Raw genomic sequence first — 72,089 nt, 5'->3', positions numbered from 1 at the left:
TAGAAAACTAGGGAGTTGAATGAGTAGAAGGTTGAGATGGAATAACTTGGGGGTCATTCACATCTCCTCTACTATTATTCTTCTTTTGTTGCTGGAGAACATTTGATTGATCATTTATCACTTGTACATGAGGTATTGCATTTGATGTTGTAGCTTGATTAGGAGGAGGAGGTCTAGCATCTTCTACCACTATTATTTTTCTCCTAGTATTGTAAGAACATGAATTCTGGTATACATTACAATGCTCTTCCACCTAATGTTTCATGAAAGAACAAACACCTTGCTGAGAAGCATCAGAAAGTTGATTAACATTGTGTTATTAGGAAACTGCTTGTCCTGGTACAGTTAATGCCAAGTATGATTATGCCTTCTAATGAATCTTGATCTTGAGGAAGATTGTTCTGAGGGACTAAAGCCCTATTTAGGTTGGTGTTCATAGTCTAGGTGTTGTCGATAGGTCTATTCTGATTGTAGGGTACATGATTCTAGTTTGGGAATATATTATGTATGGGACCTCGATACTAAAGTTGGGGAGGCTTATTATTTTGAGCTTCTTGCCTCTTTATAATCACGATCTCATTGCTCATTTTTTGCATCAATGCACTATTGTCCTCCATCTTCTTTTCTTGATCCTGTAGCTTCTTCTCCATACTCTACATAAGAGTCTACATCATGACCTCAATCTTATGAACTTCACTAAAGGATGTGGAGGCTATTAGGATCACAACAAGGGGCTAACTTGCAAAGGAAATAGGAATAGGGGCTACAATAGGTGATGGTTTGGCATGTCAAGAAAGATAGACATTAAAGGCCTTGGAGCTAACTTCCCCCCTTGTATCAAGGTAGGCATTGGAGGCCTTGGATCCAACTTCCCCCCTTGTATCAAGGTATTTTACACTTTTATGGAAATCTCATAAGAATTTGGTAAAGTTTTCCCTCCCATAGATTGTAGAGTGGTAGCAATATCACTATTAAAAGCTTAGATATAATACAAGAATGCATTACTAGGGGAAGGCTTTACTACAATAGGTATTCTATCCCATGTATTTTGAAACCTATAATAAAAATTAGTCATATACTCATGGGGTGCTCTCTTGATAGTTGTTAGCTTCTCTAAAAGTGATAGGTAATCACTTTTGTCCTCGAAATTCTTACAAAGCCTTGCTCCTAACCCATCCCTATTAGTAATAGAATTATGAGGTAAACCTCTATACCATTGCAATGCTTTTCCTTTCAAGGATGAAGCTAGAAGCCTAACATCAAAATCATCCTCTATAATACCATGTATATTACAAACATTTGAAATCTCTTCAATATGTTCTACAGAGGAGATGGAAGTTTCACTAGTGAAGTCAGGTACACTTTTGAGGGCCAACACTAAAATATCATGTCTTTGATCTAAGAGGAGAGGACTCTCACCATTAAAGGTGGAAAATGCATGAACTCTAGGTTGCACCATATAAATAAGTGGCCTATATATATGAGCATATGGTAACCTAGGCTATGATCTATTAATAGGAGGAGTAGAGAGAGACCTTGCAGGTGTATGGACTTCTTCTATACTCCTAATTGGTGATAGAGACAATCTAGTCTTCTTTCTTTTAGGATTTGAAAATTAGAGCTTTGAATACTAAAAACCACCTCTAGAAGATTCCCTTGTGTGTGCTTTGGGCATGAATCACAACAACTTTGGTTTGGAAACTAGATGTGTTTCAAACTTGGAGTCACCAAGTACTCAAAGAAGTGAGCCTCTTGAAGGCTTGGATGCTAAAGGAAGTACTATCTCTTTAGCATGAGCATGAAATCTCTCTTTGACACTAGTGAACATGTAGTCTTCAATATATTTGTCCCATTAGGCATGCCAAAAACTATTGTCACAAAATTTTGCACCCTTGCCTAAAGTTTTTACCTAAAGTCAACCTTGTGAAATGTGGAAACAACTTCCAAGTTGTGGGACTTGAGCAATGAGGTTGAGTCTCCAGGGAAGGTTGACTTCCTTTGCTATCAAGATGCACCTAACTACTCTGAGATATATGCATAGTCAACTATTATGACATCAAAAGATATATAGATTTAGATTTGTTTAATCTAATAACCATATGTAGATTAGACAACCAAATGAGTGACACAAGGAAAAGGAGATTCACTTTATATCATTCATAGGCCAAAAGAGATATAGTCATGTAGATTTTAGATATCCACAGTACATTGAAGAGAGGCAAATAAAGCTTGCATAGTAGGCTAAAAGAGATAAGATAGAATATCATGAATAGCTCAAAGACAAAGGGAATTTACAATGCACATGTCAGAAAAAGCCAAGGAAAATAGAGAAGAATCAACCCCTTGAAAAGACTACAAAATGTGATTTTATAGCTTATGCATAACTTAGCTAGCTTCTACCCTAAGGAAAAAATCAACAATTGCATTCAAGATTACAGAAATAAGTAAATGCAAATCTGGGAAAGATCTGATCATGGCACATATCCAGATGTAGGAAAATCACTTCTTCACCAAATAGAGCCCTTGAGAAGATAGAAACAATGGCCATTATGATTCTGATTGATTAGATGGACCAACAAGAAGTGATGGAGTGTTTCTCTTCATTTATTAGACATGGGGAACAATGAAAGTGGTTGTAGGAGATAAAAAGATCAAATTTTCCATCAAAGAGTTTCTTCCTTTGTCATTAGTATGCCAAATCAACCATTTCATTGGTTAAATCAAGTCAAACCTTAGACCTTTCCATGTGGACCAATCATCTTTTACCATTCTACCACTTTGTGAAGTCTTCCTGCTTTGATTATCTTATATAGTTGTGGCCTTGCCACCCTTTCTCTATACTAACATCAAATTCCTGTGACCAAGTGAAAAAACTGTTATCACCATTACCCGACATTCCCTTGACATTTCTTGCTGACTATTGTGACCCAATGATAATGTAAAATTGGAATTTCACATCATTGCCACATGAATTTTGACTTAACATGAAATGCCCATGACTATGCAAAAAATGTATTTAACAGTCACTGCTACTCCCCACCTGGGTCATCCTTTCTTTATGTAATCATTTCTTTGCAGCTTAACTCAGTTTATCATTGACCCCAAGGACCATGTACACAAAGTGGTTCATAGATTTTCCACCTTAACCATGGTTTACAATAAACTCCTCAAGATCATGCAAATGAAGAAGGGTCACAACATCACAACTCAAATGCTGAGCCAAGATTATAACTGTGTGACTAAGTGATAAAGATAGATCACTATGTTGCCACTCACAACTAGGTGCTAATATTTTAAGTTGCAAAGCCATGTAGACTATTGAGAAGATTGTGTCACACATTCACACCTCTCTTGATGGTTAAGCTATAGGTTGCAACGATTGGGTGATAAATGATAGTTGCATAATTGTGACTTGAGTCTCTAAATAGATAAAGACTAAAAATGCTTGAGACTAAGGATAATAAAGGATAAGCCAAAGTTGAATTTTTTCATGAAACCTTTTAATATTTGAAATTTGAAAACCCTAGGTGATCATTGAGCAACCTATCATTTGAATTTGATTTTCTAGAGAGAGGGAATTTTGGCTAACAATACTTAATATATATATGCTTAGTCTTAGAATGTAAAATGGTATTCTTAGACATACTCGTTGTACTTGTGTTATCACAATAAATGATAGTAGGTTATAATATACCATCTTTTCTTTTGTTCCAAACTTTTCATCAATCCTTACATTTGCACATTCAACTATTTTCTTAGTTTTATAGTTAAAACATCTATATGACTTGATTTTTGATGAATAAATAAGAAACATACCTTCATCACTTCTTGGATCAAACTTACCAATGCCATCATCTCTCTTAATATAATATTTTCTACCAAATATTCTAAAATACTTAACTAATGGTGAATAACCAAAGTATAGTTCATAAGGTTTCTTGTTCATACATTTTTTGATTTGTACTTTGTTTAGAGTGTACATTATTCTATTAATTGTTTATCTCCAAAATTTCTTAGAACCATCATTCTAAAATAACATCACTCTTGTTGCCTCTACTACTAACTTGTTTCTTCTTTCAATAATCCTATTCTACTTAGGTGTTCTAGGTAAAGATAGCTATCTTTTAATTCCATTCTCTTCACAAAATGTGTTGAACTCTCTAGAAATGAACTCTCCTCCTCTATCTAATCTCAAACACTTTATCTTGACTCCAGATTCTAGATTCATTCTCAACTCTATTCTTTAGTATCGTAAACTTTTCAAAAGCTTCGAATCTCTCTTTAAGAAATGATATGCACATCTTTCTAGTAAAATCATCAACAAAAATAATAAAGTACCTTTCACCATATAATCCTCTTGTTCTAGAGGGATCACTTAGATTTGTGTGAATGATCTCCAGCTTCTTTGTGGTAGTGAACTTCCTTCTAGGAAATGATAGTTTCTTCTATTTAGCCAAAATACATTCTTTGCAAATAACACTAGTAAGCTTTGTAATCTTAGGAAAGTCTCTGATTGGAAATTTTCTTCTAACCTTTATAATATTATCAAAGTTTATGTGACATAATCTACTATGCCACAACAAACTGTTGTCCACTTTAGCTACCAAACATGTCATTTTAGTAGGACTCAATTGAAATACATTACCTCTCGATCTTGTGCTTGTTCCAATCAGCTTACCATCTCTATCTTTGATAATGCAAGTCTTCTCAGTGAATTGCAACTAGTAACCACCCTTATCCACTAACTGTCTAACACTCAAAATTTTATGCTTCAATCCATCGACACAATAAAAATCATCAGTGTTTATTTTATCATCAAGAGTAATGGATCCAATTCCTATTATATGATAGGTCACATTGTTACCAACTCTAACAATACCTCTATCATGATTCCTAACCTTAAAAAACTTATTCATATCACCAGTCATGTGATGTGAACAACCATTGTCAATTATCCAATCAAATTTCTTTTTCACTTGGGAAACTAGAGCTCTTTCTTCTATAAGTTCTCTATCAAGATCATCTTCCTTGATAGCCACAAATCCTAATTCATCATCACTTTCACTTTGACCTTTCTCATTAAATTCTTCATCTTCATTTGCATACAAACACTTCTAGGCTTAAACTTTCCCTTATAATTTTTCTCTCTTTTAGGACATTTAGATGCATAATGACTGAATTCATCACAAGTCCAAAATTTAAATATTTTATTACCATCTTTTTCTCTTGTCACAAGAAGGGCTATACCTTCCTCAATCTTCTTATTTTCATCAGATTTGCTGCTACCAAAAAAATCACCATATGTGCTTGCACTCCTTGTACAATTAGGTCAGATGCTTAGCGAATTTAAAGCTATTTCAACTCTAGCTAGATCTATAGACTCTCTTAGATCTACTTCTACAGATTCTAATCTTTCAAGAAACATTTCCTTTGTGCAATCTTTAGTGTAGGGCATTACTAGCCGAACCTTCTGAGCTACCTGCTTGAATGGTGGTGTCAAACTTTTCAAGATCTTCCATATTATTTCATCTTCTTCATTGGTTCCACTAAGAGACCAAATTCCTACAACAATTTCTAGTATTCTACCATTATATCTTCTTACAAATTCATCTTCCATCACCTTAGCATCTTGAAATGCACATATCTAATTCTACAATCTTATTCTTTTTGCATGTGTACCACCTTCAAAAGTATGTTATAATGCTTTCCAAATTTCATGAGATGTTTGAAGTGACTTTACTTGACTATATTCATTCTCTGGAAGAGCTAATAATAGAGATTCTCTAGTTCTCATGTTACACATAAATAGACCTCTTTTTGCTTTAGTGCACTGTTCAATATATTCTTCTTCCATAATCATCTTCTCATTCTTTGTCAAGATCTAATAACCCAAACCCATGAAAAAAAGATGAGTCTTTATCATCTCCTTCCAATTGTCATAGTTAGCCCCATCAAATCTAGGACTATCATTTTTGAAAATATTGGCCATCGATTTTCCAAAGATGTTAAGCTTATCCTTTAAGGATCCGAAGCTCTGATACCAATTGTTAGAATCCACCAATATAACTAAGAGGAGGGGGGTGGTGAGTTAGTTATTCAACTAATAGAAAAATTATCAACCTTATTAAACTTTAACCATATGAGAAATATAATCACAAACTACAACAAGATACTCATACACAATAACACCAAATATTTTAACTAGGGAAACCCTTGATTAGAGGGAAAAACCTAGTGGGGATGGAACCCACAAGATGATGTACTAATATAAATATTCCTTATTAAGGGATGGGCCCTATTAGGAGTCTAAGAATACATTTAGTACATATGAGTCCCTATTAGGAGACTTTGAATCCCTGTTAGGAGATTTCAACCTCATTAGGAGTTGTGCCAACACTATTAGGAGTTGTGGAAGACAGTTGGATCCACTGTCCAAACAACTTCAAGGGAAGGACTAATGAACTCACTATCCAAATGATCTCTATATTATTCCTTATAGAATAATAGAAATAAAATGTACTTACTTTCTCTTCTTCTATCATGTCAACCAAACCTTTGCTCCTTCTTATCTTGTACCCATACCACAAATCTCACATCCAATAATCCCTTAGATTGCTTACACTCATTCCTTAATCACTATGCTCCTTTTCTCACTTCACACTTCATATAATGATCACAACACACTAAAAATGAAGAAAACATATTTCCTTTATATGATATCTTCAAAATAATTCCTTGAGTCAATCTTGAGGTTTTCCCAATTAATTATAATAAGATAATTAATTAATTACAATTACAATAGCATTTTCAGCTCATGATATATACAAAACTTCACATGCATGATACTAGTGCTTTTGCACTTGCAGACTTCACCAATAGACTATCCTCTATCACTTTCTGACTACACATCTTCTTACTGCATCTTAGATGTAAGATAGTGAACAAACATCAAGAACTAATTTCTTAATAGTTTATCTTTGAACTACTTTTAGTAAATAAGGTACAACTTCCATACATATTTGACTTAGACTCTGCACACTCGACCACATCATCAGGACACTATGTCGAAAATGTCCATAACTATGCATCACAAGAAAAACAAAACATTGTTCATATCATTAAGATCTTTTTCTACGACTCAGCTAGTTTTTACAAAAACCATGCTATATTGACATCGATGAAAAATATAGTCATGAATGTAACATGTCAATACTCTCCAATGCTTAGGATACTCCCCCAAATTAGTATCATTAGCATTCATGCTAACAATATATATATTTTTATTGCTTTTACATACTTTACCATTTCAAGGTAATTCCTAAATGGGTATTTGACCAAGGAAAACCCTCCCACAAAAAATAGTATTTTTCTTGTGTACAAGAAAAGATCCCTCATAACTAGGGTTTTAGCTCTCTAGCACAGCTTTGGGTTTTAGAATTTTGTGCAAAATAGATCAAGGATAAACTTTCCCTTGACCCAAGTCATCCATAATCCTCAGGTCATCCCTAACTTTCAGGTTATCCCTATCCAAATACCTCTAGATTCTCAAATTTTGTAGATTTCATTGTTTAGGTCTCAAATCTAGATCTCTTTTAGTTCCTATCATAGATTTCTACCTGATTTTGATATTTGCGATGGTCCTTCCTTTTTATCCTTAAGGTTTGTTTGGTTTCCCAATTTTTATTTCATACTACTTAAATTATTGCATGAGACATGATCCTTTCAACTAACATGTTGCCATATGTGCTTTTAATTACTTATATTTCAATTGATCATTCTACTTGTACTAAATAGACACACGATCAAATTAATCAATAACATACTAATTTAAGGGGAAAGAAAATTCCATAGAAAGAGATACCTTGAATATACATCTTTGAATTTTTTATTTATTTTAGCATTGGAACTTATCACATCTACTTTGGAAAGTGGAAATCTAATTTTGGCCCTTTAAAAGGTTATGCTTGAAGGTCCCTCTTTTTCTTTCCCTAACGAGACATTAAAAATTAAGGGTAATCAATGTATACACCTCAATAATTCTTATATTATAAATACATAATAGCATTTTGTTATTTGTATGTTATAATTATAAAAGTTCTTTACATCATGATTCACCATTATGTAGTCTAATTTTGACAACACCTTGCCTGACCCCCAACAAAAGGGTACCCTTAAGCCATCTTTGGTGGAAATTATACTTGAAGATCTAGAAGATAAAAAGGAATAATCAAATTTAGGAGTTTTACACATTTCTAAATCTAGTTCTTTGTATTCTTTATATATAATGAAGTGACATTTTCCTAAAATCAATGGTTTGAACCTAAATTATTATTTTCTCTGTACCAAAGTGATAGATTTGAAAAAGAAATACAATACTCTAGATTCCTCTATTAGTTCTTTGTATACCCCATAGGAGAAGAAATTATTTATTGATTTTATGTAAACAGATGAAAAGGCCAAGGAAATTTATGAAATTAAGGCATAGAACTTGATCAAAGGGAAGCCAAAAATGATGCCACTCTCAAGAAAATCATGCAGGATTGTCACAAAGTCCTTAAGACATATTTAGAAATTATGAACACTATGGTGGCTATAATCAATTCAATTTCATCAAGCCAAACCATTGTTAATGTGGATCAATAAGTTGAGATGAATGATGGAAATATGGAAGACCTAAGAGAGAAAATCAGAGCAAATACAAAAAAGAAGAAAAAACCCAATTTTGAAGGAGATTTTGGAACTTAAGGGTGAAACTCATAAAATGAGTCAATGAGAAGAAGATTTCATTGTGACCTTAAAATAAGTAGGTTAGTTCTATTTGATTTTATGGTTTTTGTCTTTTGGATTGATGACTCTTGACTCACTTATTTTTTCATTTTTTGGGTGATAGGCTAGGCATGTCTTTGTCTATCAAATTTTAATCTATTCTATCTTATGTCAAGGAGTTTCATTGTATTATATTTTGTAATAAGATTGTAAAGAGGGTTTCATGTTCCTTTAAAGATAATTTTTGTTTAATTAAAAAATAATATCAATATAAATAACTACTTTAAATATTGTTGGTTAATTGTTTGTCTTCCTTGGTTTGGTTTGTGCCATGACTCTTAATGTACCCAGTGTAGTTAAAGACAAAGTTCTTAGCAACAAAATGGGTCGGTATAGGTATTCTATTAAGGATCCCTAAATTGAAAAGATACAATTCCCTTATATGCAAAGATTTACAATGAATGTTGTTTTTAGTAGATCAACAATATTTAGGGGTATACTCTTGACCAGAGAGAAGAAGAGGTATTACCAAATTGTGTAGACTTTAAACAACCCAGGTAGTTTTGAGATGTTGACTTGAAAAGCTCAACAACTATGAATGCATGCAAGTCATTTTCATTTTTCTAACTTCTAAATACAATTTACCCTATTTACTAAATGAGAGATGCAACAATGCAAGAATAATTATCAAATTATATTGCATAAGAAGAGAAAGGATGATTAATTCATAAATTCCCAGATTGCCAAGTTACTAAGGTTACACAACTATTGCTTGATTATTACTTAGTAGCTTAAACTAACCAAATCTAGAACTTATCATACATCAAAGAAAATAATGCATGCACTAATTTTTATAGAACAAAGGAAATGAGATAACACTATGAATGAAGGAAATAAAGCTTATAACTACTAAAAAGGAAGAAACAAAACCCAACTATTTGCAATCTCACACCATTCATTAACAACACATTTCATTCCTAGGCACCATACAAGAACTAAAACTAGACTAACATGAATGACATAATCAAGGTATGGAAGCAGAGTCTTACATAGTAGTCCTAGCCACAAGGGTTTGTCCAAATTGAAGTTTTTTGATTTGATTTACTTCTCAAAAATTTACATGTATAGGCCCTTTTATAAATGGCTTGTTACATTAAATTATTACTCAATAGAGTATCTTCTAACATTCTAAAAATAGGATTTTTTGGTTATTCATTCATTACAAAACTTTATCCTACAAGGACAATGCCAACTATGACTATAATATAATAAAGTGATAGAGAGGAAAGGTGACACTTTTCATATGTTTGTAAGGAGAGTATAATCATCTATCAAAGCATCCATTTTTCTTTGGAGTTATAGCCTTGGCTCTATATTCCTTCATTGCATCAGTTACACTTTTCAGCTCATGGACACTTGGAATGAGAATTTTGCAGCTCTAACCATCCAATAATCATGCATTTCTTTCAATTCTTCAATTCTAGAAATCTTTGATTGGAGCTTCTTTGCTATAAGCTTCAGAACACAAACCACTGCTAAGAGTCCTAGAATCTTTTCCACCTTGAAATTTGATGGACCAGTAGCCTCTTCAACTAATGCTATGAACTTAGTCTTAATTCATTTGATGTCCACCAACTATCCATTATTAGTGATAGATGATTCAGTGTATAGAACCTTTAAATGTTCAAATATCTTGTCCATTACTTTCTTCCCTAAATCATATACATCCTTCAACTCATGATTAGACTTTATTAAGCTCTCAATTTTGAATTCCAATGAAGTAATGGTTCTTGGCTTGATTTGAGTATCTAGTGGGTCATAGCAACATTAGTCTTCATGTTAATCACTTCCTGCAACATGACCAATTTCTCTATTAGGCTCTCTATTGCTTGGTGCATTGAAGTATGGTGCCTTGACATTGCCTCTCTCAATTTTTTAGAGTCTAACAATAGATTCCTAAGGTTATCAATAAGAGGGAGACCTTGGGCCTTCATTTCATCAATCCAAGTATGACCAACTTGACAAAATTGCCTCTCCTACTGTAACTTAAGTAGCAAATTCTTTTTCTCCTCTACACTTGGGTTGAATGTTCTTGTAGAGGTACTTCCAAGTGAAGATCTGATGTTGTCCATTAGCTCCTTATTTGAGGCTTTGAGTACCTCTTTTTTTGACCTTAAGTCCTCCAGTCTATCCTCAATATTTACGTTCACTAATTTCCAGATGTTGACCATAGAATTGTGCACTAGAATGCCTATGTTAATAGTTCTAATATGAAAATCATTAGGAGTTAGCTCATGAAACTTTTCTTTTTTTTGAGGTTCAATCTCCATGAGCATGTGACTAGTAAAAGAATCTATGGCCAGTGTTTCCATGTTCTTATGGTTCTTTTCCTTCTTTGAACTTGGCCGAGCTGGAGTTGCCTATATAATAAGGTCCTTAAATGGAGCACTTTCATTACATGTCCTCTTTTTTTGGTCAATAGTCTCTTCCAACCAAGATTCAGTTGAGAGGACATTGAGTTCTTACTGCAAAGCTGTAGGATCAAATAGTTTCCTTGATATTGAGGTGTTATCTTTCTTTGGATGGAAAAAGCAAAAAAAGTTTCTTTAGTAATAAAGAGGGCTAGAGTATCACCTTGTTGAGATGCCTCCTACTCTTGGCCATCAAGATGGTGATTGTCACCATCGAGGTTGATGAATAGCATAGGAAAGGAGGCCTTTTCTATTGGTTTCACCTTCTCCTTATTTTTTCCTTTATCTTTCTCTTCTTCTCCAACCTTTCCCATGTTTGGAACAGATCCTCATCCATACGTTGGAGTGATTTGAATATTCTTTTCAAGAGGTAGTCTCCTCCTCCACTAGTAGATTAAGTTAGATCAGATGATGTTGATGTAGCAACAATTGTAGATGTAGCTATCCCATAAGATACTGCACTAGTATAAATTTCACTTCCATTTCCCTTCTTCCTTGCTCTAGTCCACTCTACTCATTTTTCCTTCCTCTTGATGATACCATGCATAAGGACTTTCATTGTGTTGATAACAGGACCTTTAGGTAGAGTTGACATTATGGGAGTGTGCATGTAGGAACCATCATCTACAAGATCACTAACATCAAAAGTGTCATTATACAACTTAATTTAATATATTGTCAATCTAGACCAGCACCTTTTTCTAGTTTGGTATTCATCATACCACCCAACCCAATAGTCCTCAATATCCTAAACATGCCTATAATCATACCATAGCTTTAGATGATATTTTAAAAAGTTAATAGGGTCATACTAGGGTCTTATCACCTCATAATCAATCAATTTAATCCTACTCTTGTGTGTGTGAAATGTGGGGCCTCTAATCCTCACATACACTTCAACATGGTCATTACCTACAAGATCATCCCAAAATAAACATTGTATTGTTTATTCAAAAAGTCTAATAGAGCGACCTATTGCCTTCTAACTAGAAGGATTATTCCTTTTCTCTTAGAACAAGAAATAAGCAACCAAACCTCTAGAATGAAGGATTTATGAAGCTAAATGAAAGTGCAATTAATGTAGATGAGAGATGCAATTGTTAATCTAAGAAATGAAAGCGTAGTATGCTAAATGGATGCATATTTAAAATCTAACTGATATTACAATGAAAGAAATAAAGCTATGCAAATATGAGCAATGTGAGTAAGAATTTTAGCATAAGTTTGACGCAAATTCCAAAATTCATCCCCTTGTAATGAGGAATGGAGAGCTTCTTTTATAGAATCCAAGAGGTAATCGATGGTCAATATTAATCAGAATGGATGGTCAAGATTGAAGAGGAGAGCCAATCATAAAGGAAACTTCCTCATGAAAAGTGAGTTAACTAGTTGCTTTTGAGTGATAAAAGGAGTTAACTGGTTCCTATTTGAGTGATAAAAGGAGTTAACTAGTTCCCTTTTGAGTGATAAAAGGAGTTAACTAATTCCTTTTTGAGTGATAAAAGGAGTTAACTAATTCCTTTTCGAGTGATAAAAGGAGTTAACCGATCACCTTTTTGAGAATATTTAATTTAATAAAATAGAATATGACCTCATAAATGGATAACTTTAACTAAATGAATAATTAAATTAAATAATTAAAAAGAGGAGATATCTTATTAAATTAAATGTATTTAATTCCTTTGTATATTACCTAAAGAGGTAATTTTAATTTAATCAAAGTAGAACACTTATAATTAAATTAAATATAATCAATAGGTTTATGTAGCTAATTTGAGTCAATATTTAGGAATTAAATAAATAATATGATTAATAGAAATTAGGATTTTCTACATTTGACACCTAGGTCAAGTAGCGATTATCAGAATCAAAATTTCCTAGTAAAATAGGATGTAGAAATGATTGAATAGACTAGAATTGGTTTAGCATGACAATGAGCCAATTTTGGGGTATTACAACTCTCAAAAGATTTAACTACATTAGGGGCATCAAATCTTGAGGCACATGAATAAGGTCCTACTACTATTGTAAAAGGAATTTTGGCTTTTTTTTCACATTGGAACATAAGGTGTTGTATTTGCCTATACACTTCAAAAAGAACTACCTTATCTTTGGGATATCTGGGGAACCTCTTGGGGAAGCCATCAAATATTAATACATAAAGAGCTACTTGAATGCCTTTGTTGAATTTAGCTAGGAGGCAAGTTGTTCACATACAATCTAAGCACAATCAATTTTCTATCCCTCATTACAAATGTCCTAGACCAAGTAGAAGTGATGCTCAATAAAATCTAAAATCTCTTGCTTTCCCTTCAATCTTAGCAAATGTGCCAAGATATCCATGATTTCCTTCTTTAGGTTAGTTCCTAAAAGAGTCCTTGGCATCTTAATCTTTTTTCTATGAGTAGTGTAAAACCGTGTCCCCTACATGTCTTTTCTCCTCAAAGTTTTCTTTTTTTTTTAACATCGATGTAGAGGAATTGAAATTAAGGTCGCAATACTCTTCCTTTGTTGGGATTCTGAATGCAAATCGCATCAATTCCTTGTTCATAGAATGTAGAATAGATTGATTAGAAAACAATATCTACTTTGTCTCTAGATTGTATCTTTCAAAACATTCCTTTACCAACTCTAGCACTTGCATGGCCATGGGGAACCCAACAGCCTCAACTAATCCACACTCTTTCAATTTTTGAGTAATTGGATGGATGGGTTGTGTATTGAGTCTTCTGTATAGATCACCTAGGTCATAAAATTTGAAAGAAGTATCAAAAAGGTACTTTAACTCACTCTTCAATCAAATAAGATGATCATACCTTTCTGCTTTGATTTCCATTAGCTTATACTTTCACACAGAGAAGAAAAATTACTTTGATAAAATAGTCGTTACAATATGAAGAACTTTGTTTGGGGGGAATTTGATCATATAGACTTAGAAGTTTGAACGTTGGTGCCATATGAATGAAATAATTCTCAACTAATGGTTGGATTTGCAATAAATCAAATAGACTAACATCTCTTTAGAACATTTTACCTCTACCCATTTGATCTAAAAATAAATCTGATGACCATAGAATTCATGTAAATCTCCTATAGTAGCAACATTATTCAGTTAATGAATCAATTGGTTTTGGATTTAATGGAATCTACCCTTCTAACTTCAAAAACTTGAACAAGGGTATGCACTGCAATTCTTTATGTTTAGGACATGAAACATAAACTTATCTTTTGGCAAGCTTATTGTTTTCTTTGATTCAAGATGGCATCACGAGCGATCCTCCTTTAGCACATTGGGTATCCTATCACTTTCTTTTCTGCACAAAGATTTTCCTTTGTATTTTAGCTCATCCTTTGGAGAAGCCATGAAATAAACTTTCTACCTTGAGTGCTTGGACTATTATCTTCCTTAGTCAGGTTGGAAACTAATGAACTATTCCATCTGAAACAACTTTGTGGTATTTCCAAAGAATGTTGTCGCATCTGAATTTAGTATCTCCACATTCGTATAGAGGCTCTATAATTTCTCTTAGACAAACAGTATCATCAAAGTATATGGTTTTAGTAGATTTGAACAATTATAAGTATTTCTCTTCTTTTCCTAATATTTATTTTTAGAAATGAAGTCAAAGACATTCTCTTCCAAGGGAAAAGCACTCAAATTCATGGAAATATTTTCCTCTAGATAAAACAGATTCTAACTTTGGGTTGGTGCTGTGAGAGTTCTATGGCTATGGATCCTTATTCTCCTAATCATCTTATTATGAATTAACCTTTAAATAAACCTAGATATGTCAACATAATTTGTTCTTTGAGATGTTGACCAATGAAGTGTGCTAGCAACAAAAATATAATAGCATAGGCTAGAATCTAAAAGGAACACCATGCTAGCTTGAGGAGTTAATTTCAAGGTCAAAATAGGCTTCCTTCTCATTAGGAAGATGCTCAGACAAAAACCCACCCAAACCTAGATAACCTAAGACCTTGATATAAGGAAAAATAAAGAATCTCACATAGAGTGTCAGGGGAAGAAGAGCATAGAAAACATAGAAAGGTCCAAAAGAAAAGCCTTGGGGATGCTTGATGAGAAGGGAGCCACCTAGGGGATACCCAAAAAGGGACTCAAATATATATGCAATAAAAAATGAGCAAGCTAGAAGCTTTAAACAAAATTTGGCAACAACTAGCTCTAACTAGGGTCTTCAATATGCATATGTCCAAGAAGGGGCCTAGCATCTCTAGTTTCAAAAAGTCACAATAACAAACCTTGGGGGGGGGGGGGAATAAATAAAACCATAGAACAAAAATCAAACTACACTAGGAAAGCATAAATCTAAACTAGATCACATGATAGAAAGGAAGACTATACCTAAGCTAAATATAACTATAGGGGTAGCTTACTTTCAATTGCCAAGTTAATATAACTTTACGTCCTGGCCACTATAGGGAAATGGTAGAACTTCACCAGTAGGTAGGCTAGTACGAAGGAGTTACTTTTATTTACTCACACAATTCTAAATGGACCTTTCCAAATGGACTCAAATTTTTGATGCATACCTTTGGGTTCATGTATCTTATCCCATAGCAAGACCAGACCATTCTCCAAAAAATTTATTGTCCTTTTTCTTTTGTCAAAGAAGCTCTTCACACACTTGTGATGTTCTATGATGTGGTCAAAAAACTTTTCGTGCTCCTCTTCTAGCTTGTTTAGGTACATTATTCTCTTTTCTAGAGCAATATGAAATACACGATCTTCAATTTTTTATTATAACTTGGAGAGTGATAACTCCAAGGGAAGGGGAAGACTAGCATCAACTCCATATACTAGCTCAAATGGGAAAATACCAATTTCCCTCTTAGGTGTTACTCTATCTACCCAAAGAGATCTATATAGCCTCTAGTGCTAGTCCTAGTTTTCAGAGATGAGATTTCCCATGATATTGAGAAAAGTTTTCTTGCTTGATTCCACTTGACCATTTCCCTAAGGGAAATAATTTGAAGATTCACTGAGGTGGATACTATTATCATAGGAGAATTCAACAATTTTTGGTGAAAAAAAATATGTAGCATTGTTCATAACAAACTTCAGTGGGACACCAAGTCTTACAAGGATATTTTCTCCAATGAATTCACAGACAACTTGGGAGGTGGTTCTTTTAGTAGGCTTGGTTTCTACCCATTTAGTAAAGTAATCTATAGTAGTGATGATGTATACATATCCTACAAATGAATGGGGGTTAATTGAGCCAATAAAATCAATTCCCCACTGTTGGAAGGGCCCCTCTATTACTACTAGTCTTAGAGGAAAGGGAACCAATTGAGGTTTACAGACAAATAATTTGCACTTTTCACATTGGGCTACCCATTTGTAGGCATCATTAAACATATTTGGCTAGTAATAATACTGCCTCAAAAATTTATATAATGTGACTCTAGAGGAGTAATGCCCACCACAAGCTTTATCATGGAATTCTTTGAGTAGCCTCTCCTAGCAAGGATTATCTACACATCTTAGTAATGTGCCATCAATAACCCTTTTGTATAATTGATCATCATAAATGACATACTTGGTAGACTTGGTCCTAAGATCTCTTTTCTAGTTATACGTTAATCGATTGGGTCATTCTCCATAAGTTAGGAAATAAGTGATATTTGAAAACCAAGGGTCTTGGAGGATAATGATTAGGACTCTTGAGACATGCTCTTCTTCACTCACCTCCTAATTCTCTATGATTTCTTTGCACAAACCATTTGCGTAGACCAGCTTAGTAGGTTTCAATCAATGTCATATTCTTGGACTTTGGCTATTCAGGCTCCTCTTGAATTGCCTCCTATTTCTTGCTAAGTTAAGATACTTTTGACTACTGAGGCAGGAACAAAAATGATTGAATGTGAATGCATAACATAGAATTTGAAGTTCTTAAGGGCTCTAACCATAAAATATGCATGTTTCTCCATTTGGGAGTAATGCAGTTCATGTTCCTTGAGAGGAGTTCTCATAAACACAATAGGTTCTTGGATTCCTTCCTTAGTTTATTGCATGAGTATGGTAGACAATGTATAAGCTGATGCATAGCAATATAAAATGAAATCTTTAGTATAATCTAGATGAAAGAGGACATGAGTTTGAGCCATAGCAGTTTTGATCTCACCAAAGGCCTTTCTTCTAGAGTTGCTCCACTTAAATTTTTGACAACTCTTCATCATGTCTATTATGCATTTTGTAATTTCAGCAAAATTAGGCACAAAACACCTTAAGAAATTTACCTGAACAAAGAATGATTTAATCTAGTTTTTCTTGTTGGTAAGTTGGGCTATTGTATAGATTTAACATGTTCAAGTTCAATTTTGATGTCTTCCTGAGACATTATGTGACCCAAAAAATTTCCCTCTATCACACAAAAGGCATACTTCTTAGGGTTGAGGGAAATTCCATGTTCCCTATATCTCTTCAATGCTTTCTCCAAATTTCTCAAAAGATCTTCTCTTCTTTTAGAGAAAGCTGTTAATTCATCGAAGTAGACAACATTGATTTGGTCCTTCAAATCTACAAAGGATGAATTCATGGCTCTTTGAAAGGTGGCTCCATCATTAATTATCCCAAAGGGCATTCTGTTGTAAGTAAAAGTTCCCCAAGGAGTGGTGAACATTGTTTCAAGCTGATCTTCTTGGTGTACTTCAATCTGATTGAAACTGGAGAAACCATCCAACAGAAACATCATTTAAAAGCCTACTACTTTCTATAACAAGTGATCCATATTGGGGAGAGAATAGTTGTCATTGATAGATGCTTGATCAAGATTTCTAAAATCAACATAGATTATGATATTCCCATTTTTCTTCCCGATAGGGACAACATTAGCTATCCATGTTGAATGGTGTATAGGGTAGAAAATATTATGAATTTCTTGGAAGATGGCATCTATAATCATTAGGTTGTAGTTGTATTTTTTTTTCTAAAAGGAACCGCATCTGGCTTGAGGGGTATTTTATGCTTAAATTCACCATCCCTAAAAGTTTTCAAGTCTTCATAACCACATGCAAAAATATCTTGATATTTAGAAAGTAGTGCTTTATTTCTAATTCTTTCTTTGGTTGAAGGAAAACTACCAATGTTGATCATTTTAGTCTTAAGTTTAGTGCCTACATTGATTCCCTCATAATCATTTTGAGGTTACACCATTCTTGCCTCTTCCTCTCCTAATATATGCATCATGTCTATTGAATAATCTTTCTAAAGAGATTAGGTGCCTAGGTATTTTTTACCTTTTAGTTCCTCAAAACCTAGCTCCAAGTCTTTCTTATTATCAGGGGAAAACTCTTGGTAGGGGCTAACACTCCCTTCAAAGTATAGGTTAGTGAAGGGCTTGATTCCTTCTAGAATGTACTAGATTTTCTTATCATTGTTAAAGACTTACCATGATTTAACATTAACAGGCACATTAGGTCTAAAGATGACTTCAACCATGTATTCCTTATCTTTGAATTTTGGATGAGGCAATAGAAGGCATGAGGAGGAAACCAACATATCAACCCTTATATTTTGTTCCCTTGGAACAACGTGTATAGAAAAAGCATCAAAATCTTCTATCTCATCCTAGAGTCCATTCCTGTAATTCCTTAGCCTTGGATTTTTCATAGTGTATTGGCTTCTAACCTATTTCACTATTAGTTCTGCATCACCTTGGGCTTTTAGAATTTTCAACCCTCTTTCCTTTGCAGTAGTAATACCTAAGAGTAATGCTTCATATTCTATAGTATTTTTTGTGTTTTTGAACTACAACTTATATGCTAGTTGTGTCAATTCTCCCTTAGGGGAAATAAGCACCACACCTACTCCTGATCCAATAGTTTCACAATTGCTATCAATTTCTAAGGTCCATATGCTTTGGTCATCTGGAGGATCTGATTAATCTTCTAGAGTACTAAAATCCATGAACATTTTATAATTTCCATATTCTATTTCTTGATACAAGATTTGAACCTTGGGATCATAAGATTTTATCATAGTAAATTTGACTTTTTCCTCAGGTTCAAGTTTGATATTTTTGTTGCCAATGAGAATAATAGGATGAGACAAATCCAATTTAATTTCATCTATATGTCCCTACAAAATATCTACTTAGTAGCATGCCATAGCTAGTAGGGACGTCAACCACTAGGATAGTTAGCTTCATTCTTTTTGTGATGTGCAGCTAAGGCTTGTTGGGAATCTTTTACTTGACCTATTAGGGGAACCTGTTTTGCATCCATAGAGTAAAAATACCCAAATTTATTGGTAAAGGGAAATCTTAAGGCATGATAAATAGTTGAAGGCATGACATTGTTTGATCAACCCATGTCAATTATGCAATTACTTAGCCATTGACATATAGAGACACATGAAAAGGATTAGGTTTTTGGCAAGGGGAGGTAGCTAGGACTTAAGATTCTTCTTCATTGAAAAACACATGTAGGATTGGTTCTTCATAAGTATGGGGAAATGCATTATTTCTAAGCCTATTATTATTGATAGTATTAATATTTTGTTGAGTTTTATTACTAGCCTCACTTGTACAATAGTCAACTAGCTTTTGCAATTTAGCAGGATTAGATTTCAAGTATTTGAGAGGAGAAAATTGAATTTAAGAATATTTACAATACTAAATAATATCAAATGAAGAATCAAACTTACCACTTGAATCTATTCTTGATAGTTCTTTCTTTGAGGTAGACAGGGTCGAAATACCAACCATGGCTAGTGAAATAGAAGGAACAATGTTCTGGATAGGCACTGAGCTTGTCAGAGCTTTTTTATTTTGGCTTCTTGTGGTAAAAATAATTTTTACTCCATCCAAAGTGGTAAAATAGGCACCTCCTCTATCCAAATCTGATTTCTACTCCAAATTAAATAGTCTAGAGTCACTAAGAGCAAAATCATTTTCACTTTCCAGATATTCCACTTTTTGCTTGTTACTTGCATTCATCTACTTGTATCTATTGATTTTAGGGCAATAGTCACCATCATGATCTACTCTTAAATAGAATATGCATGCACTCTCTTTCTTAGGAGCTACCTTAATGGAAAGCCTTTTTTGAGTAGGTGGTAACTATAATTCCTTTTGTTCATGTTGGTTTCTGTACATATCTTGTTAGGGCTGCTAAAATGAAGAAGCTAGCTTATCCATTTTCCTTTTCATGGTAATCATCTCATTAGACAACTTTTGAAACATTTCTTTCATATTTTTGGTAGTGCAAACAATAGTGCTTGAGGAAGTTCCACTTTGAATGTCTATCTTCCATTTCTTGGCTGCTATCAAATAATCTTCTAGTTCTATGGCTAGAGTTCGAGTGGTTGGGAGATTTTACACACGCACTCTTATGATTTGAAAACTAATATTTGGAGGCATAGAATTGATGAAAAAAATCTTTTGATTGTCCACAGTTGGTCTACTTGTAGTAGGAATTTGATTAACGAATTTATTGAACCTTGCAATCAAATATCTCATGGGAATATTTGGTTTCTTCTTGATCTAACTAAGCTAAGACAACAAGGTATGTTCATCCTCTATGATTTTATAGTGGGCCTCAAACTATTGGCAATATATCAAATTAATCAAATAAGGTAAGTTATCTTTGTCAATAATGGCAACATATTTGTTTTGTAGATTAGTCATGTTCACTTGTGAAGGAAAAATTGTCTAAGTATTAGATAGTGTTACAATAGAAAGATAGTTTTTGATGATAACAAAGTATTCCCTTAGAATATTCTCTTACACAATTGACCAAAGATGCATGACATCATAATCGTGACATATACTAGTGTGCATGTTTGTATAGTAAATTAGTTCAAGTTATGAAGGAATTAGTGATGCAGTGATGACACAACACAGAACAAAGCATATTAGCAGAACGTGTTTAACAATTTGATTTATTGTTTTAAGTTATAATTTCTTGTTGAGCCGACTAAGGAAGAATTTACTAATTTTTTTTTTATAAGTAAAGAACTTTATTTGCAAAGTTAAAGTGTGGAGGTGAAAAGAAGATGATGATTCAATGATCAATAATTGCAAAGTTGTTATGATCTTGTGAAATGCAAGGAACAAGTGAATGTGATACTTTGCTATATGATGCAAAGATATGTTCCAGATTAATATGTGCACAATTTCTCTTCTATGAAGAATCATCAATCAAAAGATTTGTGAAGTAAAAAAAATAACTCAATATTGTATGTATACTTATTTCTTGAAGAACTTATTGTATAGTTGCATGTTAGGGCAGTGGGCTCTTCTTGCACACATTTGTATATGATCCACCAAATCCTAACAAGTTTGAGGCTTCTAATAAGGCCTAGTCTCCTAATAGGGACTCAAGACACTATACATGCTTAATAGACTCCTAACAGGGTCAATATCCTTAATTGGATTCTTTATATATAGTGAATCATCTAGTGGGTTTCATCCCCACCGAGGTTTTCCCTAGGCCAAGGTTTCCCTAGTTAACAAAATGTGGTGTTATGATCTCTCTTTGTGCATGGTTGTTCATAATGTTCAAAATTATTGATTTATTTTGTTATGGACATGATAAAGTAATTAATAATATTCAGTTCTGGGCAAAAAGATCGAAAATACTAATTCACCCCTCCCCCCCCCTTCTCAATATTATCTATTTCTAACAATTGGTATAAGAGCTTAGTTATTCAAAATAGGCTTAATAGATTGAATAAGATCCCTATAGATATGGAAAGAATGAAGAAAAATCTTGAAGAAGCACTTGAATAGATTGATCTTCTTACTGATGAAAGAGATGGCCTCAAAGATAGATACAAGGATGCAAAAGCCTACATTGGTGAATTGAAGGAAAAAATTGATGATCTAAAATAGAAAGAACCTACTAATTAGACTAGTGATGATGACATTGAAGATCTAAAGAAAGACAATTAGATCCTAAAACATGAGTTAAAGATAGTTGAACTTAAGTTGAGTCTTAAGAAAAATGGAGGAGAGATTGACTCTTAAGTGAAAGCTAAAAATGCAGATCTGAGATCATAGTTAAGCAAGGTAACATTAGAATTGGAATCTATTAAGTCAGAATATGTAGAATTAGAAAAATACAAGACCATTGTGAAAGGTGAGTTGGTACAAAACAAGCAGCAACTTGAAAAATTACATACCAGCAGTGATAAGATTGAAGAACAAATATGTGCACAAAGACCCAATTATGATAAGACTAGACTTGGATTCTTTTTTGGACAATCCACCAAGAAATATATTTAGAGAAAAGAACCTAATTCTCCTAAAAGCAATAAGGGTCTAAGAAAGATAGACAATACACCCAAGGACAAAGAGAATGTCACTCATTCTGAGAAAGATAAATAATCTGATCAAGATATGGACAAGAAAAGAAAGGAATCATTTGCCTGGTGTGACAAAATTGAAGATACTAAAGCCAATTGTGAAGGTAAGTCTTTCAAACCTATTTCAAAATTTTATTGTCATAATTGTCATGGATATGGTCATTATGCAGTAGATTTTTGGAAACCTAAATTTGATAGTGATAATGCAAATGGTAGGATACATAGGAACACTAACCATGTAAGAAACAAAAGAAGATCTCATAGTAATGAAAGTGGAGAAAGAAGATATATTGCTTTCTATAGATGCAACAATCTTGGACACATTGTAAGGAATTGTAGAACACCTGATGACAAACTGAATGAATAGAAAGGAGGTGTACCTGTATTTCAGTTATGTAATAGCTTTGGATGCACAATGAGGTCTTGCAGAATGGATAGAAGAGACCTAAATAGGAATCTGAATTACAGAAGAAGCAATAGAAGAAATGAAGTAAAAGAGCAGACAAATGAATTAAAGGAATCATTTGTAGAGGCAAAAGAACCAAAAAATTCTCATATAGTTCTAAAAGATGTACCTAACAAGATGATGAAGTCACTTATTATTTGTGACTCTTCTCACTAGAATTGACCATTCTCAGTGGAACAAAGTATTATTTGTTGATAAATGATGCCAGAGGAAGTATCAAAGGTTGGTAGTAGACATTGTGAGAAGTCTAAAGTGAAGTTCTTATTACCTGATAAGGTTAGGATGAGGATATATAGGAATATTAAACTCTCTATTGCACAGAGATAGTATACTGAACTAGTGGTAGATATGCATTTATTGTGCAATACAAATTGTAGAAGATTTAAAGGATGCAAACTAACTTGCATACATCATTTGCTTATGAAAAGTTTATGTGTGAGATTGAAGTGAGATGTGGAGAATTTAAGAAGCTTGCAATTATGCGAAGCCACTAAAAACCCTAGTACACAAAATTGAGGTATTTTCTAAATTATTGAGCACAATCTTTCAAGAATGGAAAAACAAGAAGTTTATAATGTAAGTAATAGGCCTAGCTATAATTTCAAGAAACACCCATTTTTTTCTTTACTTGATGACCCCATTGGAGCATTTTTGCCAGTTCTAAAAAATGTTCTTCATGTAGAAGATATTAGAGGATACATTCACTATAAGATTGAAAGCATAGGTGAGTTAGAGATTCATAAGGATTTGGAGAAGATGTCCAACAATGATTTGTCATTGAAACTTGAACATAGATTTCTAGAACATCTTAACCTAATTAAGCATATGTTCTACATAGATTTTGACAATAATGATTAGATAAAGATAATTCTTAGCAGAGTACATGATGATTTTCTATGGCTAGGAGATTGTATCATTTGTATTGAAAATGACCTAATTCACAAGGTCATAGGTTTGAGCAATCAAGGCAATACTCTAGCAAACATTAAGAATGTGTGCAAACTTGTTGAGGCAAATCTCAACACATATTTCGATGGGAAAAACATGAAAGTAAACTCAATTCAAGATGATGGAGTGAGACTCATTTGCAAGATTTTGGGATATAAGTATAATCATGTATCTAGGATGGATTCAATCCTTGTAGGATTTCTTCATGCAGCTTACTTAGTAGTAAGAGGTGAAGAAGTTAACATGTACGATATTATTAGAACACAATTGTTGGATAACAAATCGAGAATCAAGAAATCAAGGAGTGCAATTTTCAGATTTGAATCCCTATTAACACATATATTTTTCTATGCTACTAAGAAGTTTCCTAGTATCACAGTTTGGAATGAAAATGAGTGCACAATGTAGCAAATCACTCAAGCTTCTAGGTCAAGACTTGAAGTAGTCAGGGATAGTGATATTGACAGAATAATGAAGTCTTTTCAAATAGAAATGAAGCAAAGTTATAGGATACCTCTAGCGCTCATAGAAAATTATAAGAATGAATATGGTGAGAAAGTTATGTTCTATAAATAATGAGGAAGACATAAAAGAAAATTTGAAAGGTATAGCACTATATCCAAGACATAGGAAGAGATCCATTCTCCTCATGGGAGAAAATTATGAGGAGGTTAATAAGGAAACTCAAGAGGCTATAGTTTCATTCATGTCTACTATGCCTAGAGATAGTGTACAGAGAAAGGAGGCAAGCCAGATGCCTAAAGTAAGTGCCCTGCCAGAAGAAGCTTGTATGAAAACTTGGAAACAAGAATATAACTGTTTCCACATAAACCATAATAGATTTGAAATAAATACAGAATTAAAATCCACATGCAAGAGAATAGACAACATACCCACAAAATTGGGACACAAGATATACCCTAGGAAACCCTCATTGAGGGAAAAAAACCCAACCTTCAAAAGCATCCATCACCATGTATTATTCAGCAAAAAATACCATTGGCATACAACCATGGAAGCCTTCATGGCCATAGCCACAACCGAGAAAACTATGTGAACAAGTATGAATCCACACAACCCATGCCATGCTTCCAACCTTCACAAATGCTCCCTTGGCTAACCTGTCAAGCCTTGTCCCGCTTGACTCTTGCCTTTTTCACTCTTACTCTCTACAACAACTACCCTTGTGGCTGCTTATATAGTAGCAAGTCCCACAAAACCACTAAGTGGTATTACATAAACCATGTGCTACCTAACCCATTGACCCCATATTTAATATTGGGCATTTAATTCTTTTTCCCAATATTAAATAATTACATGAAATATTATCACAATGTTACAATACAACTCATCAAGTATATCCCATGGGAATCTTTACATGTTGTACGTCCATCTAGATGCAACATTACATAATAAATATAAATAAAATATAACAATATTATGCAATGTGTGCAACACCCATTATCTCAACAATCTCCCACTTGTATACATTGCATAGGGTCAATCCGTAGCCACATAAATGAATAAGGGAACAATACCTTCCAGCACATCCACCATCATGGATGAAAATACACCAAGTGCTCCATCTTGATAATTGCAACAAAATCAAAGTATCCAGCATCTCGAACATGAATGATCTCACCTCCTATTATGCCACTACCACTGGACATACATAGAAGCCATCCAAAGAGAAAGCCACTCAACCTGTCACATTAGAAGATCATAAAATCATGTACCAACTAAAATTCCAAGCACAAATAACCTGATCCAAAGGTAATCACATGTATTCTTAATTGTCAAAATATTTATAGCTGAAATAGTACTCACAACAAGTGCCAAACCCATCCAACTATCCATAACTCAAAGGTATAACAAGTGAATCTCATATCACTGACATATCCAATCTATAACCTACAATCACAAGCCTCAAGAGCAATATCTACCACATATATACCAAGAAGCTCCCACTGCAAAAGATAATGTCAAATCTATAACCAATCCACTCACAACATCTCAAAGAAGTGAATCCATGTAGTATCAAGGACATCCACAATACATAAACTAATATTCTGCAAGAACAACTCTCATAACAAGTCTCCAATAGTTTCCCAAATTCTCCACAACCAACAGAGGAAAGAGATAAAGAAATAACCATGTCATCTCTCACATGACATACATGAACACAAACCACTGATCACAATCTCTAACCAATCTCAAATCCAATGTAAGTGAAACTGAACATCCAAGAAGATAACCATGATCGAAAAAACTATGCAAATCATAACCTGTATCATGTCCTTCTACACACACCTCTAGATGTAAAATGTGCAAGTATGATCTCCTCCATTAAACCCCAACAAGAAGCCTCAACAACACCCAAACCATACCATATAACTAATCATGGATGTAAGCCTCTCACAAGAAGATCAAACTCATAAAACCATTCCTAAACCAAGGAATATGCCCAATATAAAACCATCTCCCAAACTCAACCGGCATAACAACATATACACATGGAGATAACCAATGTTAAACCATCTCTCAAATGAACCCTCCAGAACTAAGTCATGTACCATAGCTCAAAATCCATTTCCATGAAAGACAAGCATAATTATAATGTAACTGAGAGAAACAATGGGCTATACCTCTCAAGTAGCAAACTATCGAGTCGACCAAGAGTGGGGAATGAGAATGCTCATCAAGATACCCAAGTCTCCAACCAAGACTCATCTAAGAACAATCTCCTCTCAAGTCTATATCAGGTGACTGCCCCTTGGACTTCCTATTGAAACCATCAATTGTCCCAACAAATACTTCTCTAATCCAAGAGAAATCAGCATCACCACCGTCTCTTAGTATCCATGAGCACTTGTAACCAATCAATCCATGCCAACTCCAAATGCAACATAGCAAGATCATGAAGTATCCAGCTTATGATCAGTGTACTCAATACCAAGAAACTAAACCAAGATTAATGTCAAAGTTCCAACCATGGCCTCAGGAACATAAACATGACAACATGATTTAACCATCTCAACCAAAGAGATAACATGCTCCACATGAACATACCATAACATGTCACAACTCTAAATGTGTATCAAGAGGATACCATGACATAATAATGAAACCATCCTCATACCAAGGATAACATACCAAATAAAAACATAAATTGTACCTTTACCAAGAACCATGTGAGTCCTCAAGATGTAACCATCTCCATACACCGTGAAGAAAACCATCTCCACATACCATGAAGAACCATCTCTACACACCATGAAGATAACAAGTGAACCATGCAAATGTCAAAGATGCTTATGTAGCAACAGGATCTAAGACAAACCTCCAACATCTACAAACACTCAATAAATATATCAATGCCAACAACTCACACTCAACCATGGTACCAAGTCACCTATGGCATCATAAAATCCATCTCCTACATGAAGATCCAAATCAAACCAAGAACTAATCCTGCACTATCACCCCATCACTATCACAAGCTCCCACTAAACTGTGTATCCAAGCTATCCATGACATAATGATGAAAAACCATCCTCTAACCATGAGAATCAACCAAGGCATCAAACCATCAAAGAACTCAAAGTGCACATCATGAGCTTCTCAAAAGAAACCAAATAACCATGATCCTAAACCAAGAAGATATACTACCATAACTGTATTAGAAATCCAAGCTAATGAATATCAAGGATGTACCTTTATATCCAATCATGTCATGCCAAAATCCATGGCACCATGATCACATCCATGAACTGAGCATCTATCTCTCAATATGTCCAACCTGTCAGCATAAAATAGTCAACCACAACCCTCCACCATGACTGTACTTGGTAACAACATCTCATCCCTTCTACATGAAGAAAAATAATTAGCAATTCATGTGACTTAGGGCATAGACAACCCAAATCCAAGCCACCAATCTGAATATGCATCAATAATGAAAGATCAAAGGGCAAAGACAACCCATAACCAAGCCATAAATGCAACCTGTAAGCATAGACTGCTTACAACACTACACAACTTGTAGACCCAACAAGTCATCATGCATATCCAAATCTAAATACTGATAACCATATCATCATGAGACCAAACTTGAGTAATGAACTGAGTATACAATGACATCAAATCTTAAATCTCCAATGCCATAAACTCATAATGTTACCATAGTCAAAATATATCTATAAACTATTCAGATAAATATATCAACAAATAAATCATGCCAAACCTATACCAAATCTAAACCAATGTGTAGAGCTCTCCAAGAGCTTTCCGTTGACTACTCGAAGTCCAAAATCTGACTCCGTATGCCCAAGTTATCCCCTAATCTGTGCTCAAAATAAATAATGTTTGACTTTAGGGCTCTTAAAACCTGACAAAATCTCAAAATCATAGAACCAAACCTACACCATGTTGTAGTGCTCTGAATTAGCTTTCCAATGCCTATAAGAACTTTGAAATCTAATATTCTGAGAGAAAGTTATGGCCATTTTACTAAGACAGTCTCTTTACCATTTTCACTGTGATTTTTCATTTTTTATTTATTTTTCTATGACAAAAATTTTGATGGGATTCAATTTGACGTCCATCATTGGCTGAAACCAAAATACTCTTTCATTTCCTCTAAACATGGCCAAACTAGGGCATATTATATATCAAACTTTATGGAAATGTTGACTCGGATCCAATGGTGAGGTCTGTTTTTACCCAGGAGGTCATTTATGCAAGCTCCCCCCTAAAACCCTCATTTAAATGAAACATCCGAAAAAATCCTTTTGTCCAAAAAATTTCACATGCCCAAATATTTTAACATCCCATCATAATAGCAAACCCAAAACCCTCAAATCTACAATAAATCATTCATATATCTTGCCTTTCTTTTATCCTCTCATGCATTCTCATGGATTCAATCTAGGGTTACAATAATAAAACTTGGCTCTGATACCACTTGTACGAAAAGTTGGCAACAAAGAATATAACCATTTCCACATAACCCATAATAGATTTGAAATAAATATGGAATTAAAATCCACATGCAAGAGAATAGACAACATACCCACAAAATTGTGACAAAAGATATACCCTAGGAAACCCTCATTGAGGAAAAAAACCCAGCCTCCAAAAGCATCCATCAGCATGTATTATTCAGCAAAAATACCATTGGCATACAACCATGGAAGCCTTCATGGCCATAGCCACAATCGAGAAAACTATGTGAACAAGCATGAATCCACACATCCCATGCCATGCTTCCAACCTTCACAAATGCTCCCTTGGCTAACCTGTCAAGCCTTGTCCCGCTTGACTCTTGCCTTTTTCATTCTTACTCTCTACAACAACTACCCTTTTGGTTTCTTATATAGTAGCAAGTCCCATAAAACCACTAAGTGGTATTACATAAACCATGTGCTAAAACCATGTGCTACCTAACCCACTGACCCCACATTTAATATTGGGCATTTAATTCTTTTCCCCAATATTAAATAATTACATAAAATATTATCACAATGTTACAATACAAATCATCAAGTATATCCCATGGGAATCTTTACATGTTGCATGTCCATCTAGATGCAACATTACATAATAAATAAAAATAAAATATTAAAATATTATGCAATGTGTGCAACACCCATTATCTCAACAAAGCTAGCCAGACACCTAAGGAGAGTGTGGAGTCAAAGGAAGATAGTCCTATAGCTTGTAGGCCTCCTCACAATTCTAAAATAGTAGCGACACCAAACTCTTCACCACAATCACTATTGATAGTGACTCTATGCAAATAGATAACACCAAAGTGACAATTGACAAAATAGAGGATCCATTCAAGGATTTTGGTGCCAACATTGTTGGCAATATTGTGGATTATAGTAGCTCTGATGAAGAAAAGGATGAGGAGCCTACTAGAGAAGATGCACAAAAGATGGAGACCAGCACTGAAATAGGTACCCCAAGTGTACCTTTGACAAAAATAGTAGCAGTAGGAATTTCCACTCCTCCTACCCAAACAACAACAGGAACAACTCAATCTAATGAAGAAGATGAAGCGAAGAATCTTATATCTTCTTTGAGAAAATTTCTTGAGAAGAAGAAATCAGTCAAGTCAATTGAAAAGACTTTGACTATAGTTTTGGACAAGGTGGAGAAGGTAGTAATCCCTATTGACACCCCAACAAATATTCAATAGCGTGCAACAATTTTGTACAAAGCTTTTGATGGTAAATTCACTACACTCATGCATGTGGCTACCATTCTAGCATAGTGTGAGCATGATGGTAAACTTCTAAACACCATGTGCACTAATATGAGAAATGATATAAAAACTTTGAATATATGTATTAAAGCATTAAGGAAATGTATAGAGGAAGGAAAATAGGCTTATGATAAGTGCAACTTAGCATACATTCATCTGAAAGAATTTGATGATTAGATCAAGGAGAAAGTGACTGAGCTTTAGATAGTCACCAACAAATTTTTGAAGTAGAATAAAAAAGTAGACACCATTGAGCACACAATATAGCTACTTCATGATAGTATAAGGGAAATACAAGTAGAAAAGGAGAAAATTTTGAAGAAGTTCACTCTTTTGAGAGTACACTTATTCCCTCACATAACATTGCTGGAAAATCAATTGGAAGAATTCTTGTCAGCAAAATCTTCATATGACAAGTTTGTGGCTACAGACTTGAACGCAAAAAAATTGGCAACATATACTTTATGTGTGCTTATCAGTGTATCTGATGCACTAAAGGATAGTTGGAAGAAACACTTTGAGCAATTAAAGATCAATTTCATCAACTATTTTTCAAGTTTTGATGTACAGCTACCAGATTTTGTGATAGTCTCTTTTTGATATCTTTGTCATTGATGTCAAAGGGGGAGATATATGGAAAATTTTATTGTGAGTAATTGTAATATGTAAGGGGGAGCAATAAATTGTAATAGGAATTTATTAGGTATATAAACCTCTTTCATAACATGAATAAAAATGTTTTTAACTATGTTATGACTATTTGTTTTGATTGGTATGACAACATGTTTGGGACTTAGCCAATTTTTCCAAAATGTTGCCATTAATGCCAAAGGGGGAGATTTTTGGCAATATATCCAATCAATTAGATAAGGTAAGTTATGGTTGTCATTTATGGCAACATATTTGTTTTGTAGATTAGTAATGTTCACTTGTGAATGAAAAATTGTCTAAGTATCAGACAGTGTTATAGTAATAGGATAGTTTTTGATGATAACAAAATATTGCCTTCGAATATTCTCTGGCATAGTTGACTAGAGATGCATGACATCATAATGGTGACATATACTAGTGCACATGTTTGCATAGTAAACCAAGTTCAAGTTATGAATGAATTAGTGATACAGTGATGATACAACATAGAAAAAAGCATATTAGCATAACATGTTTAACAATTTGATTTATTGATTTAAGTTATAATTTATTGTTGATCCAACTAAGGAAGAATTTACTAAATTTTTTTGTATAAGTAAAGAACTTTATTTGTGAAGTTAAATTGTGGAAGTGAAAAGTGGATGATGATTCAGTGATCAGTAATTGCGAAGTTGTTATGATCTTTTCAAATGCGAGTAAGAAGTGAATGCGATACTTTGCTATATGATGCAAAGATATGTTGCAGATTAATATGTGTGCAATCACTCTTGTGTGAAGAATCATCAGTTAGAAGATTTGTGAAGTACAACAAATAACTCAATATTGTATGTATACTTATTTCTTGAAGAACATCTTGTATATTTGCATGTTAGTGTAGTAGGTTCTTCTTGCACACATGTGTATATGATCCACCAACTCCTAACAGGGTTGAATCAACTCCTAATAGGGTTGAGGCTTCTAACAAGGCCTGGTCTCCTAATAGGGACTTGAGACACTATACATGCTTAATAGACTCCTAACAGGGTCAATATCCTTAATCAGATTCTTTATATATAGTGAATCATCTAGTGGGTTTCATCCCCACTAGGATTTTCCTTTGGCTAGGGTTTCCCTAGTTAATAAAATATGGTGTTATGATCTCTCTTTTTGCATGGTTGTTCATAATGTTTAGCATTATTGGTTTATTTTTTTATACACATGATAAATTAATTAATAATATTCAGTTGTGGGCAAAAAGATTGAAAATACTAATTCACCCCTCCCTCTCAGTATTATCTATTTCTAACAAAAATTGATTTCACATTTCATCCCAAGTTTTGATACATCCAATAGGAAGATGTTGAAACCAATCAATTGCATTGTCAACTAGTGTTTCAACAAACATCCTTATGGCTACATCTTCAAGTTGAGGGGATACAACACTATAGGCTGCAAAGAAAGCAACAATATGTTCATTTACTAAAACCTTCCCATTCCCATTAAACTTCAGAAAATTCTTCTAGGAGGCTCATGGTAAATTATCATTAGCAGCAAGGCTCAAAGGACCAATAGCATTACCACAAGGCACTACCATTAATGTAGGAATAATAATTGGTACTTGCTAAAAGGTAACAATAGTTTGGGCTACCCCTCTGTGTAAGGTGAGAGCATTACATAATGATGGAGTTTGTGTTTGAAAAATTGAAGGGGAAGAGGAATAAATACATCTCTGGGAAGAAGGATGGTGTGGTGAAAAAAAATCCCTATGGATACCTAGTAACATCAAATCTATCGAGAAAGTTCTTCCTCTTCTTAGGGGGTCTTCTAATATGGTAAGATCATCTTTCTTGAGCTCTTCAAATAATGGATCAATTTGACTACGATCACAAACACTCCTAGTATACTTAGGATCTAGGGTGAACTAACTTGTTTATGAATAGGTACCTTAAGGATTTCTTCAACCTTGTTTGTTGAAGCACACCTTTCCAGTTCTCAACATTAGCTTCCTCTTGTTCTAGTAAAAAGCTTACTCTTCTATAATCATTTACATATTTTCTACTTCTCCAATAAATTGTATTCAATTGGTTGATTATATCCTCTTGTTCATCTTGGAAGACAAGGTTGGGTAAAATTAATGAGATTTGGCCTTCGTGAGGTAGCACCATTTTTCCTCATGGGTTAGAAGACATGACTTATAGAACTATGTGAGTGCCCAATATAGAGTTGTTCCAATTAATCCATAGATAGGCTTACTAAGAATAATTTATGCAATGAGAAACATGCACAAGAGTTTATCTTTCAATACTAGGAAAGATAAAATTTCTATATTCTAGAAAGTTCCTTAATAGAGTTGCCAAAAACTATTGTTTAACAATTTGTCTTCCTTGGTTTAGTTTGTGCACTAACTCTTAATGTACCCAATGTAGTGGAAGAAAAATTTGTTAGCAACAGAATGGGTCAATGTAGGTATTCTATCAAGGACCCCTAAATTGAAAAAGGTACAAATCTTTTATATGAAAATATTTGCAATGAATGTTGTTTTTAGTAGATCCACAAGATTTAAGGGTATGCGTTGGACCAAAGAGTAGCAGTGGTATTACCATATTTCTTAGAGACTTTAAACAATTTAGGTGGTTTTGAGATGTTGACTCACAGATCTCCACAACTATGAATTCATGTAAGTTAGTTTCAATTTTCTAACTTCTAAATGTAATTTACCTTATTTACTAAATGAGAGATGCAACAATGCAAGACTAATTATCAAAGTATACTACAATAGAAAAGGAAGGATGATCAATTAAGAAATGCTCAGATTGTGAAAGTTACTAAGGTTTCACAACTACTGCTTGCTTCTTACTTAGTAGCTTATACTAACTAAATCCAAAACTTCTCGCACATGAATGAAAATAATGCACGCACTAATTTTCATAGAACAAAGGAAATGAGATAAAACCATGAATAAAGGAAATAAAGATTATAACTACTAAAAAGGAAGAAAGAAAACCTAGCTTATTTGCAATCCCATAGAATTCATTAATAATACATTTTATTCCTAGGAACTATACAAGAACTAGAACTAAACTAACATGATTGACAGAATCAAGATATGGATGTAGAGTCTCACATAGTAGTCCCACATACAGGGGTTTTCCTAAATTGAAGTTCTACTGATCTGATTTACTTCTCAAAAAGTTACATTTATAAACCCTTTTAGAAATGGCTAGTTACATTTCATGATTACTCAATAGAGCATCTTCAATCATTCTAAAAATAGGATTGAATTGTTAGTCATCTATTACAAAACTTTAGCCTACAAGGAGAATGCCAAATATGGCTATAATATTAGAAAATGAGAGAGAGAGAGAGAAAGAGAGGGAGAGAATAGGTGACACTTGTCATATGTTTGTAGGGAGAGTATAATCCTCCATCAGAACATCAATTTTTATTTGGAGTTACAACCTTGGCTCTATATGCCTTCATTGCATTAGTTACACTTTTAAGGCCATGAAATCTTGGAATAAGAATGTTTTCAGCTCTAATCATCTAATAATCATGCATTTCTATCAATTCTTCAACTCTAGAGATCTTTAATTGGAGCTTCTCCACTACATGCTTTATAACACAAACCACTACTGAGAGTTTCAAAATATTTTCCACTTGGAAATTTGATGAATTAGTAGCCTCTTCAACGAATTCTAGGAACTTAGTATTCATTCATTTGATGCCTACCATATGATCATTATTGGTGACATATAATTTAGTGTACAAAACCTTTAAATATTTGAATATCTTGTCCATTACTTTCATCACTAAATTAGAGACATCCTTCAACTCATGCTCATACTTCATTGAGCTCTAAATTTTGAAATCCAATGATTGCTTCCAATGAAGCAATGGTTCTTGGCTTGATTTGAGTATCACGTGGGTCATAGCAACATTAGTCTCTATGTCGATCACTTCTTGCAATAGGGCCAATTGCTTTGTTAGGCTCTCTAATGCTTCTTGCATTGAAGTCTAGTGGCTTGAAACTACCTCTCTCAATTTTTCAATGTCTAACAACAAATTCTAAAGGTTCTCAATAAGAGGGGGATCTTGGGCCTTAATTTCATCAATCCAAGCATAACCAACTTAACCAAATTGCCTCCCCTACTATAAATTATGTAAAAAATTCTTATTCTCCTCTACATTTGGGTCAAATGTGCTTGTAGTTCTTGAGTGTGCAGATAGATCACCGAACATGAGGTAGTTTGCACTAGGACCTTGAGTTGGGTGAAGTTTTTCTTGATTGTGTAGACAGATCATCGACTGTGAGGTAGTTTGCACGAGGTTCTTGTGTTGCACTAGAGACTTGATTATGGAGAAGAGAAAGAAGAAGCTAACTTTTGTGATTGGATGGATTCTGAGGATTCCTCAACTAGAGAAAATTAGAGCAAGAAATCAAGAGGCATTGCTAGTTGGTTTGCAGAAGCAAGTGAATGAATTAGAAGCTGAGTTGCGGAAATGAAGAGCATGTCACCAGAAAAGAGATGTTGATAATTCTTTGGATGTGGAAAAGGAAGATGATCCATTGGAAGAGCAAGAGATTGAAGAGGAAATTATTTGCGAACCTAAAGCTAAAGAAGATGAAAGAGAAGAGGAAGAGCATGAAGATTTCAAATAGGTAAATTCTTATGAATCATGGGATGTTGTCTTTAAGATGAGTTTGAAAGGTATTGATGATGGTTTGCATGAGGATCTTGTTCGTGATGTATGGTATGCAAAAGAAAATTGGTATGGTGTTGTTGGGTTTATTATAGGCATGATTAATTCAACAAGATTGGATAAGGATGAGATTTATACTTGGACAAAGTTCATTGCAGAAGAGAGATTTCAACAACAGACACTTGTTCCAGCTAGGTGTTGGAAAAGAAGAAAGAATGAAATATATCGGCATCAAATACTTGTTCCAGCTATGTGTTGGAGGAAGAGAAAAAAAATATGTCAACAGTGGCTACTTCATTTTGTGGATCCATATTCACAAAATTTTTCCTACCATGGGAGTCAGATGTAGGAGCATCATGCATCAGCAAAAACAATGTGGAAGATTTGCATGTTGGTTTTCTTGTCCCTATTGAGGTGGAAGCTTGTGGTGAAGATGAAGATGGCGGTATATCTTTCTTTTGGCATCAAAGTGTGGGACACACTTTTCTATCTACCAAGGGAGTCTGATGCATGAGCATCTTGCATGGGAAAATTAAATTATTAGAAAAAAAAAAAAAAGAGAGAGAGAAAAAAAAATTATGGAGGAGAGAGAAAGTGATGAAAATGGAAGGAAAAAAAAAAATTGAAAATAGGAAAAATGGAGAAAATAGGAGTACTGGAAAATCACCATTCCAAATTGTATATGGGAGTAGCCCAAGGACTGCACTAGAGCTGAGGAAGATAGAGCAAGGGGAGAGGACAAGTGCTGAAGCGAAAGAATTTGCTGAATATATCAAGCATCTACATGAGGAGGTTCAGGCACACATTACTAAAATGAATCAAGAGTATAAAGCTAGGGCTGATCAAAGGAGAAGACATAAGGAATTCCAAGTAGGGGATCTAGTCATGGTGCACTTACGAAAAGAAAGATTTCCAGCTGGTACTTACATCAAGCTAAAAATGAAGAAATTTGACCCCTAAAAAATTTTGAAGAAACATGACTTAGGAAATGCATATGAGGTGGAGCTGCCAGATGGTATTCACATTTCTCCTATTTTCAACATTGCAGACTTAACAGAGTATCATGATGATGGTGCAGATGATGAGCCAGTGTTAGAGCCATGTCCAATTCTTACTTCTAAGAAGGACGAGATAGAAGACATTCTAGATCATCGTGTGGGTAGGAGTACCAGAAATAGGCAGTATGAAGAGCATTTGGTGAAGTGGAAAGGACGGCTGATTGAGGACTCAACTTGGATTTCAGCAGCTGAGGTTTTCCATTTGGGATTTTCTCTACCATTCATAAAGTGATAGGGTCACTTTTCAATCTACCCTGGGTGTTTGATGTAGGAGCATCCAGAGGTATAAGGGCAATCCTGTGTCACCCAAAAAAATGTACTTAGACTTAGTTTTCGTTTCATGTGTTTTTATTTTTGGACACCCATTTGGGTCAAATAAAGGTTCCAACTCTCACAGTTCCACTATCAGTGTGCTAGTAAATCTCAAAAAAATAGGAGTATGTAATTGGACCATCATTATGGTAGACTAGAAGGTGTGAATTGACCAGATGAATGTAATTGTGATTTAGAGCATTCTAGAAAAAGAATCAGGTCAAAAGGCCCCACGGTTTGAAAGTTATTGCAATTTTTCAAGTTTTGGAGACCTCCTAAGAATGCTTCAAAGTCAGGTTAGGGGCATTAAATGACCTTGAAAAGGGCCAAAAAATGGGGGATGAGTGAAGCTGGTCCATAGGACTATAGAGCGCTTCGAGAGATTTCCGAAAATGTAAACAGTTCATAAATTGAAGCTACAGTTCAAAAGTTATGCCTCCCGAAAGTTTGGTTACCGTTTCTGGATTCTCCTAGATTTGTGCCGACTTCTAACACAACTTTTGGAGCCTTTTATTTGGTTGGTGGATGCCTACTAGAACTTTCTAGAATGTATTCCTAGTTGTTAACCGTCCGAGGTCTATTTAAGGAGATTCCTGGCATTGTAAAAGGAGTTCAGAGTGGAGTTTGAGAGGAGGTACTAAAAGGAGAAATTATCTCCACATTTATGCTATTGTAAGCCCTCAGGGCATGTTTTGAAGTTTATTTTCTCTGTACTGAATGTACTAGCTTATTTTTTAGTTAATACAATTTTCATTTTCTATTGTGTCCATTATGTTCTTGGGTTGTGTCCCCATCTAGTGGTATCAGAGTGGGAGTTCCTGAGCATGCAGATAGATCACCGAAAGTGAGGCAGTTTGCACCAAGAACTTCAGTTGGGTGAAGTTTGTGAAGAAGTTCTTGATTGTGTAGACAGAGTGCTGATTGTGAGGTAGTTTGCACGAGGTTCTTATTTTGGATGAGATTTATCTTCTGAAGACTTGATTATGGAGAAGAGAAAGAAGAAGATGACTTTTGTGATTGGATGGATTATGAGGATTCCTCGACTTGAGAAATTTAGAGCAAGAAATCGACAATCATTGCTAGTTGATTTGCAGAAGCAAGTGAATGAATTAGAAGCTGAGTTGCGAAAACAAAGAGCATGTCACCAGAAAAGAGATGTTGATAATTCCTTGGATGTGGAAAAGGAAGATGATCCAGTGGAAGAGCAAGTGGATGTAGAGGAAATTATTTACAAACCTAAAGTTGAAGAAGATGAAAGAGAAGAGGAAAAGCATGAAGATGACAAGATTTACGAACTTGAAACAGATCAAGATGATTCAAAGATTGCAGCAATGGAGGAGAAGTATAGTGCCTTAGTTGGAGATCAAGCAAGTGAAGTAGTTGCATGCATTGTTGACGACATGAAAGAGGCAAGCAAAGATAAAGATAAGGGAAATCCTGTGTGACCCAAAAAAATGTACTTAGACTTAGTTTCTATTTCATGTGTTTTAATTTTTGGACACAACCCAAGAACAGAATGAACACAATAGAAAAAAGAAATTGTATCAATTGAAAAATAAGCTAGTACATTCAGTACAGAGAAAATAAACTTCAAAACATGCCCTAAGGGCTTACAATAGCATAAATGTGGAGATAATTTCTCCTTTTAGTACCTCCTCTCAAACTCCACTACGAACTCCTTTTACAATGCTAGGAATCTCCTTAAATAGACCCTGGAGGGTTAAGGACTAGGAATACATTCTAGAAAGTGCTAGTAGGCATCCACCGACCAAATAGAAGGCTCCAGAAGCTGCGTTAGAAGTTGGCGCAAATCTAGGAGAATCTAGAAATGGTAATCGAACTTCCGAGAGGCATAACTTTTGAACCATAGCTCCGATTGACGAACTGTTTACATTTTTGGAAAGCTCTCAAAGCGCTCTATAGCCTATGGACAAGCACTAATTCTTTTGCTTCAGCACTTGTCCTCTCCCCTTGCTCTATCTTCCCTAGCTCTGGTGCAGTCCTTGGGCTACTCCCATATACAATTTGGAATGGTGATTTTCCAGTACTCCTATTTATAGAGTTATTGTAAGCAAACTCTGCTTGTGGTAGAGTCAAATCCCATCCCTTGGGCTTATCCCCAACTAAACATCTCAACAAATTGCCCAGACTTTTGTTTACCACTTCTATTTGGCCATCAGTCTGCGGGTGATGCGTGGAATTGAATTTTAGGTCTGTTCTAAACTTCTTCCACAATGTCCTCCAAAAATACCCCACAAATTTAGTATCTCTATCATCTCTCTATCTCCATATTATTTTGATCTTGGTTGTGGTTTGTAAGGGTGGTATTGGCCCTTCATCAGTGGTATCAGAGTAGGAGTTCCTGAGCATGTGGACAGATCATCGAACGTGAGGCAGTTTGCACCAGGACCTTAAGTTGGGTGAAGAAATTTTTGATTGTGTAGATAGATTGTCGACTGTGAGGCAGTTTACACAAGGTTCTTGTGTTACACTAGATTTGTCTTCTAAAGACTTGATTATGGAGAAGAGAAAGAAGAAGATGACTTTTTCTGATTGGATGGATTCTAAGGATTCCTCAACTTGAGAAATTTAGAGCAAGAAATCAACAGTCATTGCTAGTTGATTTGCAAAAGCAAGTGAATGAATTAGAAGCTGAGTTGCGGAAATGAAGAGCATGTCACTAGAAAAGGGATGTTGATAATTCCTTAGATGATCCAGTGGAAGAGAAAGAGGATGTAGAGGAAATTATTTACGAACCTAAAGTTGAAGAAGATGAAAGAGAAGAGGAAGAGCATGAAGATGGAAAGATTTATGAACCTGAAATAGATCAAGATGATTTGAAGATTGCAATAATGGAGGAAGAATATAGTGCCTTCATTGGAGATCAAGAAAGTGAAGTAGTTACATGCATTGTTGATGACATGAAAGAGGCAAGCGCAGATGAATATGTCAAAGAGGTAAATTCTTATGAATCATGGGGTGTTGTCTTTGATATGAGTGTAATAGGTATTGATAATGGTTTGCATGAGGATCTTGTTAGTCATGTGTGGTATGCAAAGGAAGATTGGTATGGTGTTGCTGGGTTTATTACAGGTGTGATTAATTCAACAAGATTGAATGAGGATGAGAGTTGTACTTGGATAGAGTTCATTGCAGATGAGAGATATCAACAACAGACACTTTTTCTGACTAGGTGTTGGAAAAGAAGAAAGAAGGAAATATATCGGCACCGGGCATTTGTTCCAGCTATGTGTTGGAGGAAGAGAAAAAAAAAAAAATTATGTCAATAGTGGCTACTTCATTTTGTGAATCCATACTCACAAAATTTTTCCTACCATGGGAGTCGGATGCAGGAGCATCATGCATCAGCAAAAACAATGTGGAAGATTTGTATGTTGGTTTTCTTGTCCCTATTGAGGTGGAAGCTTGTGGTGAAGATGAAGATGGTTCTATATCTTTGTTTTGACATCAAAGTGTGGGACACACTTTTCTATCTACCAAGGGAGTTTGATGCAGGAGCATCTTGCATGGGAAAATTAAATTATTAGGAAAAAAAAAGAAAGAGGAAAAAAAAAGGAAAAAAAAAAGAAAAAAAAGTGGAGGAGAGAGAAAGTGACGAAAATGGAAGGAAAATAATAAAAAATAGAAAAATAGGAAAAAAGGAGAAAAGAGGAATTTCTATTTTCAAGGTGCATGGGTGGCATAAATAGAAAATAATAAAAATAGTTGTCATTCCACTAATCGAGGTGTGTAGGTGGCATCTTAGAAGTTTGTGGAAAGATCCTTAAATCATGTATTTAATATTTGTTGGGTGCTTAGTTGTATTTGGGAGGGAATTTAATATTTATTTAAAAGTAGTTGTATTTACCTTTTATCCCACATTGGTTGTGTTTGTAATGTCTTGGGTTAGAAGTGCCTATTTAAGCAAGGTTTATTATCATTTGTAATCAAGTTGGAGAAGTAGAAGCTCTTCGGATGTAATTTCTTGTAGAAGCTCTTAGAGAGAAAATATCTCTTATATTGTAAGAATTTGGAGTCCTTTCATTTGGAGGATATTGTAATGAATGTCAAGTATTAATGGATGTTTTATAAAGCATTTTTGTCATCTCTCTATCTCCATATTGTTGTGATATTGGTTGTGCATTTGTAAGGGTGGTGTGGCCCTTCATCATCCAAGAGCTGATCTAATGTAATCTATCAACTCCTTATTTTAGGCTTTGAGTATCTCTTTTTTCGACCTTAACTCCTCCAGTTTATTCTCAATCCTTACATATGTTTGTTTCCAAATGTTGACCATAGAATTGTGCACTGGAATGCCTATGTTAACATTTCTAATCTTAAAATCATTAGGAGTTAGCTCATGAAACTTTCCCTTCTTTTGAGGTTCTGCAATCTCCACCAACTTGTGACTAATAGTAGAATCCATAGCCAATGCTTCCATAGTCTTCTAATACTTTTCCTTCTTTGATGCAAACTGAGCTGAAATTGCCTGCATAATAAGGTCCTTAGATGAAACACTTCCCTCACATCTCCTCTTTTTACAATCAATAGTCTCTTCCAACCAAGATTTAGTTGAGAGGACATTGAGTGCTAACTACAAAGCTATAGGATCAAATAACCTTCTCGCTACTAGAGGAGTCATCTTGCTTTGGCTGAAAAAAGGAAAAGATGTTGCTTTAGTAACATAGAGGGATAGAGTATCACCTTGCTAAGATACCACCTACTCTTAGCCATCAATAGGGTTATTGTCACCATTGAGGTTGATGACTAGCATAGGGGAGGAGGTCTTTCCTAGTTGTTTCTCCTTCTCCTTCTTTTTGACTTTATCTTTCTCTTCTTCTCCAACATTTCTCATGTATGACAGTGATCCTCCTCCATAGGTTGGAGTGATTTGAACATTATTTTTAGGAGGATAGTCTCCTCCTCCACCAATAGATTGTGTTGGACTGGTTGATGTTGGTATAGTAGTAGTTGTGGATTTAACAATACTAGATTAGGATGTCCCAAAGGCTCCTCCACCAGTAGAACTTGTAGTTCTAGTTGTCTTCTTCCTTTTTCTAGTCCACTCCACCCATTTTTATGTCCTCTTGATGATGTCATACATTAGTACTTCCATTGTTTTGATAATAGGACCTTCCAATAGAGTTGACACTATGGGAGTATTCTTGATTTGTTTATAAGTTGAGGGATGCATGTAGGAGCCATCATCTACAAGATCACTAACATCAATAGTGTCATTATACAACTTAATTTCATCTATTGTCAATCTAGACCAATACATTTTCTTTGTTTTTCTATTCATCATAATACCTTCACCAATAGTGTTTTAATATTTGGAACATGCCTATGAGCATACCCTAGCTTCATATGATCTTTTACAAAGTTAACAACATTATACTAGGTTCTTACCACCTCATAACCAATCAATCTAATCCTACTCTCAAAAGCTTTAACTAAATTGTGGGCATTAGATCTTGAGGCATAAATATGGAGAGCCTCTTGGGGAAGCCATCAAATGCACCAATCCTTAGGTAGGAGAAAGATGGAAATTAGATGAAACAACACCTATATTAGCTGACTGCTGATATGGGTTTTGGAAAAAATCTCCACTTGGGACACCCTTAAAATTCTTGATACTACTTCACTATCAAGGCATCATTTACCTTTCCATACACCTCGATGTTGAAAAAAATTTGTTAATTGTGTATTGTCTTTGATGTTACACAAATGTCATATCTTTACCTATGAGTGTATGTTAGGCTCACTCGAATGATGAAGACAATTTCATGTGTCTACCAAGAATTCCAGTGGTTGCCAAGTTTAAAGATAGTGTCTACTGAGTTCACATGGGCAAAAAAGATAAGTTCACAAAAGTTGACTATTAACCAAGATCACTTGGTTAATGAAAGAAAAGTTGGATAGAACTAGTGTTAACTAAGATCAGTTGGTTAACAAAAGAAGTTTGTGAAGATGTAGTGTTAATTGAATTTACTTGGGTAACATAGGAAAATCATTTTTGAGTTAGTGTCTACTAAGAAGGGTAGGCTAATGAAGGATTTTCTTGTTTTGGCATATTGAGTTTAATATTTTTTTTTTTTGGTTCTAGTTGATTGAGGAAATGAATATTGATTATTCTAGGTTGTATTCAAGCTAACTTGACAATGCATAAGGTATAAGTATAAGGTCAAGTTGAAGATTAAATGTGTGCAAGTTTATGGAAGAATAGAAATTCTAAGAGGAAGCAAATTAGAAGGATAAGAAGAATATCCATGTAGAGCTAAAAAGATACATTAAATAAAAAAGGATCAAGTATTCAAGCTAGAATTGAGATCTGAAATTAGAAATATAGTTGCATTAGAAATTAGGTCATCTCATTGTTACTCTCCAACCATTGTAGTAGTGATCTAAATCTCTTAATAGAGGTTTCGTAACAACTATTTCTAAATCCCCTAACAAGGTGGCATTTCTAGAATTAAGTGTCTAAAGACCTCTAACAAGGCCACTCCTAAGAGCGTGATCAAATCCTCTAATAGGGCCACACCTAACAATGTGTTTTGCAACCTTTAACAGGGTTAGATCCTAATAGGAATCACTTCAAAAGACTAAAAATTAGTAGCTAGTTGCAATTGGTGGATTTTCCCAAATTGCATTTCCACATTAAATCTTGGTGTCACTTGTGTTTATGCTATTTCTTTAATGTGTATACAACTAAGTTAATCAAGGTTAATCATAGATAATATTTCTATGTTAAGCATTTATCGAGTTATATTTGTTATTCAAGTAGTTACTGAGTTACAACCTATTATGAGTATTAACTAAGTGTCTATGTGTTTGCTGAGCAACAATAGTTTCAATGAAGTTTATGTTTTGTGTTGACATCTACGGGATCAAGGATTTATTTTAGCCATACTTGATTCACCGCTCCCCTCTTAGTTACTCTTATATTTCAAACACATGAAACTCCTTTTCAATTGTAGGTGAGGGTAGAAATAATACACCTTGGTGTTCTTATCATATTCTTCAATACTAGGAATACCATGCCAGCGATGATGCTTTGGTAAGGCATATATCTAATATGAATACATAAAGAACTCCTTGAATGCCTTTGCTTAATTTATCTAGGAGGCAAGCTCTTCACATATAGTTTGAGCCTAGTCAATTTTTAGTTCTCATCTCAAATGACATGGAACAAGTAGAATTGATGCTCAATAAAATTGAAAATCTTTTCCTTTCCCTTCAATCTTAGCAAAAGTGCCAAGGTATCCACAATTTCCTTCTTTAGGTTAGTTCCAAAAAGAGTCCTTGGCATCTTACTTTTTTTTCTATGAGGAGTTTAAAACCATGTCCTTGCATGTCTTCTCTCCTCAAAGTTTTCTTTTCATTGAACATCGATGAAGAGGAATTAAAATCAATGTCACAATACTCTTCCTTTATTGGGATTCTGAATGCAAATTGCATCAATTCCTTGTTCATGGAAAGCATAATAGATTGATGAGGAAACAATATCTTCTTTATCTCTGGATTGTATATTTCAATACATTCCTTTACCAACTCTGGTTCTTGCATGGCCATGGGGAACCCAAAAACCTCAACTAATATGCTCTCTTTTAATTCTTGAGTAATTGGATGGATGGGCTAGGTATTGAGCCTTTTGTGTGGATCACCTAGGTCATCAAATTTGAAAGAAGTATAAAAAATGTACTTTAACTCACTCTCTAATCCAATAAGATGATCATACCATGCTGCTTTGATTTCCATTAGCTTATACTTTCACATAGAGAAGAAAAATTAATTTGATAAAATAGTTATTACAATATGAAGAACTCTGTTTTGGGAAAATCTAATCATATGGACTTGGAAATTCAAATATTGGCGCCACACACAAAAAAAATCTCAACTAACGGTAGTAACGATTAGATTTGCAATAAATTATATAGATTAACATCTCTTTAAAACATTTTACCTATACCCATCTGATGTCTCATAAATCTGATGATCATATAATTCACTTAAGCCTCCTATAGTAGTGAGATCATTCACTTGCCAAATTGATTGGTTTTGGCTTTAATGGAAGCTACCCTTTTAACTTTGGAAACTAAAACAAGGGTTTGCACCAAAATTCTTTATGTTCATGGAAGGAAATGTAACTTGATCTTTTCGCGAGCTTTTCTTTTTCTTGGATTCAAGATCACATCATGAGAAATACTCCTTTAGTGCATTGAGTACCCTATCACTTTCTTTTTTGGACAAAGATTTTCCTTTGTAGTGTATCTCACTCCTTGGAGGAGTGATGAAATGAACTTTCCACCTCGAAGGCCTCAACTATTGTCCTCTTTAGTTGGGTTGAAAACTCATGAACTACTCCATCGAAAACCACTTTGTTGTATTTCCAAAGAATGTCCTCACATCCAAATTTAGTATTTCTACATTTCATATAGAGGCTTCGTAATTTCTCTTAGATGGAAAGTATCATTGAAGCATATGAATTCAATGAATTTGAACAATTAGAACCATTTCTCTTCTTTTCCTAACATTTCTTTGGAAATGAACTTGAAGACATTCACTTCTAGGGGAAAAGTACTCAGATTGATGGAAATCCATTCCTCTAGACAAAATTAATTCTGACTTTGTGTTGGTAATGTGAGAGTTTGATGGCTATGAATCCTTGTTCTCTTGATCCTCTCATTCTAAATTAACCTTTAAATACATATGAATATGTCAATATACATTGTTCTTTGGGATGCTAACTGACGAAGTGCACAGTCAATGAAAATTTGACATCATAGGTAGGAATTTGAAAGGAACACCATGCTAGCTTAAGGAGTTAATATCAGAGTCAAAATAGGCTTCCTTCTCATCGGGAAGATACTCAAATAAAAACCCACACAAACCTAGATCACCTAAGACCTTGATGTAAGGAAAAATAAAGAATCTTGCATAGAGGTGTCAGTGGGAGTGAAGCATGGAAAACCTAGAAAGAACCAAAATGAAAGACTTAAACATATATATAATAAAAATTCACTAACCTAGAAGCTTTAAAAGGGAGGGACTGAAATTTGGCAAAAAAATGTTGAGAAGGAGATTGTTGAAAATATATTGATACAAGTATGATAAATGTGTTTCAATCACTATTTTGTCATTGATGACAAAACTTCTTTTTGTTGGTAAGACAACTGCTTGTATGATTTAAGTACTATCACTTGTTTGATTGATGAAGAGGATTTGATCAAAAGATGTAACAATAACACCTAGAGGAAATGTTGAGTTATGATATAAAAGGGAGTATAGGAATCAACTAAGATAGTGATATCAGAAAGAAGTAACAATAGCACCTAGAGGAAAGGTTGAGTTATGATATAAAAGGGAGTAAAAGAATTAGCTAAGATAGTGATATCATAAGTGCATTGATAATCTACTTAAGGTTGTAGAGGTTGGTTGTAGTAAGCAAGTTTAGAAGAACAAGTTAAACAAAGTTTGTCTACCAAGCTTGACCAAATGGATAGTAGTTGCCGAGCAAAGATAGTGCAAGCTAAGAAAAAAATTAGTTGGAGCCAAGTAAAAGTCTATTTTAGTGTATGCTAAGAAAAATAGTGGATGTCAAGTAAAGTTTAGTTGATGCTAAGTAATGTTTAGTTTATGTTGTACACCAATAAACTTTAGTTCATGTTGAGTGATTTTATAGAGGATGCTAAGCAACATAGTATGTGCCAAGCATTAGAATCAAGTTAATGTTGAATGTCAGGATTATTAGATAGATCATGAATTCAATGGATTTGAGCCAAAACATTGTTTTACTTGGATTGTGTGAACTAGGTGGAAGATAAGAATGATGAGTTGGTGACACAAAATTCATGGTAAACCATTTTGAGACAAATTCAAAGAGGATTGAAGGAGAAGTTTCTAGAAGTGATATAGAATGAGGGGTAGATTCATTGAATCCTACCTAATCTATCCTAACCCTAAATTGGATGACAGAGAATGAATGACAAAAGATGTTAATTCTCTATTTATAGGGATGGATGGTCAGAAGCAAATGTTGTCATGTGTGAGAACCTACAGAAGACAAGGAGTCAAGGGTATTGCTTCATTTAATGGCCTAATTGAGAGTCTACATTGGCATGTTAAACAAGAAGGCTTAAGGGTATGGATGGTTGAAGGGTGAAAAAGCTATCAGAGCTTAAATGTGTGAAAGCCAAGCAAAATGGAGGATTGAAACAAAGAGCTATAATCTACAAATGGAGTTGTAAGTTGTTATCATATCAAGCCTTACTGTTACTCTCTAATAATTGTATCACTCTAGAGAAATTTGTTTGGATTAAGGTTGACCTAACAGTCATTTGTAAATCCTTTAATCGGGTGACATTCCAATTGAATGGTCTAAAGTCCTCTAACAAGGCTCACTCCTAATAAGGTGATTGAAATCCTTTAATAGGGTCACATTTAATAGTGTGTATTGTAATCTTTAATTGGGTTGGCATTTCACAGGGCATCACTTTTGAAGAGTGAAAAAGAGTCGCATGTTATTGGAGGTTTTTCTCAAATTGGGTTTCCATGTAAATCATTGTGTCAAATGTGTTGTTGAATCTATTATGTTTCATGCTTACATTTTTGCAAATTGATTTGACAGTAACCTACAAGTTTTAAGTGATTGCATAATCTTATGGATGCATGCATAATGATAAATGTTTTATGGTTTCACTAAGTTGTGAAAAGTTTTATTTATACATCTAAACCTTGGATAACTGATTCAACCCCCCCCCCCCTCCCTTTTCTTAGTTATTCTAAAGAATTCCAAAAATTGGTATTAGAGCCATCTACTTAAGAGGACTAGTTTGAAAGTACTAGAAGCACAAAGATCAAGATGTCACAAAGAGATGTACCCAAGCTTAATAGAGATAACTTTCCTAAACAAAAAAGATTGATGAAGCTACACCTTGGAGGACTTGGAGATAATGCACAATCTACCATTACTATTAAGCATGTTGATCTTGTTAGAGCCCTATCTATTGAGGATCTGAAAAAGAAAAAAGAACACAACCAAGCACTATTGGAGATTGCCTCTACCCTAAGCTATGCTGAATTTGATGATATAAAAAGAATTGATAGTGCAAAATAAATGCGGGATGCTCTACACACCATCTATGGAGGAGGCAAGAATGTCCTAAGAGCCAAAGATGAATGTCTCAAAGGTAAGTTTGATGATATGAGAATGCAAGAAGGTGAAAATATTGCTCAATATTGCTCAAGAATCAAAGATGTTGTTGATGCAATAAGAGGAGCTACTAGTACAATAGATGATGATACTATACTAAGAAATTTTTTAAGAACACTGATGCCTATATATGCTATTAGAGTTTCTACAATACAAGAACTGAGATCTATACTAGGGAATACTCTATCTCTTGAAGGTCTAGTAGGTAGGCTCACTACTTTTGAGCTATCTAACTTTGATAATTACAAACCTAAAAATATTGAATATGCTTTCAAAGCCAAGCTATCATTGAAGGAACGAAAAAGATGAAGTATGTGTCTAGTGATAGTGATATAGATGAAGAGGATGTAGATAAAATTGAAGCACTACTAGCAAGGAGATTTCATAGAGGTAAAGGCAAGTTTAAAGGTAAATTACCTATCATTTGTTTCAATTACAATGAAGTTGGTCATATTACTACTAGATGTCCAAAGAAGAAGAACTACAAAGGTTTTTTGGTTTCACACCACACATACCATTTCTACATAGAAATGGGGACCACCTACTTTATTTTTTTTTCTTTTCATATCCCTATTTTGGGGTTTGATTTATTTGTAGGGTTTTGCTTAGTGTCATTGGTCAAATCTAGGTCTTGATTGGAAAATCCATTTTCCAAAAATTAAATTTTAGAGAGCATAAGTAATTCTTGCAAAGAAGAAAAGGCATACCTATACACCTCCCCAAGTTCACTAGTTCACCAAAGAACTTAGAAAAAGCATCACCCTTGGTGATGCATAGTAGCACATCTACACAACACCAAAGATGTGTTGAGTCTCCAGGTCTATAAAACTTGGGACCCCTCAACACTCTCCACACTTCATTTTTCTACTCACTAAGAGCTTTGACCTGCAACGCCACACCTCCTAAGGTGCACCTCACTTCCCTTGTCTCCACCTACATAAACACAAAGTACAAGCATTAAAACACCCAAAAGGTGCCCAACAACACACCTATCCTGGTGCATTGTTGTGCACCTTTTTTTTTTTTTGAAACTTTAAAGAATACTCTAAAACCTTAAATAACATGCACTAAGCCTAGTGAAGCTGTACAACTATGCACCTAATTAGGTGCATAGTTGTGCACCTTTAAACTCATAAAACATCCCTCACATAAATAAGGGTGTGCATCAGCACACCCCTTGAGGTGTGCTACTGTGCACTCCATGTTTTGAAAGCCTAACAAAGGATAATGCACACCAAGCACACCTCAAAGGTGTGCCAAGTGTACATTTTTTTTTGCATTCTAGGGAAAAATTAGGTTTCTAGGTGTTTTTTTTTGTTAGTAGGGTTTTTGGGTCCTATCTGTTTCTGTGTTAGGGTTTGAGTTTATTGATTTTTTGTTCAACTCTAGACTAATAGACATTATTTTTGTGTAGATTCAATGGCTTCTTTATTATCCTCCCTTGTTGTGAAGATAGTTCCAAAACTTGTGGTGTTCAAGTTTCAAGGTTTTCCAACCAAGTTGTGCTTTAAAGATGACTATTCAAAGATCTGGGACACCAAATTGGGTCACATAGATTTGAGTGCATTCGTGGCACTGTGCAACATGAAAGCCCACTAAAAGATCCCCAATGATACTAGCTTTGATTTGATCAGGACTTGTTAACATAGCATCACATCCAATATCAATGCAATCTTTAGAGTTGATTACATGACACTTGTGGAAAACTATGTTCCTGAAGAAAGGGTCATGAAGAGCATAATTAGAGAGCTCATTATGGATCTCTGACCCAATAACATAGAGAAGGTGCTCCATCTTCTAAGGGTAGATCAATTCATTAGGTTAATCTATCATCAAGTAGAAAGATGGTACATGGAACATGTTGATAAAGCTTCCAAAATCATTCAGTCCTTGTACCTCATTGAGAAGACTCCTCTAGGCCATACAGTAGGGAAATTTGACATGACAAGAGGATATGTGAAGGAAGATACTAGATATTCGATCATACTCTTGAGTAGAGTTAAGGGGTTGCCAGCATCAGGGGCACTAAATTAGCTGGGGATAAAATGAGAGATACTCCAACCAATCAACCTCAATAGGAGGATTAGAGTTAGCTGCCACCCAAGCCAAACTCAAAGTAGCCCTACCATCACCTGTTTATGTTACATTTTGTATAGATAAGGGATCAAATACCCCTCTTCCTCCAAACACTAAAGGATAACAAGTTCAAGCAAAACAAGAGGAAGAGCCACAACAAGCATTTGCCGAGGAAGTGTCAGAGGAAGGGTAGATAAGTGAACAACCTTAGAAAACTTCCCAAGATATAGAGGTAAGGACTGTGGACTCTACAAACATAAAAACTCCTGGTGTGGATCTCATACAAAAGGAGAGGACTCGAGAATGGGGAGATAAGGGAAAGAGCATAGTAGAGAAAACTCCTTCATCTTCAAAAGGTAAATCCCCAATCGATCATGTACTTAGATGGCTAAGAAAAGAGGTCACTAGAAACAAAAGGTACCAATTCACCACTAAGGAAGAGGATATGATGGAATTAATTGAAATTTTAAGGAATCCCGAGTCACTAGCAAAGGATGTGTGATCATTAGCCTTCATCATGAGTGATTAGAACCAAGAATTATTTTGACACATAGCTATCCATCCTCTGAATACAAATGTTGAAGAATTGACACCAAGAGATTATTAGATCAAGGAGGTCATGTTTAGAAAGCCTACATTGGATATTGCTAAATTAATGGTAACAACGGGGACCAAAGAAGTGCTTAGACACTTAGAATAGGATGGAGTAGAATTGATAACACTTTAGAGGAAAAATAAGACCCTAAAAGGATATCTAAGTGAAGTTGTTGGTCCCTTAGACCCTACAAATCCTGAAGAGACTTTAAATACATAATTGGAAAGAAGAGAAAAGGGTATAGTAGAGTTAGATCCATTTTTGAAAGCTTGTTAGCAATGGTGAGAAAGTTTTGAGGAGAAAGGTGTACAAATTTTACAAGGAAATCTCAACTTGCTACACCATATACAGGATAATGCGGATAGGCTAGTGGCCATTTTGAATCAAGATTTTGGTTTGATGGACGGAGTACATACTTGGGGCAAGGATTTGTAGGCACTATAGGCAATTAAATGCTAGAGGTATTGGATGTTGATGGAAGTATATACAATAGAGGAGTTAGATAAAATCAATGATTAGATAGATAAAATTGTAGATGGTAATAAAGTAATGGAAATATTACACACAAAGATTCACAAGCTCAAGGATCAAACCCAAGAGAGAATTTTGAAGGGAGAGAGGCATTATAGTGATGTGTGTTTAGACATTTTTTAGGATGATTCTAGGGAGAAGTTAGTAGCTATAGAGGTAGTAGTTGAACAATTTTGGAAAACTTTTGAAGAGGCTGCTAATTATGATGACATCATGCAAGCATTTAGGACAGAAGAAGCACTATTAGAGTTGGATGTAAAACTCAAGGATTTTGTAGAGACTCACATCAAGGTGGGCAACTATAGGTAGAAAGTCAAGGACAAGTATGAAGCCTTATATTTTTTGGATGCAACTCAAGTCATCAAGATCATTGAGAAATTCAAGGGAAAATACCTAGACATAGCTCTGGTATAAAGGGGAACAAGACCCATAAGCCAAAATTTCAATTTTGACACTTAGTGAAATTTTGCATTTTTTCGAGGTGCACAGGTGTGCTAGGTGCACAAGTTCTCTTTTAGTGGTGTTTTTCAAGATTTTGAAGAGTTTTAAGGTGCAATATCAATTAGCTACTACTTCCAAATTTGGATTTTTCCATGCACCAAAAATGCATTCTGATGATAGTTTTACTTCTAAAAACATCTAGTGAAGATGGAGCTTCTATTTTTGGCACTCCTAGATAGTCCTACATCATCTAATGGCTTTCTTATTCTTATTTTCTCATGATTTCTTTGTTTCAAGACATGTAAAGGCTCATGCATCCATTTAATAATATTAATAAGGATGGAGTCCTACTCAACACCTATTAGAGAGTTAGTATGTACATAAATAGATTTATTTTATTAGTTTAAAAGCATGTGTTTGCATAAAGAGATCTTGCACTCTTAACACAAATTGAGGAGATGATTTCCTATAAAAATAGGAATGTAATATGTATTCAAGGCCACCATTATTTTGATGCAATAATATATGCTATTGGTGCTCACATTTGGAGTGTGGTGATTCTTACCTAAATGTGTTATATTTTGTGAATGTATGTTCATGAAGTGTAATTGAGCCAATAGTTTTAATGCATTGTTCTAGTTGTGTGGTCTTTTAATTTTGGTGTTTTATATTTTTTTATGAATTCCACTAATGTAATTAGTTCAAGAAGAGATCACCATATTGTTCTTGCATAGCTTTTCCTTTCGCATGAGCCCACTTTTCATGGTCTTGCGATTTTATGAAAAGTGAAACATCTTATGGTTACTAACTTCCCATCAATGATTAAATCAGTGGAATTAAGGAAGTTTTGCTCCTATTTTCATTGGTTACCCACTAATATTTTTGAAATATTAACTCACAAATGCGTTGTTTCCATGGTTTATGTTTGTTACAATTTTATTTTCATGTTATTTTATTAAAACTTCTTGTTGCCATATCTTCATTATTTTCTTTGCTAACCCCTTGGTTGAATCAGGAATTCATATAGTTGCATTATTATATTGCATTCATTTAAATACAAAAAATATATTTCTTTTTGTGTGTTTTATTATTTTGAAATAACAAGCAGATTATACATATTATCTGAATTGTTTCAAACTAGTAAAGGTCTCCTCATGAACACTCACATTTATCTTCAATTGAGCAGATTTCAGTAGGTCACAAGATCACCTAGAACCTTGGAGTTGATCTCAGATCAACTTTTCAGGAGAGGAGTTTGAAAGGATTCCTACCATTAAGCATCGTACAAAATGATAGCTCAATAGAAGTGGTGCTAGAAGGAGGGCCCTTAACATTTAGAATAGAAGAAAAAAATTGAAAATTTCAAAATTCTACATTTTTTACAAGTTTAAAAAATTTTCTGAGCTTTTGAGGTGCACTAGGTGTGCTAGGTGCACTATCTTCTAAGGTGCACCATATTTTGTGGGAAAGTGTACTTCTACAGAGGTGTGCTTTTTCCAAAATTGATGTAGACTAGAGGATCCTAAACCAAAATCCCCATTTTAGTGAACTTTAATATCTTCACCCAATGCCCACAAGTTCCTCAAGCTTAGCCATTTTTGCAAGCCCCACAATGACAAAGGAAAACCTCATATTCTACCACTTCCATTCAACATTTCATCATCTTCTTTAGTTCCACCTCTACAATAACCACCCAATATTCCACCAAACCCTCCAATGGCATTTTTCGCAAATGCTGTAGAATAACCAATTAAATTGATAGGTGTACTTACCAATCTTCCTAAGAATTTGAAGAAGTTTTTCTCAAGGTTCATCTATGGAGAGATACAAACTACTGAAGATCACATTGAGGTATTCAAATAAATTTGCAACCGAAAGAAGATTGCTAATGAAAATGTGGTTCTTCATTTATTCCCCTACTCTTTAAGGAATGTTTCCTTTAATTGGTATGCTAATTTTCCACCTAGATGTATTGGAGATTGGGGTACTTTCAAAAAATTATTCTTGGAACAATTCAAAACCTTCATCAACCTAGCAGTTTTACATCAACAATTCATATCAATCAAAAGGGACCTAGCTGAGATTGTTTCGTGCTTCAACCATCACTTTCATATGGCACACCACAATTTAGAAACACCATACACTATACCAGTTAAAGCTACTATTCAAATTTATCTGAATGATATGGACCATCTTACTGCTATCTTTCTAAGAAGACTTCCTATAGAAAATATTGATAAATTGGACAAAGTCTTTGTAGAAGCAATTACCTTTACTAAGCAAGCCAATCCTAATGGAGGACGATTGACATTTTTAGCTTAAGCTATTACAACAATGCCAACATATCCTATTGGAGCACCTATGAACCCTAGCCAATTCATACCTATGAACCCAGTTCCATTACAATAGGCACCTGGTCCACAAAACCCCACTTTAACATATCCAAGGTATAAACCTCTAAAAGCTACTTTCTTTGAGCAAAAGGCAATAGCTTCTATTGAGGCAGCTAAATAGTTTTGCCTCCGAGTTTGGTAAAATGAAAAAGATCATGTCACAAATGAAAAATGAGTTGAATCGGTTAAGGTTGTCACAAGGACAGAATATGTGATATCCCCAAATTTAGAATAGATTTTTTTATAGGAAATTAGGATTAATTATCAATACCAAATTATTAAAATAATATTATTATCATTATTTTATAATATAAATATTATTTATAATAAATTAAATAAATAATATTAATCTTTTGGATATATTTAAATATAATAAAATATAATAATATTAAGGTTAAATATAAATTATAATATATTATATATATAATAATAGGCACATACATATTGAAATAATAATAACATAATATATAACAATTATTTTACTACAAAATAGTAAAATAATATATATTAAGCACATAATTAATGAGTTATTACATATGTAGACATTGAAGTGTATTAATATTAATAATATTATATAAAATAATAATAACTTTATATTATTATTATATAAGATATGAAAAGACACATCTTTTCCCTTGATATTGTATATAAGAGAAGTATTAACATGGAAAAAAGGATATGAAATGGATTTTTATGAAGTCTATAATATAAAATTAAGGAAAATAAGTAATGTCCCAAAAGGGGACATTACAAGTGGTATTAGAGCCATGCTTCTACCAACCTGTGAGAGATATATTATGCAACCAAACTGCAAATAGATTAGTAAGAAAGTTTGAGAAAGATACACATTTGTAGATAAAATTATAAAACCACATCATAGAGAAAAGAATATATATAGTCAACACTGAATATACAGACCAGAAAACAAGCATTTGATAAGGAGATTACATTCATGCAGAGAACAAAGACTAGTCAATAGTGAATTATAAGAGGAGAATCAATTTTATTAATAAAAAAAATCTATCAAAGAAATGATGCTACATATGTATTATTGGTGGAGTGAATACAAATGATTCAAAGATCATGGAGCTACAAAGAAAACAAACTATAATAAGTATTATATCACTTTACAACACTATTTAGAATATATGAAGCCACTTATTTTGTAATATTCAATGTTAGGTGAGAGTAAAGCATCAGACTAGTCATAGTTGTTGGATTTTGTGCTTGAGAAGGCAAATTAGATTACAAAATTTACAACCTGTTCAAACAGGATTTAGAACTGATAAAACCATTTCCAATCAATTAGCATTGGATACATATGCATAGTAATATGATAAGAAAAGGGAAAATAAATAAATGAAGTTTCCATCCAAGACATCACAAGCGACATGGGGTCTTGAGGAGAAAATAAGTAATAAAGTCAAAACATAAAAATGGGTGTATAGTGTGGTGCATCAATTTCCATCGAAGTACAATGGGTCTTGCTTGATAACATACAAGATGACCATTTACTATAGAAGAAGGATGTGAAACAAAGACCAAAGAAGCATATTGAATAGTATTGGAAGCATTTTGAGAAGGTGCAAAATCTAGAATATTCAAATACATTGAAGCACATTAACATTTAACCGAAACTCGTCAGGTATGCAGGCATCATAACATAGAAAATGGTTGTGGAGTGTTGAACCATTGGATACCGGTGCCTCGAAAACCAAGGATTCTATAAGTAATAAATCTACAATAGTACATTGTAGGGAAGATAAAACTCAATGTGCATTCCCTCAAAACATATGTGGACAAAAAAAAATTGACCATGTCACACCAGTTTATGTTGAGGAAAGAAAGATAGCATGATAAACATATATGACAAATCATAGTTTAGAAAGAATGATTCTCATTTGCCAGACATTATTTATGATATTATAATAAACTTAGCCACCATGGGAAGGACTACACAAGTAAGGGAAATGAAAGACCAAGAAGTGTTAGGTAAAATTGTATACATGGCACTGAAACACACTTAGAATACTAAGGTGGAAAATAAGCACCAAATATATTTGAAGGAAAGAGATATAATGTGAAGTAAGAGATCAATATATGAGGCTCAAAAAGTGTTATTTTAGTTAATAGTCACACTTGGCATATTAAGTGGTAAACAAGCCAACCCTCATGCTTGGAAAGCATGTGAATAGTGCAAGTTAAATAAAAAAATACACCATTCGATAAGGAAATGAGTTCACAAATTTAATATCAAGCTATCACCTAGGGGAAAAGGTGGACACATTGATGGGAAAAGACCAAAATAGATATGTAAAAAGAATAATTTAATAGGAATACAAATTTATGAAGAAAATCCTTTCTAACCTCACCATATTATGCAAGTTGATGTAAGCCACTAATGAAGAAGGGTGATAATAACATGGGTCACATAACTGGTCACGCTACTATATGGAGTTGTTAAACATTAATAATATGAGGTTACCCATCTACTTTAAAGATTCACTAAAGATTCTTAGGGAAGAATCATTGAAGATTTAGCAATATTGCAAGTTCTTCTATGGGTTGGGGAAGTTGATGTTAGTCTTTCCATTAAAAGATGTAGACTCAAAGGATAAATTTGAAGAGGCTACCAAATATTGCATATTTCAATCAAGATTATTTTTAGGATCAAACTAGAGGAAGACCTTAAGTGGATATGAAGATTACTTCATACTCCTAAATCACCACTTCAACACATAAAGGTAATGAGGTAAGTTATATATTACTTTCATAAATTTTATTATGAAATAATTGTTAGTGTCTTTGCTATTATTGACATATTTTGTTATTGTGAAGAATATTGAATAGTCTAATACCTAAAATCAATTATTCTAATCAATAGTTACAATGAAATAAAATTTAATTTTAAGTTGGTAAGTAATAATCAAATACTTATCAAATTAGATATTTGCAATTAAACAATGATTGTATATAATTAAGTTTTCAAAATTATAATATTGAATTCTAAGTGAGATTATTTTTCAATTATTATCACAAAGAATATTGTTAAATAAAATTAATAAGATCATAATCCTCCAAGATAAGATAAGGCCGATGGTGGAATGGGCTAGGTGACACCATTTGGAGATACTAGGTAAGGCTTGCAATGAGAGGGGCATTGGGCTTCATCATCCAAGTGTACTAGATAAGGCCTACGATGGAGTGAATACCTCGGGTTACATCATACAAAGGCACTATCTTAGAGATGATGATCAGAGAGAGACAACAATAATGAGGGAGAATGGTGAGGCCCATGATTGGGTAACAGAGCACCCTATTATAGTTTCTCCTCCCATACTCAGGAAATGATGAGTTAATATTATAATGAACTATTGTTTTGATTGACAAGTTTCTAAATTGAGACTATAAATACCTTGTGGAAAATTTATATATAAATGTGTACTAATGATTTTGTTGTTGCAAGTTCACAATCAAGGAATTGCATAATGTGTGTATTGTGTGTTTACACTATGTTTACTTCGTGTCTTCAAATTATCTGCATCATGTATACTTTGTGTCTTCAAACTGTCTACATCATGTATATTGTGTGTCTTCAAATTGTCTGTATCATGTATAATTTGTGTCTTCAAATTGTCTGCCTCATGTATACTTTGCATCTTCATCTGTCGACATTGTGTATGCTTCATGTCTTCATCTATCTACATCATGTATGCTTCATGCTTTCATGCATTCATGTGACTATTTTTGTCTGCTTTGTGTTTCCATTCATCAAGATGTATATCTCGTAAATCTTTTAGGCCTTTACATACATACATATTTCGTATTTTTGAAGTATGAATGATTTTTCTTGAGGACAAGCAAATTTGAGAGGGGAGGATTGTGATATCCCCAAATTTAGAATAGATTTATATAGGATATTAGGATTAATTATCAATACTAGATTATTAAAATAATATTATTATCATCTATTTTGTAATATAAATATTATTTATAATAAATTAAATAAATAATATTAATCTTTTGGAAATATTTAAATCTAATATAATATAATAATATTAAGGTTAAATATAAAATATAATATATTTTATATATAATAATAGGCATATAAATATTGAAATAATAATAACATAATATATAACAACTATTTTACTACACAGTAGAAAAATAATATATATTAAGCACATAATTTATGAGTTATTACATATGTAGACATTGAAGTGTATTAATATTAATAATATACTATAAAATGATAATAACCTTAAATATTATTATATAATATATAAAAAGACACATCGTTTCCATTGATACTATATATAAGAGAAGTATTAACATAGAAAAAGGGATATGAAATGGATTTTTATGAAGTCTATAACATAAATTTAAGGAAAATAAGTATTGTCTTGAAAGGGGACATTACAAAATAAAAACTTCCAAAGAAACAATGCTGGTCCTTACAACAAAAATTATGGTCAAAACTATAATAGGAATTTTAGTGGAAACAACAATTTAAGAAACAATAATGAAGGAAACAATTCCAATCCTCCTGATCGTAACAATGGCTTCCAAAGACAAAATCGAAAATGGAACACTTGTCCAAATAATGGAAGCCTTCCCACAAATAATAATAACAATAATTTTTAGTATGCAGATGTCAATCCGTATAATGACAGTTAAAATGCATCTAATAATGATGGTTCATATTACAATGGAGACCAAGAGATGGATCAGAATTCACAAGTGAATGACAATGTCCCTCTTGTACAATTTAATACCATCCTACTAGAATCTTACAGTTCTACATAGAACATATAGATGGAACAATCACCCAATGAAGAATTCTCTTTTCCATTTAGTCAACAACCAGACATTCAGCCTGAAGAGATGTTTGTTTTTCACAATGACAATTGAAATACTTACAATCTGTGAAGTAGAAAAGAACCTATGATAGACAAAATTCCTCTAGCACTACAACCAACTCCTTCTAATTTGAGAGCAAGTAATAATCTAGTACCAATTAGGCCACCTTATGGAGGACAAAAAAATTAGAATCAAGGAAATGTACCAATAATCCTTTAAAATCCTACTTGGTCTATTGAAAAGTATACTGTAACAGAAGATGTGAAATCAACAAAGGTCAACATGTCCATGTTTGACATGTTGTAAAACTATCCACACCAATGGTAGGCACTCATATAGACTCTTGATCATACAAAGTCACACCATAATATGAGTATTGTTCCTCAAAAGATAGTATCTCAAGAAGTCAATGCTTTGGAGGCAATGCTAACTATGTTTAAAGACAAAGTTGAGGTGTCCCCGTTTCTACTTAGCATCAAGATATATGGGAAGAATCTTCATAAATTCCTAATTGATTGAGGATCCTCTTGTAATGTTATGCCACTATCAACAGCACAAAGGTTGGGAGTCACTCCTCAACCTTCTAATTGGATAGTGATACAATTGGATAAAATAGAGGTGAAAGTCATTGGTGTGTTGAAAGATATTAATATACAATTTACAATTGATCCCCAGATTCAAGATATTATCGATATACATGTGGTTGATATTCCTAAAACATATAGACTACTACTTAGTAGAGAATGGAAAAAATGCCTAAGAGGATGGTTTTCTACAGATTTCACTCAGTTATGGTTACCATGGAAATGGTTGAACAATCAAATCAAGATAGATACAGAGCCAAAGTTTAAAAAAATGATTATAGAATAAAATGCTCCAAATGAAGTAGCATTCTTACAATCAAAATTGGGCTCTTAAAAAGTGATGGATTTTGATAAAACTTCGACCAAAATATCAGATGATCATAGTAAAAAATATGAGATTTCAATCCCAAAGCTGAAGATCATGACATAGTTCATAGATAACATGATGGCTAATTTACAATGTTTAGGAGAAGCTGACCCTAGTATCCTACTTCTCCTAGGGTTTTTCCATTTGCATAAAGTTATTCATTCAGAGTTTGAATGTTGATTGTTCCAAGAAGGAGATGTTAGGGAATTAACACAGATGATGAAAGTGAAGTGGTAACATTCCAAAAGATGAACCCATAGAAAATCAAAGTCTTATAAACATATTTGAATCTACAGAACAAGTTGAAATTGAAGATCTAAATCTGTCATATAGTGATACCTCTTCCAATGGTGGAGGTTTGTCTTCTCCTCCACCAAGAATGATCAAAGTTCAAAGAAGAAGACGGTACCTAAAAGGTCAAGGATGGAATTCAATAGTCATCCATCCTAAAACTAAAGCAGATGAAATAATGAAATTTATAGGGGAAATTCAAGAGAAACAAGAAAAACATACACTTCTTTTATCAAGGAGTAACAATGGAAAATCATCAAGTCCACCTCGTGAAATACTACGGTGGGGTAAAAGCACATATCTATGTCACTGTTTATGATACCAAAACCTATTTTGGTCAAATCTCATTTCTCTATCAAAACTCAATTTTTTTCAAAAACTAAAAATACACTTTTATATATCTTAGATTCAATATTATCATTATATAATTTTTTGAGTGTTTTGATTAGTTATAATATATTATAATCTCAAAATATTATAAGTCAATATTTTAACATTTCAAAAGATGCTCCCTCAAAAAAGGAAAAAAATAGTAAATCATATCAAAAAAATAAAAAAATAATATTTATCTCTAGAGGAGATAATTCTCTTCATGAATATGTAATTTTTTTTCAAGAAGGTATAGATTTGGTAGGGAAATTTTGACAGGAGGAAAAAACTATTGGGTTCTGATAAGGTCGAACTTGAGTACTTATAACAAAGAAAATATACATCAAAAATAATAATTTATTTTTTTATTCACTAGTTATACATGTCATCTATAAGATATTTTCAAATCAAAACAAAAAAATATTATTTGCATATACTTGTTTGATGGGAACTACACCCTATATTTTTTACAATTAAAAAAGGGACTTCAAAATAGAACAAAATGAATAAATTCTTACTCAAAAAAATTATAAAAACTATAGGCATAAAATTCATCCAATTCTACACATTTCATTAGTTTACATCTTCATATTTTAAACACAAATACCATTTTTTTGTCATTGATGTTGAACTATCACATTCTGATATCCTATTTCTTTATAAAAGGTGACACATGTTTGTGCTTTTACCTAGTGGATCCCCAAGAAACAATCCTTTTAGGCCCAAGTGAAAGAGAAGCTAAGGATGAATAAGCATAAGGTTAGAAAGCCCAAAGAAGATCCTATTTGGACACTTCACTTCAACAACTCCAAATGCAAATCAGGAGTCGACACAAGTATTGAGTTGATCAACCCAAAAGGTAAGTCTTACTACACAACATATTGATTATAGTTTAGATGTACTAATAATGTTGCAGAGTACAAAGCATTGATCTGAGGACTTCTTTTCACATTGGAGAAAGGATTCATAGCTCTCATAGTTGAGGGAGATTCTTCATTATAAGACAAGTGAAATCATTATACTCCTGCGATGATAAGATGTTGCTTGCTTACAGGAAAAGAGTATGGGATCTAATGGATGATTTTGAAGCTTTAGACATAAAATCCATTCCAAGAAGGAAAAACATGGTAGTAGATGCTCTCACTATTTTAGCTATTGCATTACAGTAAGTTGAAAGAACAAAACTAAAAATATTTTTAGTTGAATTGGTTGCTGCCCCATCTATCTTGGAGAATAACACAAACTTCCATGTCTTTCAGGATGATCAACATATACTTGAATTTATCATGTGCAAATGACCATTTTAAAGGGAAAGAGATTGATGACACTCCAGATGAAAAACCTGAGGATGATGAACTTGAAGAAGAAGATGGGATCCTGAACTTGAAAACCAACACTATTCCTAAGGGAATGGTTGAGCTGGAATGCATTTTTGATTGTGATGAATTAGCACTTAACAAAAGAATGGTCAAAGAAAGGGGGATTGAGGAATGTGACTCATACAACTTAGGTACTGATGAAGAACCTAGAATGGTAAGGATCAGAAAGGCATCCAATGCATAGGAAAGGGAAGACATGCTCAAATTACTTATAGAGTATAAGGATGGTATTTCTTGGAGCTACAAAGAGCTAAAAACATATGATCCTGAGATTATTATGCATGACACATTCCACTAAAACTAGATGCCAAACTTTTCTACCAAACGCATAGACCCATTAATCCTATCATTGAATTATTGATAATGAAAGAAGTTAAGAAGTTACTTGATGCCAAGATCATCTTCTCCATTCGCCATTCTATATGGGTGGCTAATTTGGTTCTTGTATAGAAAAAGACTGGAGAGATTCATCTTTGGGTGGATTTTTGTAACTTGAACTCTAAAAAGGACAACTATCCTTTACCTTCACTAGACAAGGTCCTAAAAATTGTAAATGGTTCAAAGATTATGTCATTCTTGGATGGATATTTGGGATATAATCAAGTAATGGTTGATGAAGAAGATACGCTAAAGATTGTTTTCACGATTAAATGGGGAACTTTCACTTATAGAAGAATGTCTTTTGGGCTGATTATTGTATGGGCTACATTTCAATGAGCCATAGATGAAGCTTTTAAGGGATTGATAAACAAGTGTATAGTCATCTACATGGATGATTTAACTATCTTTTCAAAGGATCAAAGAACTCATATTTTTGATTTAAGACAGGTATTCAATAGATGTTGTAAATATGGCATATCACTCAATCATAAGAAATGTTTGTTCAGGGATACCAAAGGAAAGCTCCTAGGTCATATCATCTCTAAAGTTGGAATCTTCATTGATCCTAATAGAATTGAAACTATTTTGAAGTTATCACCTCCTCATATTCAAAGAGAACTTAAGTCTTTCTTTGGAAAGATAAATTTTGTGCAAAAATTCATAAGAAGATTTATAGAGACTATTCATCCCCTTAATGATTTACTCAAAAAGGGAGCTAAAACATAATGGGTTCTAGAAATTAAGAAGTCATTTGAGGATATCAAAATGGCCATCTCCATGGCCCCAATGCTAATGAGTCCAAATTATGAACTATCTTTCAAAATATAATATTTTGCTTCAGAACATTCATGTGTTGGGATTCTAATTACATAGAAAAAGGAAAAGGAAGATGAAAGGCCCATTGCCTTTATGAGCTGCCCTCTGAAAAATGTTGAGTTAAACTATTATAACCTCAACAAATAGTCTTTTACTTTAATCAAAGTGGCAAAGAAGTTTTTCCATTATATACTAAGGAGTAAGGTATATGCAATTGTGCCTGATCCAATGGTTAAGATGTTGTTGATGCAAAATGAACTTGGTGAAAGACAAGGGAAATGGATGTCAATCCTTCAAGAATTTGATTTAGAGATTCAACCCATGAATTTAGTAAGAGGCAAAGGATTATAAAAAATGATAGTGAATAATCAAATCGAGGATGAAAAGAAGTTCAAATTTGATAGTGAAACAGATATTGAAGATCATAAAAGAATTGTAGTATCTCAAGTTGATATTGACCAAGGTGTAATAACTGATGTCTGATACCAGGATATTGTTTACTATCTTTTACAAAATTAGTAACCTAGTTGGACGAATAGTTCATAGCACAAGGGACTCAAAATAAAGTGCAAATCCTACATGCTCCATGATAGAAAATTAAAGAAAAGGAACTAAGAAGGGATTTACCTGAAATGCTTGTGACGTGAGGAAGTAAAAGAAGTTTTGAAACAGTTTCACAAGTATGGAATAGGGCATGGTTCAATAGAAGAAATTACTCATATGATTTTAAGATTGGATTATTTCTAGCCCATGATATTCAAAGATACTTTTGAACATGTGTGTACTTTCCATATTTGTCAGACTAGTGCTAACAAAGAAAGATATCTTGTAATGCCATTACAACTAGTGTTCAAGATATGCCCCTTTGCAAAGTGGGGGCTAGATTTTATTGGTCCAGTTAACCCACAACCATCAACTAGACATACTTTTTATTCTCATAGCTAATGATTGCTATACATACTGGAAAGAAGAAAAGAAATTGAGAAATTGCACGACTAAGGTGGTTATGGACTTCTTGGAAGAACACATTGTCACTAGATTTGGGATACCGCTCTCCCTAGTGTATGATAATGGATCAGCTTTTTCATCAGTATTCATAACTCAATGGGCACTAGAAAATCAATTTATTATCAAGTTCTCTTCAAATTATTATCCACAAGGAAATGGTGTGGTTGAATCTACAAATAAGAACTTGATCATGGTAATAAGACGTTTGTTGAAGGAGAATCCTAAAGATCAGCATACACAACTCAAATATGCTCTATGGATAGATCGAGTTAGGGTCAAGAATGCTTTGGAGACATCTCCATATCTACTACTCTATGGAAAAGATCTAGTATTCCCACTTAACCTCATAATTCTTGTTTCAAAATTTATGAGTGGGTATGCTAAAGATGCTGAAAGAGGACAAATTAGGTTGATGAATTTTTTAGAAATGGATGAAAAATGGACAGCTGGTTTGGAGCATATGAAAAAACATCAAGCTATCATCAAGAGGTTGTTCAAAAAGAGGGTCATGATAAAGTCTTTCAGAATATCTGACATTGTTCTACTTTGGGACAAGCTGAAAGAAAAGATGGGCAACCACACTAAGTTTCAATGCTTGTGGATTGGTCCTTAATAGATTGTGAAAATTTTGGGAGAGAACACTTTTAGGCTAAGTTCCTTATAGGGTAATTGGTCTATTGCTAGTTAATGGGAAATTTATGAAGCATTAATTTGAAGCATAAAAGACGTAAAAAAAAAAAAACTTTCTTTTCTATAAGTGTGTTTATTTTTGCAAGTGTGTTTCTTTTCAGCCATGTGTTTTCTTTTAGTTGTGTCTTTGTTTCTAAAGTTGTGTCAGTCCAACGGGTAGGTGCACTTAAGATTTTATCTTTACGTATCTTACAAACCATTCTTTTGGTTCCAATTTTTGGGAAGAGGTATTTCTTTGTCAAATCATTTTTATGATTTTATTTCTTACACCAACTAAGGAATGGATGTTACTTGCAATAATAAGTGACTTTCAGTTTTGAATTTAGAATTGCAGATCGACAAGTTCTCAATGCTTTGTAAATTTAAAGATCGATTATCATAGGTGTTTTCAAACCAAAATTGAAGGCAAAAAGGGCTGGTCCATACCCCACTAGTTCAAATAGAAGGATCTTGTCAAAGGAATTGCTAAGGCCATTATTCAGTGTGAGAATTTCTAATAAGTCCTTAAAAGAGGAATGCAAGGGATGTTCACAGAACATAGAATCAGAGAAACAACACAAATGTCTTGGCCACACAATCGAAGTGTGGTCTAAATACAGAAAGAAAATAAAAAAGAAAGAAAGGTCTTAAGAATGAAGGATTCTACAAAGTTTGAGAAAGGTAATCTGACTGTAGGGATAAGCACTCTAAATAAGCTATCCAGTATCAAAACCATTGCTTCATCAAAGAATCAAATGGTGACATTGTGAGCTACATGAAGAAAGTATTCAAAAGGTTATCCAAGACTTTAAATCAAAAAGTGATAACCCGCTAAGAGCCCTCAAAACTGAATCTCTCATCTTGTCAGACAAAGGATTGATAAACATGTTTTGTGAAGGTTCCCAATGAATGGATTGGACAGGGAGGGGGATTGTTTTGAAGTTGTCAAAAAAATTTGATAGACTATATTTTGAGATATCAAAGGAAATGGATACTAAACACACACTAAACTTGGAGATTTAAGATTCTAACATTTTGACTGAAAAGTGACTCAAAATATGCTTTGTTTGGGATTTAGTTGGTGTTTGATACATATCAGAGGAATGTTTATTGATGAAGAAATACCTTTCTGATTTTTTCCTTTTTTTCGGGGCTATTTTTTGTGGTTTTACAATGCACGCCCCATTTCTACCTCGAAATGGGGACCACCTACTTTATTTTTTAGCTTTCCAAATCCCAAATCTAGGGTCCAAGTCTTTTCTAAGGGTTTTCCTAGTGTCCTTGATCAAATCTAGGTCTCGATTGGAAAACCTAGTTTCTAAAAAATTAAATTTCAGAGAGCATAAGTCATTTTTGCAAAGAAAAAAAGGTGCACTAGTGCACCTCCCCAAGTGCGCTACTGTGCCAAAGCACTTAGAAAAAGTATCAACCTTGGTGATGCATAGTAGCATATCTACACAACACCAAGGATGTGTTGGGTCCCCAAGTCTATAAAACCAAGGACCCCCTAAATCCCTCCACACTTCATATTTCTACTCACTAAGATGTTTGACCCATAGCACCAAACCTCCCTTGTTTCCACCTACATAAACTCAAAGTACAAATGTTAAAACACCCAAAAGGTGTGCAATAGTGCACCTATCTTGGTGCACTATTGCGTACCTTTTTGTTTTACTAAAACTTTAAAGAAACCTCTAAAAAATTTAAATAACATACACTAATCCTAGTGAAGGTGCACAATTGTGCACCTTTAAACTCATAAAATATCCCTCGCATAACCTTGAGGTGCATTGTTGTGCACCCCATGTTCTAAAAGCCTAACAAAGGATAATAGATAGGTTTCTAGGTTTTTTTTCATCAGTAGGGTTTTTGGGTCTTGTTCATGTCTGTGTTAGGGTTTGAGTTTATTGATTTTTTCTTTAACTCTAGACTAATAGACATTATTTTTGTGCAAATTCAATGGCTTCTTCATCATCCTCCCTTGTTGTAAAGATGGTTTGAAAACTTGTGGTGTTCACATTTCAAGGTGTTCTGACCAAGTCATGCTTTCATGATGACTATTTAGAGATCTGGGACATCAAATTGGGTCATACAAATTTGAGTGCATTCCTAGAACTATGCGACAAGCCCACTGAAAGATCCCCAATGATATTAGATTTGATTTGATCAAGAATTGTTAACATAGTATCACATCTAATATCAGTGAAATCTTCAAAGTTGATTATGAAACTCAATGAAAACTATGTTCCTAAAGAAAGGGTCATGATGAGCATAATTGGAGAGATTGTTCTAGATCTCTGACCCAATAACATAGAGAAGGTGTTTCATCTTCTAAGGGTAGATCAATTCATTAGGTTAAGCTATCATCAAGTAGAAAGATGGTATAGGGAACATATTGATGAAACTTCCAAAATAATTTAGTCCTTGTACCTCATTGAGAAGACTCCTCTAGGCCATAAAGCAAGAAAATTCATGACATAGGTAGGAAAAGAAAACTAGGGCTGAATGCACACCCAGCTATCCAATCCACCTACGAGAATCATAGTAGAAAACAAAACTCAAATACAACACCAAGATGGGGAGAAAAAAATATTTCTTGTAGATTCATCAAATGATCAACATACATGCCCAATTGTAAGGCCTTCTTGGTTATGGCCATGAAAAGATTCAAGTACAATCCTTGATGATCTTGCTTCACATTCCTTTTTTACTTTTCTAGGTTCCATTCCTCTATTCCTCCTCCTCCCTAAAACTCAATCCTATACCCCTTTATATACTTGCCAAAATAGCTTACATAAGATTCTAGAACATTAAAAAGCCACAAGTCAGCCTTCAACAATTATTAACTACCTATTCATAAATTAAATACAAGCAAGGTCAGCCCAAACTAGAACTAGACATATATACTCAGCAAATGAAGGTTTTTCCAAAACTATCACTCAACATCCATATGAGATTGGCATCCAAAGAAATCACTCAGTAGTAATTGGGAACTCAACATCCAAAGGAATGAATCGGTGTCCAAAGAAGTCACTTGGCAACCAAAGGCTTGAGATCAACTCAAGAACTTGGCATCAACTAATAGAATGAATAAAAGTGCAGAATTACAAAGAAACCCAGGATACTCTTGCATCAAACAACTAGGGTTGGAGAAATGATTCTCCTAAATCATGCAAGTGTCACAACTTAAGTTGCATCTAACTTAGATTGAGAAATCCATGTAGCATCTTCAATTGGTCTATTCTTCCACTTCACCAAATATTCATTATAATCTTTTCATCTTGTGCTCTTGTCAACTCTCTAATTCAATATCTATTCAACTTCTTCAATTTGCTTCTTAGGATAATCATCATGTAAAACAACTTCATCATCTAACTCATGATATTTATATAGATCAACAACATTGAATATACAAGATATATCCATGTCATCAGGTAACTCAAATTCATAAGTATTACCACTATCAAACTTCTTCAAGATTTTACAAGGTCCAAACTTCTTCATCTTTAGCTTACTGTATGTTCCAAAAGGAAATCTTCCTTTCTTCAAATGAACCATCACCTCATCGCCAACTTCAAAATTATGATGTCTTTCATACTTATCAACATTCTCCTTATACTTCTGATTACTTTGTTCCAACCTCAACCTCACTTCCTTATGTAAAGACTCCATAAAATCAACAAATTCTTCTCCTGCAACATTTCTCTTATCTTCACCAACAATATCCCTCAAATTTGACACTCCTCTAGGCTACATTATAGTAACAACCAATTACTTGGCTTATCTCCAACTAAACATCTTTGCAAATTGCCCAAGCTTCTATTCACAACCTCTGTCTGTCCATTTGTCTATGGATGGAATGTAGAAATAAAATTCAACTCAGTACCCATCTTTTTTCACAAAGTCTTCCAAAAATAACCAAGAAACTTACTATCCCTATCAAAAACAATGTTTTTTGGTAATTAGTACAATCTCACAATATCTTTAAAGAAAATTTTAGCAAGATGCTCAGCATATAATGTCTTCTTACATGGTATGAAATGAGCCATTTTAGAAAATCTCTCCACTAAAACAAATATAAAATCATACCCTTTCACTTTCTTAGGAAATCCAAGAACAAAATCCATAATGATGTCACTCCGAGGTTTCCCAAGAACAATAATGTGTGTATACAAAGCAATATTTTGAATTACTCCTTTTGTAACTTGACAAACTCTACAACTCTTCACAAATTTCTAAACATCCTTATATATTTGTGGCCAATAATACATCTCCTTCAGCAAACTCAATGTCTTATCAATCCCAAAATGTCCAACCAATCCACCACTATGCTTTTCCTTAATCAAATTCAACCTCATAGAAGTTCTAGGAATACACAACTAAATACCTTTAAATAACATACCTTCTTGAATGAAATATTCATCATACTTACTTATGTGATTTATTAAATTTGGTACTCTGCACTCTCTCTATGCCTTAGAAAAATCAAGATCAACATCATGCAACTCTTTCATTTCATCAAAACCAAGAACTTCAACCTTCATTTCAATAAACAAAGAACATCTTCTACTCAATGAATCAACAACTCTATTAGTAACTCCACTCTTGTGTGTAGTGACAAATGTAAAACTCTACAAATACTCAACCCACTTCATATGTCTCTAATTCAATTTATGTTGATTTCCCAAGTACTATAAAGCTTTATGATCAGTATACAACACAAACTCCTTAGGAATCAAATAATGTCTCCACTTCTTCAAATCTTGAACAATAGCATAAAATTCTTGATCATACACATAATAATTTCTTCTAGCATCATTCAACTTTTCAATAAATAAAGTAAAAGGTTTTCATTCTTGACTTAGTACAGCTCCTATTGTATTACCACTTGCATCACATTCAACTTGAAATACTTTTTTGCAAATCAGGCAAAGATAATATAGTTAATTCAACAACCTTTTGTTTCAAAGTCTCAAAACTCTTATCAGCTCCATGTGTCCACTTGAATTCCTTTTTATCTCCTCTCATTGTCTCAGTCATAGCATTATAAATAGAACTGAAATTCCTTATAAACTTTTTGTAAAAACTAGGAAAATCATGAAATGATCTTACCTCATCCACATACTTAGGTGTAGGCCATTCCAAAATTTCTTTGAACTTATCAAGATCCATTTTCAAACAATTAGCTGAAATTAAAAATCCCAAATACATAATCTCCTCTTGCATAAAAGAACACTTTTTTAGATTAATCAACAACTTTTCCTCCTTCAACCTCTACAATACTTATCTAATATGCTCAAGATGTGCCTCCTTAGTTTTACTGAATATCAAAATATCATCCAAATAAACAATTACAAACATACCCAAAAATCTTTTCAGAACTTCATTCATCAACCTCATGAAAGTACTAGGTGCATTAGTCAAACCAGAAGGCATAACCAACCATTCATACAAACCATCTTTTGTCTTGAAAGAAGTCTTCCATTCATCACCTTCTTTGATTCTAATTTGATGATAGCCACTCTTCAAATCAATCTTTGTAAAATACTTTGCTCCACTCAAACAATCCATTATGTCATCCATCCTTGGCATAGGAAATCTATATTTTATTGTGATCTTGTTAATAGCCTTGGAATTAGTACACATTCTCCATTCTCCTTTCTTTTTAGGTGCTAATACAGTAGGTACAACACATGGACTTAAACTTTCTTTGATCGAACCTTTTTGCAACAACTCATGTACTTATCTATTAAGTTCTTCATTCTTTGTAGGTCTCAATCTATATGGTGCTTTATTCAGCAAACTAGCTCAAGGAATTAGATCCATAAAATGACTTATACTTCTCATTAGAGGTAAACCATCAGGTATATCTTCTACAACAGTCTCTTTATACTCTTTCAACAATTCAACAATTTCTTCTGGTACTTGGTCAATACTACCAGCTATCACTCGATCACCACTAACTGATACTTAGTTAGCACTATTTTCTAGCACTCGATTACTATTAAAAAAACTTGGTTTCCTTGGGATTATAACAAAATAAAATTGATTCTTTTTTATTTCCATTTCAAAATTCTTTCCATTAATCATACAAACTTTTATTGCAATGCAACTAACCTCATCTAGACTTTCAATCAAAGGCAGCAATATTCTTTTCTTCCCATTTACCCAAAGAGTATATTGATTCAATCTTCCATCATGCACAAAATATCTATCATATTTCCAAGGTCTACCCAAAAAAATATGACAATAATCCATGGGCATAATATCACACAAAACTTCATCAAAGTAATGCCCAATCTTGAACTTCTTAAGGCATTGCTTACTTACCAATATATTATTTCCGTCTTTGATCCATGAAACATGATAGGGTTTGGGATGCTTCAGCCTCTACAACTACAACTTTATAACCAACTCTTTTGATGTCAAATTTGTAGAACTTCCATTGTCAATGATTACTTTGTAACATTTTCTAGCCATCTTACATTTGGTCTTGAAAAGACTTCTTCTAAGGATAGGTTCCTCATCACTTCCCTTATTACATAAGGTTCTTCTCACCATTAGATTTTCTCCAATCTTAGGTCCACTTGGTGAACCCTCATCATCTCCTTGAACCACCAAGTGTATGCACCCAAAAATGGTCGCCTAGACTATGGGCCCCCATTATTCAATTTATCAATTTATCAAATTTTATGAATCAATGGTTTGTAATATTTTATTAAATCAATTCAAATCAATTTCCTTGATCAAATTCGATTTATTTCATTTCTAAGATTGATCATCTTATTCCAAGTCTTATTTAATTAAAAGAAAATCTTCTCTTTTAATTAAATAAAATAAAATCCCCATTTAATTAAAAGAAAACCTCTCTTTTAATTAAACAGTTCATCCACATTTAATTAATTAAGAGAAAAAACTCTCTTTTAATTTAATTAAATATCTTATATTTAATTAAAAAAAACTTGCTTCCTTTTAATTAAATAAAAATCCCACTTAAATATCTCTTTTGATGAAAAAAGGAAATAAAATAAATTCTTTTTATTTAATTTCTCTACACTTAAAAATGTGATCTAAGTGGGATTTATCTTTCCACTTTCTCCTCAACCACTCCTCTTTTCTCATTGGTGGAATTTTGTCTCACATGGATCAAGCTCTATTATCCCAT

This window comes from Cupressus sempervirens, chromosome 1, assembly GCF_028749045.1.
Source record: "Cupressus sempervirens isolate cs-2001-9-10 chromosome 1, ASM2874904v1, whole genome shotgun sequence".
In the NCBI taxonomy this organism is placed as follows: Eukaryota; Viridiplantae; Streptophyta; class Pinopsida; order Cupressales; family Cupressaceae; genus Cupressus; species Cupressus sempervirens.
Note: the sequence above shows the minus strand (reverse complement) of the source record.